Source organism: Equus przewalskii, chromosome 3 (assembly GCF_037783145.1).
Source record: "Equus przewalskii isolate Varuska chromosome 3, EquPr2, whole genome shotgun sequence".
In the NCBI taxonomy this organism is placed as follows: domain Eukaryota; kingdom Metazoa; phylum Chordata; class Mammalia; order Perissodactyla; family Equidae; genus Equus; species Equus przewalskii.
In genome coordinates this window covers 4,362,063-4,434,151 of record NC_091833.1, presented here as the reverse complement: position 1 = coordinate 4,434,151, position 72,089 = coordinate 4,362,063, and the positions used below count along the sequence as shown (strand labels likewise).

General features: G+C 40.5%; 1 long non-coding RNA gene across 1 annotated transcript; it reads left to right on the top strand.

The window, feature by feature from the left end:
- The first annotated feature begins 27,077 nt into the window (after window positions 1–27,077).
- On the top strand, window positions 27,078–41,588 carry LOC139082171 (uncharacterized). Its single transcript, XR_011537905.1, has 3 exons — window positions 27,078–27,349; window positions 31,003–31,083; window positions 40,532–41,588. It is a non-coding gene; the product is annotated as an uncharacterized lncRNA (long non-coding RNA).
- Window positions 41,589–72,089: the final 30,501 nt, after the last annotated feature.

Here is a 72,089-nt window from a genome sequence, read left to right as displayed (position 1 = left end):
CACCTTTTAAAACTCAATTCACTTTTGATGCCATAAGAAAGATTGGGCCAATAAATAAGAACGAGAATCCATTTGTGGTCCATTTTGCTAAAGTATATTAAATATCGCCTGCAATTTGAACTTGCCTTATAAAATGTTTACATGCCATTAAATAGTCCTAACGTCCCTCGTGTAAATTAAGCAGGCTGTGATGTTCCCTCTTCCAAGGGGCAGCGGTGCTTGGAGCTGTAAAATACTTTCATGCAATAAATCAAATACTTTGCTCCTAAAAGCAGGATTATAAATATAAAAGGCAACAATACTGACCTCAGTGTCTGCACTTCAATTGCTTCGGGAAAAGTGGCACAGAAAGAAATGTTCTAATTTGGATGCTCAGTTCATTTGTTCACTGTTCTTTGGGTGTGCGGGTTCCTGGAAAATGTTGTCTACAGATGAACTTTCCAAAATACACAACTATTCTTTATAAAAAGGACAGGTTCACAAAAATCCATTCAGGGAGGGCCTAGCATCTTAACTGGCAACTTGTAGTGCACGTAAGTAGGTCTCCTTGGCTGGAAGAATTCCATAAAGAGCTCCCTGGTGGAGAAGCGCTCAGAAATCCTGCTTGCACCACATGTGCCTTCCACACTGTTGCTTTTTATAAAGCCTCTTCCTTCTCCCTCAGCTGGACCATCAATGGGCTGTTTTCTTGCAAGTGCTCAAAGTTTAATGGAGCTTAAGTGAGACACAGACCATTAACGCAGTATCAATATTTATTTTTGGTTTCCACGGAAACAGATACCAGCCCGTTGGTAACTTCTCTTCCAATGTGAGTAAAAGGATCTTTTGCACAGGCTAATATTCTGTTTAGTTTCTTGAGGAGAGGATGGTGGTTATGAGGTTAATAAACCTTCATTTATTTAATAAACAAAACCACATAGATGAGGAGCAGCTTAGCAGGGCCGGACCTCCTGTGGGCGTGTGCTGGGAAGGGAGATCAGTCCGGGCACCTCACAGATCTCTCTCTGCCCTCACCATTTGGTCACCCTTAGTGCTTTTGTTTCTGGGCGTAAGCCTCCCGACATCATCTATCTTGCTCCACGGGCTCTAGTTTCTAACCTGTTAATCAGGTTTGAGGGTCTCTGAAAGAGCATGCCCTGCGTACTAATTGCATTTGGCTTTGTGACAAAGTGAGGGGTTCTGTAGACGGCTGGGGAGCCAAAGTCCTCATCTCGTGGATGGATTAACGCTGCAAGGCTGAGGTACCAACAGTGCAGCTGTTTTGTGCAGGCGTCTGCTCTCTTCTCAGTGGCTAATCAAGCTATCCTGCCTTCGGGAAGAGACTCCAATGCTGAAAGAGTCTGCAGAATAAAAAGAGGCATCAGGAGATAGGAGTTCTGGTCTTGACTCAAATTAGTTAGCTCTGTAAACTCAATCGGTCCATGCATCCATTCTTAGTTTTTAAATCTTCATCTAAAAATAAAAATGGAGGATTAAATTATGCCTTTGAGGGGGCCGTCCCGGTGGCACAGCAGTTAAGTGCGCATGTTCCACTTCTCGGCAGCCCAGTGTTTACCAGTTCGGATCCTGGGTGCGGACATGACACCGCTTTGCAAAAGCCATGCTGTGGTAGGTGTCCCATGTATAAAGTAGAGAAAGATGGGCACGGATGTTAGCTCAGGGCCAGTCTTCCTCAGCAAAAAGGGGAGGACTGGCAGTAGTTAGCTCAGGGCTAATCTTCCTCAAAAAAGAAAAACTTATGCCTTTGAAGTATGAAATTCTGTGCAAATGCGCATCTAAGTAACCACCTTGCCACGCTGTTCTCTACCACTCAGCAGCACCAATCTCTTCCACTTTTCATCACCTTCCACGGGATCGTCTGTCTTCACTGGTTTCTAATGACTTCCTTGATTTCTCCTAATTATGCATCAGTCAGGTTTCCTCTTTCTTCCAACGTGCTTTCTCTTCTTCACTGAGCTGAATTTTTCCCCAGATGCTCTCTCCACTCTCTCCCACTTTAACGATTTTATTCATGCATTTCCAGGTATCTAGATCCCCTGTAACTCCAAATACTTGAATCCCATATTCCAGCTGCCATATTGTTTTATGTTGTATTGATTTCCTATTGCTGCATACAAATTATCACAAATTTAGCAGATTAAAACAACATCCATTTATTAATTCAGAGTTCTGTAGGTCAGAAATATGACCTAATATGACTGGGTTCTCTATTCAGGGTACAAGAAGGCTAAAACAAAGGTATTGGCCAAGCCGAGTCCTCATCGGCAGGCTCTGGAGAGAAATTCGCTTCTAAACTCATTGAAGTTGTTGGAAGAATTCAGTTACTTGTAGTCGTAGGACTGACGTCCCAGTTTCCTTTGCTGGCTGTCAGCCTGGAAACTCTCTCAGCTTCTAGAGGCTGCCCACATTCCTTCTCATGGGGCCCCTTCTGTTTTCAAAGTCAACAATAACATACTGAGTCCTTCTTATACTTCAAATCTCTCTGACTTTTCCCCCAGCCATCAACTAGAGAAAGTTCTCTGCTTTTAAAGAGCTCACCTGATGGGATCAGGCCCAGCTGGATAGCCTCCTCACCCTAAGCTTAACTGATTTGGGATTTTAAGTACATCTGCAACACCCTTCACAGCAGTACCTGGATTAGCATCTGCTTACGTAACCAGGAGATGGAATCTTGGTTGGGGGGGTGGGGAGGCAGTAGGCATGTATCTTTAGAATTCTGCCTACCACACAAGTTATAACCAAGATAGACGTCGAAAATTGACCAGTCATGTTCCAAATCATGCTGAGTGCCATTGGCTTTGTGACTGTCGAGGGCTCTTCAAAACAGAAAGACTTTAGGGCTCCAAATCTGTACTTCCCCCTCTGAGCTAGATTCAGACAAGCCATACTCTTTCCTCTCTATCAGAGCTTCCAGAATAGGAGGTTGATAAGCATTGAAAAAAAGTTACACAAAAACACACATGTGGACATATACATAAGCAGGTATCTTTACCACAGTGGTCCTCAGGCTTTAGCATGCATTGTAAATATTTGAAGGACTTGTTAGACCACATATTGCTGAGCCCCACCCCAGAGTCTCTGATTCCATAGGTCTGGGGTGGGGCCTGAGAATTTCCTAGGTGATGTCGATGCTGCTGATCCAGAGACAACACTTTGAGTACCACCACCTTAATATACAAACTCTACCCATCAGAGTCATCACTATATGAATGCTTTATTGGGAGATAGTATATCTATAGGACATATCCACCATATTTGGATATTGAGAGATACATTTGTATATTTTTGATATATTGTATATATCTACTTAGAAAATAATCAGAGTAGACGCATGCAGTGATTTCCCCCCAGACAATGTGTATTCCGCGATTGCTAAATTCCATTCTATTTTCAAACACTTTCTTTAGTAAACTCAACTGTAGTTATCTGCCGCCTCTTGCCCATTTGTAAACTTCAGCATTTCTGCTCTCCCAAAGGACCTGCAATGCCATAAGTACGGCTCTGTTCTTTCTCGTTTCACTTTCCTTTTAATGAGACCCTTAAACATTCTTTGTAGCTACAGCCTGCCAACCCTTTCCTTCCCATCTTCCCTGCTGACTGGCCTTGAAAATTCTTTAGAAATTCAATATTCAGAGACAATGGAATTGTCCAAATTATGATTTAATAAATGTCATACTGAGCCTCAGTTTTATGATCTGTAAAAAGTGGATTTTAATCTCTTCTCTCTAGCTGCATTAGACAGATCTCTTTACCAATGACAGAAACTCAACTCAAACTGACTCAAACAAAAATGTCCAGAGGCAGCATCATGATCTCATGCAGATATGATGCTAAGGGGTTAAAACCATGTCCTTGGGACTCAGTCTTGCTCTCTCTCCAGCTTTTGGCTGTGCTTTCCTCAGTGTCAGCTTTATTCTCAGAGATGCTATTACCAAGCAAAGGCCCGAGACACTCCAGGCTTCAACCTCTAAGATTAGTGGCCCCAAAAGGTTTCTCTTTCCTAATAGTCTCAACTCAAGTCCAGGATTGTGTTTCACTGGACAGATTTGGATCATGTACTTGTGCCTGGGCCAATCACTGTGGTTGGTGGATGTAATATACTGATGGGTCAGGGCCTGAGGGTGTACTCACACTTGGACTGAAGATGGGGTCAACCCCACTTGAAACATTTAGACTGAAATTGAGAGAGAGATGGTTTTCCAGAGTAAATTAAGGTGGTATTACCAGAGTATGGAGGGGTGGATGCTGGACAGACTAAAACCATGGAGGTCCAGTGTACGTCCTACATGAGTCATTACAGTGATCAAATGTGTGCATGTCTGTGAAAGCACTTTCAAACCTACAGGTCCAATATCAATGCAAGGCTGGATAATGATGATGATGATGATCCAGTTGTATATAATCAAGACAATTGGACCTGCTCTGCCTGCCTTGCCTTGGCGGTAGAATTCTTATCCCCTACTTCTTAAAATTAGAGGGGATTTTTCAGTCATCCTTGCCCAGTGCCTCTCAACTTTTGGCAAATTTTCCCCATCACAATCTTCCCTTCACAATATCCCTACCTCCACCCACTTTTTGAGACCAATTATACTCTTCTAGACACTGATACTCAAGAAGCGAAAAATGAAAATCTGTTTCTTGCCTGCAGAATGCAGGTAGATATTTGCAAATGCAGCTTGGAAGGAAAAATAAGATATGTATTTTCTGAAGTAATGTATAATATAAAGAAACATAAATCCCAAATACAGCAGAGTTTCCATGGTTTCCTTGGTAATTAGGGAGAGGCCAAGAAATTCCACTTCTCTGTGGATGTCCCCATGGACAAGCTGGCCACCAATGTTTCTTCTGTATAAGCCACCACCACCCTAACCTGTCCCATATAATTCTCTGTACCTGCTCCCTGGGCTTCATGTAAGTTGTGAAGTTATCAATTGTTTGTAATTAAAAATCCACTGAAAATTCTAGGACAGTAATCTTCTGGAGGTCGAGACATCAAGACTGGGCATCGTTTAGACATAGCTTGGCTCATTCTTACTTTTTTGATGGGAGCAATTTGAAATAACTAGATCAACACGTAGATTTAAAAAAATCCACAAGGTGATTTAAATAGAATGTGGGGGTTTCCTCTACTAAGTGAAGGTCGAGACACTAAATTAAGTGCTTTACTGCTAATAATCCATCCTTTATAAAATGTTCAATAATTTTGTAGCTACTTTTATATACGTTACCTTAGAACACTCTTGCAAGGTAAACAGGACAGATGGTAACGTTTTTCTTTGTTTAACAGAAGAGGAAACTGGGGCTTGGAAAGGGTATTTGTCTTCAGTCTACAGTTGCACTATGCAAACCGTAGCATCTGGCCACACACGGCAATTGTGCTTGAAACATGGTTAATGTGACTAAGGAACTGGATTTTTAATTGTATTTAATTTTAACTAACTTAAATTTAAATGTACAAAGGCCCACATGACTCGTGGCTACCATATTGGATGGTACAGTTTGATATCTACAAAGTGAAGCAGGAGGCTTTGAACCCAGGCCTGCTGACTCCGGTTCAGTGCTCTTATGATATCCCTGGTTTGCCAAAGATAAGCTCCATCATGGCCCCCTACATGTCTCAACTGCCCATTTTCCCCGTATATGGAGAACTCAGCTGTATGTTTTTTCAGGAGTGTGTGAGTTGCTCTTGATAAAAATCTAAGGTCCATAGCTCCACCAGCGAATCAGAGCTAAGAGCTGAAGCTACAATTCAGATCATTCACCATGAAAGCCCTCATTGCCCATGAATCCCCTCAGCCTCTCAGATTTCCTCTGCCAGAGTTGATGATTCCAATTCCTTTCTCAATAATCCGTGTCCTGACAATCATAACACAGAATTCTCCAGGGCTTATTTTTCTTACTATCTTGGCAAAGAAAAATCTGTCCTGGGAGATATTCTTGAGAGGATGAAAAAGCCATTGCACTAATTGCCTTTAGGGCAAGATGTGAAGACCACTGCCTGTATACATTTATTATTGGCAATTATTTCAGGACCAGCCTTGTGATTGATGTAAAGAAGAGAAATTACTTGTGAGTCTTGACAGCAGCTGCCTTTCAGCATCCAAGAGGATGGCTGGAGGGGAGAAGCAAGGAGTCAGGTATGGGTGGGCACAAACAGGCCCTCAATTTCACCTGAAGAAACCAGGATAGGGAGGAGGAGAGGAGACCAATCATCTCAGGGGAGTGACATCTCTCAGCACATTCCTGGTGATGCATAAGGTCTCATTACACACAGTGTCTGAGAAAAGGCAATGAAGTCAATTAAAGACCATGATTTACGGAGATCCTTAGGGAATAAGAGGGGGCTGGTTGTGGGTAATGCTAACGTCTGGTTGACTGGGGCCTGGCCTGAAATCCGTTTTTGGCTCCCACCAGTGTGCTCAAATATCCTCCTAAAATGAATTATGACAGGACAGTGTGTTCACATGAGTTAGATTCTAAAGACAGCAGTCAATAAAGTAATGGTTGGGTAGGATCAAAAACACCCTAGCAAGTCTGCTAAATGACCCATAGAGAATAGTTTTCATGATTTTGTATTTGTAGTCCTGTATAATATTACTTGTGTACAAATAAATAACGCATATGTTAATGTTCGTTATAAAACAAAGATTGCCCATGCAAAATATATTTTTATAGTATTTTTAATTATTCTGTCTCTTTTTATTCTTTTTCTTTTGTGTATTTTTGGCCAAGTATCTCAACTTAATTTTACAAAAGTTAGACATGTGAATGATGAAACTCTAACCTGCTTTCTTGACTCTGTGAGTGGTGTTCGATTTCTATAATCGGGTGTTAATGATTATGGACAGTGACCACCAATGCTATCCTCCCGAACATCTGCCATCAGCTTCTAGGACAGGAGACAAATACTGTCTCCGAGAATATCCCCTGGAAGTGGTTTGTGGACAGGTCCCCTGTGGGCATGATAGCTAGTATACTATCATATATATATGATACATAACAAAAAGCTGAAGGCAGAGGGTATGGAACTGCAAGTGTTGAGTGCTTACAATGTGTCAGGCCCTGTTCTTTGTATTTATATACATTGTCTCATTTAATGATGACCAGTGTAGTCAGGCCAGTAGTTGGCCCTTGTGGCTTGTGGTTGACCTTCCTTGGAAGTGAGGCATGGTGAGGCCAAACACATAAGTCAGACAGCTGAATAGGTGTTGAAATTGTGGGGAATGATGGGATGGAATGGGTGGCAGAAAAAATTGGCATCAAGTTCTAAAAATATCACTGTGGATGTGAGTCTTAGAAATTGGCACACGTCCATTGCATGGGGAAAAGTAGAATGTGTGAACTTAAAATGGAACATATTGAATATCAATGGCAAACAGTGGTATAAAAGTGGTCATGCAGGGCATGGGCTGGTGAATGGAGGCACAGCCTCCATTGGTGAGGGAATTCTGGGCTTCAATCAATGCAAAGAGGGGTTTGGAAAAGGTTAATAATAAATTATATTTATTTTGGACTTCTCTTATCTTGCCAATGGGCAATTATCTCTAAGAAAGCTGGAGATATATTTGATCCATGCCAACATTCCTTGCAGAGCTTTCTCCACCTCAATAGGTATCAATAAATATTTGGGGAGTGAATGAATAAGTGAGCCCATTCATTGAGTGTGAATTACACAGGATACATTAGAAGGTTAGAGGAAGGACAATTTAAGTAGAAGCCAAAGCATGGGACCATGTAGGGTGATGGGCATGGACTAGTGATGAGGAGGGAAAGATGTGTCCTTGGGAGTGGGAGGAGCGCTGTGGGAAGATTTTATGAGAGGAGGAGCCTTGAGGACTGGGCTGACCAATCTCCTTCCTTCTGAGAATCTTCTTTGCAAGTAGACTGTTGACGCAGCATTTATGCAGCTAGTTGTATCTCTTAGGGAATCAAAATTTACTAGCTGGAGGGGACTTTAGAGATTATCTAGTTAACTTTCATTTTACAGTAAGAAAGCAATTAGGCCCAGGGACTCAAATGACCATCACTAATACTGCTAATACTGTGACTGCTCCTGCTGCTACTACTACTCGCCGCTGTTTATTGAACCCTTACTATAACCTAAGCTCTGTGCAATTCCTCCATGAAGAAAGGGATGTTATTATCATTGTATTTTGCAAACGGGGAAAATAAGGTTCAAAGTAATAAGGGAACCACACGTCTGGGGAATGTCAGAATCGTGATTGTCCCAGATCCACTTTTCAGCACAGCCCAAGGTTGGAGTTCCAGAGCTGGAACTCAGTCTCCCATGGCTGACTTCCTTCCTGTCTATAGCGATGCCTCCCTAAGGTGCAAGGCTGGGCCTGGGATCTGTTTAGTGTCATCAGGGAGGGAAGTAATGGCATATTCTACCAAAAACACCAGGGATGCTTAGGGCTACACAGGCGAATGACCTAAGTTTTTAGAGGGAGGCAAAAAATTAGAGAGAAGCTCTCATGGAGTTAGGGGAATCTATTCAGTACAGGCAACTGAAGGCAAATTTCTAGAACTTATCCAAGGACTCAATTGGACAAGCACTGTCCAAGGATTTCAAAGCCTTTTGTAGAGTCATGAGTTTCCTTCTATTTGAAGTGGAAAACCTGTACCTATACTCACGGGTCTCAGTGGTGAGATGCCTCTAGCCTCGTGGAAGGATTTCACCATGTCACGGGCTGCCTGTAGGAATAGCCACAGGGTGGGACCACAAGCCCAGTGAGAGCATCCCATAAAGGCTGTGGTAACCCTTCTTAATTAATCATTGGGTTCATGCCAACCTATCTTCAGTGGCATAATGGTCTGGCTAATTGTACTAGGGTAGACTTCACCCAAGGAAACCACTACTATGAGACACGGCATGACCCCCAGGAGGAGGAACTGTGGTACCACTTTTTGAGATTCTGAATGGCAAGTTTTTATTTAACACAGAGGAAGGGGAGAAGAAAAAGCAGAGGAGTAAGGTCACGGCCATGACGTCATCAGAGTCAGAGCAAAGCAAGATCGTTTGGCTGTTGTGTTACTATTTTTCCTGCAGTGCCAGAAAATGTGAAGGCCGTGCTCTTATTATATGATGGAGTTCGTGGGTGCTCCCTGAAGTGTGGGTGACATCCATTTTTTAATTCCATAACGTTATCTGTAACTGACATGTGATTATAATACCACAATTCTCTTTAATGCAGTCTGTAAAAACACATTGATTTTATAGCTCCCCAAACCGATTACATTAATATCTGTGCATAATTAGTTTACACATTACTAAATTACTGACAGATTAAAAGTGAAATAGTGCAGTTCATACTCAGCCGCATAACTGCCAGAAAGGAAATTAATATAGATTCAAATGGTCCTCGGAGACCTACACTGAAATAGCAGAAATCTATAAAGACTGCTTGCATTAGGAAATTTCTATCAACAACATGTTTGTGGTTGATGCTTTCCTAAGTCTGCTAATACGAGCCGAATGGGGCAGGAAATGATATGTGAACGACGTTTTGGCTCTTACCAATTCAAGATTGTGTTTATTAAAAAGCAAATTTTTAATTGTAGTATTTGATGTCAAGGGAAGGTAGGCTTTCAAGTTGTAAATGAAAACTTTGGCCTTTCCTTGCTTTTCCGAATGTCCTAAGTTCTAGTGCTGAAACTGCTGAGTTCTCTGACATCAGCTTCTCAGAGCAGTAGTGCGTGTTTCATGGTCTTCTCTCCAGCCCCCACTAGAAACGCATGGATTGGATTTGTCTCCAGAGCATGGTTTCCATTCTGTATCTCGACATGGCCAACAACATGCATGTATTTGGGGTGTCAGGGTAGGGTAGCTGTGTGTCAGTCCTTACAATAAGCCTGCTTCCTGGTGAACCGGTAGGTAGACCCAATCTTTTTTTTTTTAATCCTCATGCTCGTTACATTTTGCTGCCATTTGAACACTGCAAATCATTGGCCCAACTACCAGAGTTCAACGATGAATTACTTTTTTCCTTCTCTGTCTGGTAAGAAACCACATTTGAACTCAATTCCATAGGGAAGATACTTGCATTTTATTTAATTCTGAAGCACATTAACTCTGAAGAGGGTGTTGGCTATAAACGAAATTTAAAAAGTGTGGCCAAGCAGTCACTAGCAGATCTCAGGGCCAAGACCCAACATTTTTGAATACCCGCTGTGTTCTAGATTCTCTATGGGGTATTTCATCTAGGTCATTGGGACTGTGACCCTCACAGTAATCTTGTGAGGGGATATTACCTCGATTTTATTAATGATGAAAGTTGCTCAGAGCAGTATAGCTATTTGGTCAAGTTCACACAGTTATAAAATAAGAGAGTCAAGTTTTTACGTCCTTACTATTGGCCTCCAACGCTCAAGCAGGAAGTGGGGCTACAGACACAAAGGAAAAGCACGATTCTGGAAATTCTAATGCTCGTCCATGAGCCCAGGGAAATGGCTCCTCTGTTAGAAGCTTGAGTTTTTAAAATCTCTTCCTGAATATTCAAATCATTCTCTGATATATTGTTATCTTTATCGTTTGTGGTATAGCAAATTACCCCCCAAACTTAGTGGCTTCGGAAGGTTGATTCTCTCACGGTTTCCGTGGGGCAAGAATCCAGGTGAAGCTTACTGGGCCCTCTGACTCAAGATCTCTCACAAGGCTGCAATCAAGGTGTTCACCAGGGCTGCTGGTCTCAAGGATACACGGGAGAAGGAGGCACTGCCAGGCTCGTTCAGTGGTGGTTGGCAGGATTCAGTTCCTCATGGGCTCTTGGACGGAATACCCTCAGTAATTTGGCACATGGGCATCTCTATAGGACAGCTCACAGCACGGCAGCTTGCTTCCCCAGAGTGAGCCAGCAAGAAGAACGGGAGAGAGAGCAAGCAAGATCAAAATCAGGGTCTTTTGTAACCTAATCTCAGAAGTAACATCCTATCACTTTTGCTGTATTTTGTTTGTTAGAAGCAAACCATTAGGTCCAGCCCGTACTCAAGGATATAAATTCCAGGAAGCAGACCTCACTGGGAGCCAGATTAGAAGCTGCCTACCACAACCATAAATTCATTTATTCATTATCCAGATTTGTTTATTTTATCAACAAATAATTATTGATAACCTACTATTGTATCAGGTTTTGTATTTGGAACTAGAGATATACTGGCAAGCAAATAAATATTACAAAAACTTCCAGTAATAGAAATAACAAACATGCACAGTGCTTAGTATGTACCAGGCAACACTATACACAGGCGCTTTGTATGTATCAACTCATTTAATCTTATAACAAACTTATGAAGCAAGTGCAATTATTATCCCCGGTTTACATATGAAGATAAGTGGGGCACAGAAATGTTAGGTAACTTTGCAAGGTATTACACCTAGCAAGTGGCTGAGCGAGAATTCAGTCCCAGGTGGTGTGTGTTCAGATTGTGCTCTATTCTTAACCACTGACCTATATTCCTTCCCTTATTTTAATATTATCTGGGGGGGGGGGTTGTTGTGGGAAAATAGATTGGAGGTGTGTGGACGTAGGAGCAGGAAGATTAGTTCCAGGGTCGTTGCAGAAGCCCTGGTAGAGGACGTGGTGGCTTGGAATAGGATGGTGGCAGAGAGAAGTGAATATTATTGAAAACTCAAATTTTAGATGTGGAGCAACAGGATTTCTGAGGAATTAGAAGTTGGGCTGTGGGAGAAGATAGAACCAAGCATGGCTGATAAGCGTCTGGCAGGCAGAGGAGAAGATATGAGGAGACTGGCCTTTGAGAGGAGGCTGGGCCTTTTCTCTGCCACTGCAGGACAGGACAAGGAGAGGGGCCGTTATCTTCTACTTCCATCATAGAGCAGATGGGGAAACTGATGCGATTTAGGAGAGCTAAATCACTTTCCGATAATCACATAATCAATAGAACCAAAGCGATTGCTTGGACTTCTTGATTCGCACATCCAATCAGTGGAGCACAGTGAGCAGAGGCCCCACTGGTGTCCATCCATGAGTGACAGTTAGTGCTATTCAAATGTTTCTGGCTTTCCTCCTTCCAGGTGCTCCGTAGGATTACACCTCCTTGCCTCCTCTGAAGTTAGCATGGCCACAAGATTTGCTTTGGTCCATGAAATGCAAATGAAAGCAGCAGGTATCACTTCCTGGTAAAGGGGAAGTGGAAATGGAAGCTTAAAGAACCCGGACGTGATTTGCCATGCCTTCTTCCTCCTCCACTGAGATCACAGGGGCACATGTTGAGATGGCGTCTCCTTTAGCTGGGGCCTCTGAGTGATTAACATGTCTTGAGTTTCCTGCTAAGTTGAACTGGGTGTGAAACATAAAGGAGAAATGAACTTTGATTGAGCTAAGTCAGTGAGATTTGGGGGCTGTATAGTCAGGTTCTCCGGAGAAACAGAACCAACAGGATGTCATTATAAGGACTCTGCTTTTTAAGGTGTTTATTTAGCTCTTCAGAGAAACAGGATAGATAGAGAGAGAGAGAGAGAGATTGAGATTTATTTTAAGGAATTGACTCATGCAATTATGAGGGATGGCAAGTCTGAAATTTGTAGGCAGGCCCAAAGCTTAGGGTGGAAATTCTGGCCTTAGACAATGTTGCAGTCTTGAGTCTGAGAGCAGTCCGGAGGCAGAATTCCTTTCTTTTAGGGAGACCTCAGTCTTTTCTCTTAATGCCTTCAGCTGATAGGCCCGTCCACATTATGGATGGTAACCTGCTTCACTCAAAGTCTACTGATTTAAATGTCAGTATCTAAAAAATACCTTCATTGCAACATTGACTGATCTTTGACCAAAAAACCGAGCACCATAGCCTAGCCAAGTGGACACAGTTAACCATCACAGGGACTGTTCGTTACCACAGCATTACTCAGTCCCTCCTGAGTCATACTTGCTCCTATGCCTCAGCCCCTCCAAAGAGAATGGAGTTTAGACTCAATAAATACTGTCATTATGAGGATTCTGCTTTGTAAAGTGTTAATTTAGTTCTTCTTTAAAAAAAATATGACTTGCCATTTGTCCTTGTCCATGGAACTCTCTAAGGACGCTGGAGAATCACAGGGTACACTAAGCAGCAGATAGATATACAGATACCGATTACTTCCAGTCACAACATCCCAGTAAACTCTCAGTATGATAAACCAGCATCCCCAACAGTGAGCGAGCAATCTGGAAACCATCTGCTGAAGAACACTTAGTCCATGAATGGGTTAATGGGGACTCAGGTTCTCAGGAGAGTGCTAATGAAATAGTCATGGAAAGGATGTTCAAAATGATCTCACCTGGCTGTGGTTGCCATGGAAACTCACTTCCCTTATTTATGTTTCTCTTCCCCCTCCCCAAATTACTAATAGTAATAATTTGGCCAGTTATTAAAAAAGACAAGAAATGGGCCATGTGAACTCAGGCAAGAAATGAAAAATGAGAGTGAGAGAAAAGAGTGTTAAATAGAAAAATGGATGCATCACTGAAACAGTTTCAATTAGCTGGTAGGTTATTCCCTCTGCTTAGATGTAAATGTTTGGTGGTTTGGGGGTTGCAAAGAAAGCAGGGGAAAGGCTATAACTGAAGAAGAAAAGTCTTTAAAAAGATTTCTACTCCTTATTTTCTTTAAGACTAAGACCTCAAAATGAACCATGCTCAGGAAATATTTATACATCTGTTTGGATGTATAAATCCCACTTCTGCGCCCAAATCATATACACGCACCCGTATCTGTGACCACTCCCTCCCTCCCTTCAGATCAATACACCACTATGAATTGTGTCTTTCTTGATGTCAGCACGTGTGACTTGGATTACAAGCTTCCAGACCAACGGGGGACTTAGATGTTTGAGGTCATAGACTCTCTTGAGAATTTCACAAAAATCAACCATCTTCTTGCAAAATGCACATGCGCACAATCATACAGAAGTTGGCAATTTCATGAGGTTTATGGACCTTATGAAATCCATTCAAGAGCTTCAAGTAGAGAATCATTGTCTTAAAGGAAAGGTACCATGCAGATATGTAGCTGTTGGACCAGTGGGGTTTGGGAATAATTTTATTTTCTTACGAATTGCTTTCACGTTGTTCTCAGACTACATTCCTACCTTAAACACAGTGGTTTTTCTTAGATGATGGTTTCAGAATCTTAAGGCACTACTAGTAAATACTTTGTTTAACATTAATACTTAAATGAATTTAAGTATTTAATTTAAATTTAATTTAAATTTAATTAATGTAAATTAATTTAAAATTAATACTTAAATTAATGTTAAACGAGGTAGGTGTACACAATTGGGCCATAGATGAACTAAGCCAGGTAGACAGGACCCACAAGAGCTGTGGGCACCAATCTTCTGTATTTGTCTCTCCCCTCCTCAGCACCCTCCCCCCGAGAATTTATCTTTTTCTTCTATAGGTAAATTGCAGAGGCAAACTGTGGTTAATTGAGTGGCCGTATTTTCATAGATCTCTTAGGACATCATCTGGTAGAGTAACAGAAACAGTATGTAACAAAGTTTTGTCAAGAGAAAGGGGAAAGAACCAGCATATACTAAGGCCCTACTTCATGGCAGGCATGTGTAACACTTCATTGCACCCTCACCACACCTTAAGAAGTAGGTTGCGTTGTCTCCATTTTATAAAGAAACTGGACTTCCAAAAAGTGAAGTAACTCATCTCAACTCACCTGATTCATATGTACAAGGAGTGGGATTTGAATCAGGATCTATCTGGGCCCCATTCTTTTCTTTTCTTTTTTTTTTTTGAGGAAGATTAGCCCTGAGCTAACTACTGCCAGTCCTCCTCTTTTTGCTGAGGAAGCCTGGCCCTGAGCTAGCATCCATGCCCATCTTCCTCTACTTTATACGTGCGATGCCTACCACAGCATGGTGTGCCAAGTAGTGCCATGTCTGCACCTGGGATCCAAACCAGCGAACCGTGGGCCACTGAGAAGCAGAACGTGTGAACTTAACTGCTGTGCCACCGGGCCAGCCCCCTGGGTCCCATTCTTGTGTGTGGTTGTTACATCACACTTTCTCCAGGAGACAAGACATCAGTATGGAAGGCTGCTTCCATGGGGGAAGGCAGGCTTCTTTGGAGCTCTTCTGGAAAGGATTGCAGACACCCTCTCAGACGGACTGGGTGGAGAGTTACTGCATAAGGAACCTCTCCTAACAGTATGTGGTGGTTGGAACACACGCTTTGAAGTCCAACAAAAGGAGATTCTTAGTAACATATGAGTTATTTATGACCTGTGAGCCTCAGTTTCCTCAACTATAAAATGGAGATCATGATAGTACCCAGGTGTAGGATTTTCAAAGAGATTATAGAAAATACTGTATTATAGAAATTTACTTGCCTAACATCATGCCTGGCTCATAGAAAGGATATTGATTATCAGTATTTTTGTTCTATCTAGAAGCTTTTGCTGCCAAAATGCCTCATCAGGATGCACTGTAGTTTTGAGATCAGAGAAATGTGGCAAAGGTTCATCTTCATCTTGCTGCACCCTGCCTTGGATAGTGTCTGAGGTCCACTGGCCACATAGACAAAACTCAAAAGTTCCTCCCAGCTAGCCTGTTGTAACATTATCTATAACAGCTTAGAAGAATTTCAGAGGTTTTCCATATTTTAAATAGGTACGTCTTAATTTTTTCAACATGTATTTTAAAAATAATTTCCCCTTATTATAAAACTAGTATTTGTTCATTTTTTAAATTAGTTGCCAACGTACACTTTTCCACAGTCTCCACCACTCCCTATAATATCTTAGATTCAGTCCACATCTCTCATTTATTTCACGTGCTGGAAACTATAAGAATTTGAATTTAGAACTCCTGATTCTCAGCCTTATCTTAAAATAAAAAGAAAGTAAACATTTCAAGTTACTTCATCAGGAATAAGGGACATTCTGGAAAGTTTAGTTATATGTAGAAAAAAAGTTATTTTATACATTTCCATCCTCTCATTTAGCTCAGAAGAGAGTAAAGAAGAGCTGCAGGATAAATTTGACTCTTAGCACTCATAAAGTTAAAAGTAGCCAATTATATTTCACTTTACAAGACATATACCAAAATAAATTGTGATGGATTGAATAGTTAAAATATTTATAAAGGCACAGAGAAAAGACCAGGAACTAGACACACACCACACATTTGTCTGAACTTAGGTCATTCCTCGAAGATGTTACTGGGGACGGAGAAGGGAGAGAGGTTTCTGCTTGAAGCAATTCTGTATCATCCGAGTTTGTTTCAAGGAACTTCAGCAATTTCTTAAAAGTTATGGACAAGTTTTAAAAGATTTTCTGTTAAAGAGGGCAGAAGAGAAGCATCCAGCTTCTGTAGCATCTCTGAAATTAACCAAAACCAAAGGAAAGAGAAACAGAGAAAGCATCTCCACTTTTATGAAACTGTCACTCAAGAGAAGGCCCACAGGTACTTGAAGGAGGAAGAAAACGAGGGAGACTTCCGCGGGCCTTGGGTGGAATAAAGAGAATCCAGCGTTTGCCAGAATAGGGGACACACACACACACACACACGCACACACACTAATATCTGTTAAATAAAGAAAATATTGGAAAGAGAGAAGCAATAAGAATGAGTTGTCATTCATAAAATTACCATACTTAAATAATAGTAACATTTTTTCACTTTCATAGTTTACATATTTATATATTTTATTTTAAATTTTTAACAAAATGCTGTCATACCACATATACTATTTGGAAGCTTTTTTTTTCAGTTGGCAAAATATCATAAGAATTGTTATTAAATATTACTTCCTATAGGCATATTTAAATAATTATGCAATTCTCTAATCTTATATATGTAGAAGTATTTTTTTTTACTGTTTTTAATATTCCAAACAACAATTCAACAAACATCCTTAGAGTTAAATTTTATTTATATCTATGATTATTTTCTAGAAGGGACATTGCTGGACTAACAACCATGCTCATATCTAAGCTTTTACTTGTAAAAAGTTGTATCCATTTATATTCTAATCAGTAGCGATGAGAATTCCCATCTTTCCACATTCTCACTAACATTGACTATTGTAACTTTTCGAATGTCTTTTTTTTTTCTTTTTTGAAAGGAAGATTAGCCCTGAGCTAACATCTGCTGCCAAACCTCCTCTTTTTGCTGAGGAAGACTGGCCCTGAGCTAACATCTGTGCCTATCTTCCTCTATTTTGTTTGTGGGATGCTGCCACAGCGTGGCTTGATGAGAGGTTCTAGGTCCGCTCCTGGGATCCAAACCCACAAACCCCAGGCTGGCAAAGTGGAGTGTGCAAACTTAACCACCCTGCCACCAGGCTGGTCCCTGTACAGACATTTTTAGCATTTATGTGATAAAGATTGTAAGTTTCTTTTATGATTATTGCCTTAGGACTCATGTTTCCCAATCCAATATTGTATAAATGTCCACCTCCAGACTTTTGGTGAACATTGTTTCCCTTTTTTATACTTATAAATCTATTTTGTCTAGAATTTATTCTTTCAATTGCATGAATCAGGGACTACTTTTCCTCTGTTCCCCCAAATGAATAGCTGGTTGCCACAATACCACAATTATTAAATAATATATCACATCTTCTTCTGATTTAAATGCCTTATCATACACTAAATTCTTATATTTACTTGAGACTGTTTCTTGGATTTTTAAATTCTGTTTCATTGATCCTATACGAGGACCATGCTGATACTGTAACTTTATAGTATATTCTAATTAGTGGTAGGAAAAATCTTCCTTTATTATTCTTCTTTTCCAAAAATTCTTATTATACTTATGCATCTATTCTTCCTCATAAACTTTTGGATTCTTTTCTCAAGTTAAAAAAAAGCGAACTTTGAGATTCATTTATAGTCTAATTTGGGAAGAATATAATTATTAGTGTAATTAAGTCATCTTTCTACATTTTTGGGGGAAAAAAAGCAATGTTTTTAAAAAAAATCACACATGTTGGACATTTCTTTAAATACAAAGAGGAAATATCTTTCTGGTGAATAATTCTTAATGGCAGAGAGACTGTGAATACAGAATTGCACTAGTTTTAGATTTCTCCTTTTTTTGCAAGTTTTCGTGTAGCAAGTCATGCAGAAGAACTGGCAGATACCCACTAGAAAGATTAATGAAAGAAAATGAAGTTTTATTTAGGAAAGAAAAACTTTAGCTAATAAAAAGGCCTAGAAAGAGATCCCATGTTAGCCGGCAACTACCTGGACAATACTTTGTTCTTGCTTGTGGCGTCTGGCCCTGTTCCTTTCTTCTTGCTATGCTCCAAAGAGCAAATGTTTGGTATTTAGGAGTCTTTTTTTCTTTTGACTTGAAAAGACGTACATCAATGATTTTACCATTGCTTTGAAAACTAATCTTCTAAGGCTGGAGAAGAAATAGTTCTAAAAAACCAAATTAAATTGCACTTTTTTTTTCTTAGATTTTATTATTTCTGCTGTTACTTAAGAATGGTGAGAAAGTTTTACAGTCTCGTGGAAAAGAGATGTAGCATTTCGTCTACACACTATCAAAAGTGCTTAATCTATTTAAATCGTTACATGATACTTCCATAATTGTGTGGATGTGTGTGGAGGGGAAAGTGGATAAGGTAGCTTTGAATTGGAAAAAACAGGGAGAAACCTTCTAAGGCATAAAGATGTGACACATGTGGTACCTTTATAACCTATGCTCAAAATCTATTATTTAAAATCACAAACAGTATTGGGCAGTATTTTACTGGGATAAAAATACTGAGATTACAATCTTCAGATTTAAAATCCACTTTTCACAATTATTTTAGAATAGATCAACTTAAAATGTAAAATCCCTCAGCCAAGGAAGTTAGTCTTTTTAAATTCAGTATTGAATTAAATGCTAACAGTTTTTTAAGTGAATTTTATTTGTCTGGTTTCAGAAAACTAAGAAATGTAGAGAAAATTGCAGTCTTGATCTTACAGTAATAATTAAAGTCCAGGGTATTTTTTTCAGATCGCTTTTTACATATCAACGTGAGGACAGATGGCCCCTTGGTTCTCCCTTGACATTCCCTGCTCTACAATGGGGGTCCCTGCTCCCACTGTTTCTCTGGGTGAGGGCGGGTGTCTGAGTGTGTGACATCTCCAAGTGACTTCTTTTCAGTCTAATAGCGATGTCTGATACCATATTCATATGGTTATCTTTTGTTTTCTTAAATCTTGAAATGGCCCCCGTACGAGCAATGGAGACATTATGTTTAAAACATTTTGGCATCCACGGTGATGTGTTTGCAACCCAAGTAACCAACTGCGCTGGTTAGCTTCCCCCACTAAGATGGGGTTGTACTAGCATATCGAATTTCCTGGGACAGTTCTCCATCGATTAGACATCAGATTCTTTTGATAATATATGGGGGAAAAGGACCCCTCTGTAATTTTTCTCGGGTGTTAGCAGGTATCCCTGATTCTGGAATAACTATGCAAATAGGAAACACAAGCTCTGGGTGTGTTTTCGATGCTCTCTGTTTGTAGAAATACAGCATTCATTTGTTGTACCTGGTGGCTATTAACTGCTCTAATTGTGCGGTAGACTCGTTAACAAGTTTGTTGAAGTTGCGCATTATACTTTAAAGGAGTTAAATGAATGCTAATCCAACGCACAGCACAAAACTTATTTGAACCATTCCAAGGAAAGCCGAAAACCCCACCCGCCGCCTTGGTCCTGGGAAATCCCTGCCCCTGTGAAACTGAGGAAATGAATATTCAATATTTTTTCCATCCGAGTCTCCTGACAGTCTATTGATTCACTTTATTTTCCCAACAATTTTCTGACAGCTTTCCCAATGTGGATTCTGTAAATTCTTTGATATTCGTCTTGTGATCGCCTTTGAAAATGAGCGCAGTGGCCAACTTTGGGCTGCGGCTTAAAACTCAGGAGGCCCTAGCCCTTCACGCCGCAGGAGCCAGAAGACTTGTAGAATTTTACGGAATTACCATGTGATCCTCAGATCTGGGATGGAGTCAATCATCAGAAAGGGAAGGGAGTTTGAGGGCGCAGAAGTCTAAGTTAATGTTTCTGAACCCGGTTACTGCTCTGGGGGAGCTGGGGGACAAAGAGAAGTAGGGAATGGCTGGACCTTAAGATTGTGCTAGTAGGGGAAAAGGAAAGAAAGCAAATCACTTAGAGAAGAAAAAGTAGGACAAAGAAATAAATAGGTGTGGCAAGAAGATAGCACCCATTCCAACAACTTTTGTGAAAGGAATAGTGCATTGGATGTAAGAGTAGTGGGGGTGACCCGTAAGGAGAAAGAGCATGTAGGAGCAGCTGAGTCTCCTGCCATTGCAGGATCTAAGAATCAGTCAGTGGATGCCACCATTCTGGAGAGTGCATCAGGGCGCAGGTAGGTGACACAGGCTCTTTTGTTCCCCTCTAATGTTATCCTTTATCAGAAGAGGAGCTTCATCTCTGTAAAAATTAAATTTTGACCAGCATCTTTCAGAGTAACGAACTGCCATGTGGATCTCTTCACAGACCTTCTCCTGATCAGCTGGATTAACTTCTCTGTTACCCTTTGTATAAGCATCTTGTAACGGGAGCTCAAGTTCCATGATTTACTCGTTTTTATATTTCCTAGTGCCCAGCTTCATGCAACGCATATTGTGTATTCTCGACAATATTTGTAGAGTAAGTGAATAAATGAACCACTACATGGTCTATAATGTAGAAAATGTCAGTTTGGTCTATCGCCCAAACAGGGCTCATTCTGGAGCAGCTATGAGAGCAACTGCCTGTCTCTCTGTGTATAATTGACCTTGAAGACCAGCTTGGATATATATGTTACAAATATTCTTTGACATCACTCTTAAACTCAAGGTGGTTTTAAACGATGTCTTTGGAGTCGCCACTTGAAGGCAGTGATATTCCATTTCTCTCCTAGGGCCGTTAGCAGCTGAGATCGCTGATTTCTCCACACTGAGGTCCCTGGTGAAATTAGCTGGCCTGTTCAGTCAAAAACTATCAAGCTGGCTGTTTTGACTGCTTGAATATTGACTTGGGCAAACTGGCTGTGAGTTTAACAAAACTTCGACGGCTTTACTCTGCTGATCTTCCTAACACAGCACATGCAGCGCTCAGAGCATCGTGCAATCCTGTTCATACACGTTTCATTTTCTTCATTATTTCTTGACAAAGACCTTAGTCTCTAAAGGTGACATAATTTTGAGATAAGTGCAAAATATTCCTGATTTGTTTCCATGGGGTGGGGTGGAGTTTTACAAAACAAAAATGAAAAATTCAGTGACACATATGGCTTTAGGTTTTGTATAATACCTTTTAGTTTGTGCCTCATCCTTCCTGGACTCTGTAGACCCTCAGTTAATATGTGCACACCAGGGCCTCCTCTTTCCTAATGGTAATCATCAGTTTCAAGATGGACCATTTCTTCTCAATTCACCAGCAACTCTTTGTGCACAATAGCTGTTCAGCAAGGAATTGTTATATGTAATAGTAGCTGCTGATATTTATTCATTTTTTAAATTATCAGTGATCAGTAAACTACGACCTAAGGGCCAAATGTGGCCCACTACCCGCTCTTGTAAATAAAGTTTTATTGGAACACAGCCACACTCATTAATTTTCATATGGTCTATGGCTACTTCCAGGCTGCACTAGCAGCGCATTAACAGAGACCATACCATCCACAGAGCCCAAAATTTTTATTTATTTATTTATTTTTTGGTGAGGAAGATTGGCCCTGAGCTAATATCTGTTGCCAATCTTTCTCTTTTTGCTTGAGGAAGATTGTCACTGAGCTAACGTCTGTGACAATCTTCCTCTATTTTATGTGGGATGCCACCACAGTGTCGCTTGACAAGCAGTGCTCGGCCTGTGCCCAGGATCTGAACCTGAGAACCCCAGGCTGCAAAGTGGAGTATGTGAACCTAACCACTATGCCACTGGGCCAGCCCCCCAAAATATTTTTTATCTGGCCTTTTCCAGAAAATGTTCACCAACTCCTGATTTACAGGGTGTTATGCACTGTGCAGGCATGTCATGGCTTATCCTTGTCAATTTTCACAAGAATCCTAATTGATATGTACTGTGGTTATCCCCATTTTACAGATGAGGAAACTGAGGCACAAAGAGGCTCAGTAAGGGAGTGGTGAAGCAAGAAGCAAAATCCAGTAAGGCATAAGTCCAAAGCACGAGGGTTTCACCACTGCCCTGCCTGCCTTCCACCAGGGAGAGAACAGAAGCCCTTACATTTGGCAGCAGGAAGTGTTCAGTTAATAACTGGAGATGGATGCCAGGCACTCGTCTACTTCTCAGACTCACCACAAGCAGTACCACCAGTTCCCCTGCGGGAGAGGGACGCTGCGAGTGATTGTTGCTGGAAGGGTGGGCAGAGGGAAGGGGTCTGTGCGCTCCCAGGTCCGGAGTCGACAGCCCTGACTACAGCTGTCACTCTTCAGAGTGGGCATCCACAGGGGTTAATTTTGTGTCTGGGTGTGAGCTCTCAGACAACATGAAAGCCCAGCAAGCCACGTCAGTGGTCACCTGGCAGCCCTACAAACGCAAGAGAAGGGCGCTTGGTGGCCACATCCCAGGCCCCTCTGTGCTGGCGGCGGTCTCCTGGAGGGACCCCACTTACTCCTCCAAGTCTGGTAGGGGAAACTTTCACTTCCTCCCAAGACCAGTGCCCTCCAGTCTGCAGGGGCTCTGATGGCATGCGGGGGAGATGTCACCTTCAGTCAGAAAGAACAGAGACAAGGAGGTTCGCAGACAAATAGCTGTAATGGGAGCAGACCTCCTCCAGTTAAAATTTTTTTAAAACCCCTCTGCTAATGACTTGGTGATTTTCACAGTAGTAAATGTGCTGACTTAAAAAATCCGTGGGAGGTCAATAATTTTCCCTCTGCTTGTCACTGTGCTGATTGTGGTTCTGATGCACCTTAATTACAGCACCTACAGGTGGAGTATTATAGAGTGTTTACAGTAATCAGAACAGATTTACTGAGGGAAATAGAACTGCCGGCTTCCTCAGGGTTGCACTCTCTTCTGGCAACAAGGGGCGGGTAGGCCTCTGGGTTAATGCCCGGGGCTGGGAGCCTGGCCCGGCCTCGCAGCGGCCAATGGTCTCAGAGCACCCGGCCTAACTGGGATGCTGTGCTGAACTAATGAATCAACAGAAAGTTCTAGAAATTGCGTTTTCAGATCAAAAGGGGAAAGTATGTGTGTGTGTGGAGAGAGAGAGAGAGATCGTGCAATTGTTTAAAGAACCAACTTTCTGTTGCCTGTGGCCCTGGGCAACAAGAGGAACCCAGGTAAGCTAAGGGCACCCTTGTCTTTGGTCTTACTTTACACAGGGACAAAGAGGTGGACAGACTTCTGGGGGCCCTGAAGAAGGGACACACAGCTATCCCGTTGGTGGGTGGGAGGGAGAGGGCTAGGTTTTGCTGTTTGTTTGTTGTTGTTGTTGTTTTCCCATTTTATTTTGTCTTTTGCATTTTACATGAGACTCTACTGTGAATTTGGATAGAGGGAGGCCACAGCCTCCATCTATCCCAGGGGCAGAGGAGGCCAGCGGCTGAAGCCACCAGCTCTTCCCTTAGTCTCTGTCCTTCAATTTCCTCCTCCACAAAGTGGCCTAGATGGTAGTACCTGCCTCACGAGGTCGCTGTGGAGGTTTCTTGAGATGATATGCATAAAGTGCCTGGCACATAGTAGGTGGTCAATCAGAGTTATCTGTTATTGTCAGAAGTCACTGCAGACACGGACATTTAGAGTCAATGAAACTTAGTGGCTGGTTCTGTCGCCACTAGATAAGGGCAGTGATGTTATCCAAGCTGCTGAACCTCTCTCAGCCTCAGCTTGTTCATCCATAAAATGGGGAGAACAGAACCTTTCGAGAGGGTGGAATACAAAGCACCTTGCATGTAGTAGGCCCTCATAGGTTCTAGTTATTGTTAGCAGCAGGTGCGGTGTTTTTCAATCTTCAGCAAAAGACAAAGTCCTAAGTGCCTCCCACATTGTAGAAGCCACTCCTTCCTTCTCAAGATGGTACTTAATTCCTTAGTCATTAACCAGTTAACGTCTTTCCCAGCAGGGCATGTCTAGGTTCTTGGTTAGGCCTAGACTTGGCTATTGGAGTCCCGGGAACACCTTCTCCATCCTAAAAAAAGGATCTCGCAGAACTGTAGCACGTACTTGAGAGGGAAAGTCCAGGGCATGTTCCAGAGATGATGCAGAGCGATAGGAAAACATTTCAATGGAAATAATCTGGGTAGCCTTGCAGAGCGAGGTCCTTGAATTGGCTCCATTCAAGAAATGGGCAAAGGACTTGAGAGTTTTATATTTTCAGAAGAATTTACCCACCCGTCGAGTCACAGCCCTGTCATTTCTGTGAACAGGAGTCGAACTACTGAGTGCAGAACCACACCCAGTGGGCAGGGAAGGCTCCAGCCGGTAAGGGTAAAGCAGCCTGAGGCCCTCCACCATCTCGGCTCTCGCTCCAGGGGTCCAGACTCACCCTTGCAGAAGGAAATCTCTGGAGGAGGAATTTTAAGGTTCAAAAAGACAAAAGAAGGACTGAGGAAGGGAAAGAAAGAGGGAGGGAGGGAAAACTTCACTCTTCTCATTCCACCAGGCCTCATTTGCTCTTCTTTCGCATTCGTTAGAGAGACGTGAACTCTGAGCGTGAAATGAGAGTTCCCAGATGGAATAGGATTTGCCATCTTTCGCCAGATCATTTTGTTCTCTCTGCTGTCACGTACTTCGGGCTTTCCTCGCCAATCATGGTGAGCGTGTGAGATGCTCATGGAGATCCACCGTTAGGCAGGAGCCTGGGCATCTAATTGTAAAAGGTCCACAGCCTTCAAACGGTTACTTCTTGCTTCCGTGGCACCCCCAGAGCCCCTCCAGGAGCAGTTGCTCAGCTCGGGGCTGGGGCCTTGGTGGGAAGACACTGTGTGGACACAGGCCCTGTCTCACCTGGAGCCCTTCTTGCCACTTGCAATTATATTGTTTCATGTCAGGACTTACGGCTAAAGCTGACCTTGCTTTGCATTACCACTAGTTTCATTAACACCTTTTCCTTTTCTTCCTCAGTGTGAGCTTTTGTAATTTGGTTTTGGTGGCCAGCTTGCTTTGGGGGCACAGCCAGCTGTGGCACTATCCTGGGTATAGTGGGCTACTTACAGAAGACTTAGGGCGATTCCCGTGCCTGCTTCCGATCGGAACTCAGAGAACGAATACTGTTAACAGAGTAAACGGCTCACTGCTTTTGAGAAATCGAGGGTTCAACAACCAAAATGGCTCTGATTATAAAGAATTAAGCCCTCAGTTTAAAAATAAAGTAGTGAGGCTGAGACGCAACAAGGGCATTGCTGAGCTCCTTTCTTCACCCCTAGCCCTGAGGTTTTCCGTGACACAGAATAACCCCTTTGCAATGAATCTGGGGAATAGTCTCAAGATGCACAACTAATTTAAGTCCATGATAAATATTCAAATATTTTTAAATGGTCTGTTTAGTCTTTTAATCCAGATAAACAGTACCTTGTCTGCAAAAGGCTTTAGAAGTTTTGCTCTCATATAGATGGGGACAATCGGCACACTGTAAGTAGGTAATTTTGTGTTTGAAATCACTTGGTAGAACAAAGCCTTTGAAGCCATCATGAACAATGGTCATAGGAAAAGAAAATGCTGGATTATTCCCCAAGAAAAGGTTTGCTGTGGAAAGATTCACTTGGGCAGGAAACTTTACAAATTATAAACGAGTGGCATTTCCAGATGAGCGGCAGTGTCCTTTACGGCCCTTGCGGCATGCAGAGTCACTCTGAAATGGTCACATAAGGAACTGGTTTTATTACCAGAGCTCGCTTGGTATCTCTGCCCCGATCGGCTGTCCCGGGGAAGGTGAGGTGGTCCAGTCCTTTCTGTACGCAGAGGCACTTATAGCTAATCCTTGCTCCCTGCCATCAGGCACGGAGAACCAGAGAATCCCCACCACACGGGCCTAAACAAACCAGCCTTTAGTGGAGGCCAGGAATGGTTCTGGGGCTCCTCTTTCTCCGTAGGTGAAGTAGAGATGGCACCCACTGCAACCTGTGTGTGTGGAGCAGAGCAGGGTACAGTGCCAGACAGAGGAAAGGAAGGCAGATGCTGGAAGTCAGTGTTGCAGGATGGACACTGCAGTTGGCAAAAAGCCTGGTAGTTGGAGGTGGGGTGAAAATAAGATTTCCAACACAACCTTAAAAAATAATTGCAGCTGATGCTTTATACTGTGTTAGTCTTAAGGTCCCTCCCTTAAGAATAATGCTCACTTCTTTGGTCCATTTAGTTTGGGTCTTTTGCAATTTATCAAAGATGCATTTCCTGGAGTCTGCTATCCCATTCAAGGCGGTGTGGAAACATGCAGAAGTGTGTTGATTGCATTTCCACAGTCCTCACATTCTGCCCTTGAGAGGCGTGGTCCCTCCACTGATTCCTGCAATGGGTGGGCCAACAGAGCCCCAGTGTCTCCAGAAGCACTTCTGAATACACGTGCACTCATGCACACCAACACACACACACACACACAAGCACACAGCCAGGAAATGAATGGACCTGGACACCCAGCCAGCTTCCGTGAGTTCTACCTCACCTCCCTAAGGAAGCACCACTGCCTGGGTGCGAAGACAATATGGTTAGGATACAGTGTTTTATAGACAGAAAGAAAGGAGGAAAAACAGCTCTTTGCTTTGGATGCAAATAAACTCAGCTTCACCTTTAACGCTGAAAACCTGTGCCCTTGGCAAGACATCTGGGGACTGCTCCAGAGGTATTAATCTTCCTCCGTTTACATGTTAAATAGGTCTTTGGAAACTGTTTCTCTAGCACTGCTTTTTCTCTCCAGTACAATCTGCCTCTCTCTTTCCTCTCCAGTGCAGTCAACACTCCCCAGCAACAGGAAGCCCCAGGGGACCGAGGTCGGGACACCGACTCTGGTGGGTTTCAGAGCCACCCCGGGCCTTGGAGGACGGTCTGGGCGGCCGGGCCGGCCAGCAGATGGCGCTGTGCCGCACGTTATGGACCCTTGTGCGCCGGGCCGGCGCTGGAGCGAGCAGGCAGACCACTCAAAGTTTCTAGTGCCATTCCTGGACCGAAACAAATGTTTGTGGAATTAAGTAGTGATTTCCTTTAGTCTGCGCGACTCTTACTGGCTGAGTTTTCAGGCTCTAGATGTTAACATATGCCATATACTGTATTGCTTTTTCGGGTGAAATCAGGGGTTTCCAAGCACACGTAAACCCATCCTAACTGCTCATGCCAACTAGCAAAGGTCTGCCTTTTCTGATAAATAACCCATAAAACTTCCATATTAAGAGCTAGAATGGTTTGGAAGACAAAGAAGTGCTGGAAAATGTAAGTAAACAGAGCACCTAAGATTTTTCTTTCTAAATAAAGGAGAGGGGGTGGGGGTTTCTTGTTACCAGCTCAAAAGTAAAGCATGAAAGTGGCAAGGCTTGGGTGGAAAAAGAATCTCTGGCTACTGGGAGTGCGAGGAGGGGGCTTTCATTATATGATTGCTGGAAACGCTTTGCTGCAACAATCACAAACGTGTGACTGTGGAGAAAATTTGGGAGATGTGCTGGAAACCCAGGGCTGTTGGTCTTGAGGGCACAGCCAGAAAGCCATGGGTTTTCAGGACAAAGTTAAACAACAATGGATTAAGGATGGTATGAATTGCCAGTGCGATTGCTCCACGGTGCCAAGTGGCCCCATTAGTTAGGGCTCAGTATGTATTTAATCTTGCCATAAAATCCGTCTTCTCAAAGTAAACAAAGCAAATCTGTGTGCATCTCCAACAAGACGTATGCAGCTTTGTTTGGGATAATGGATTTGACATGAGTAAAAACAGTGGGGATTAGATGGACCCAGAACGGATAAATATGACTAATTGTCATCTCCTCGCATCAGCGTAAACATGGCCAGCAGTGCAGACGAGGAGGAGATGGTGGAACCAGAGGGTTTAGGGGGCGTGCATCCCGCAGAATTGGTTCCTAAGCAGTTGATAAAGCAGCGGTGGAATGGAGCTTTGAGGAGGTTTTGTCTTATGTGTGCACAGGAACATAGCTTTTTAGAATTTCCGAGCATTTTCTTCCTCGCATCGGACTGTGTGTTGCAGCCCTGCAGAGTGACCGCCCAGCTGTCTGCCGTGTGCAGAGTAACTTCGAGTTTCTCTTAAAATGGTGACTAAACTTTTTGAAACTGGTGGAATGTTCCAAGCATCCTTCACACAAAAGAATAGGTTTGGGAAGCTTGTTTCAGACTTTTTCAAAAGTTTTCAGCAAGTGACCCAATTATTATTGCTCTTTAGATACACAGGCATGTTTTCTTTCCCTAACCCATTTTACTGTTTTATTTCATAAATCAAGAACTATGGCAATGTGGATTTCTTTTTCTTAGATGAGGAATAAATATATCTAGTACTGAAATACATTCTTTTAAAGTAAGAAATATTCTCAGACTTTGAAACTTTACCATTCGAAACAGTGTTTGTGTTTAAGGTGATTAAATAATATGACGAGGTGTATTCATTTACTAACATATGGTTTTTAACATCTGATGCTGTTTTTTCCCCCTGTTTTCATTTTTTAAGCTAAAGTTCAAAGACATTTTTCTAACCAAATGTCATTTATTATGTCAACATACGCTGTTTATGCCATGAATGTTGTTAACATAGTGAAATGAAACTTTAGTTCTCTGACTAATAGCAATAGTTAAGGCTTACCAAATATTACAAACATTGCAAATTCTATCCATAATATCCAGAAGCTGATTTTGGATCAAATTTAGAGCTGTCTTTCAAACAGAGCCACATGAAATTTAAAATTAGTCAAGAATTACAGTTTGCTATGAAGAATGTCTCCACCTCCAATATGAGCAAGTGTCATCAAAATGAAAGGGAAAGAAATGAAAAGAAAAGAAAAGATGCGATTGTTTTGACACAAGGGAGAGAAGCTTAGTGTCGCTTCATTTTTAACCTCATTTCAAATTATCTTTTAACCACCCTGATATTTCTGCATGGAGATAATCACATCTCATCAGCCTTCTCAAACCCCGCAGCAGCTCCACACTCAGAGCTAGCACTTCTCGTTAAATCACATTGCTAAACAAATCGTTCCAGCTCCCGTAGCAGATGATGGAAATCAGTCTGGCTGGACGGCCTTTTTTTTTTTTTTCCCCATCATTCAATTTTATTTTCTTTCCTTGGGTAATTTTAATCTTACATAAGGTGTATGAATGTTTTTCCTAGAAAGACAGGACAGGAGTATAAAAAGCGTAAAAGCAAATCTGCCCCAGAGGTGATGAAGATAGAGACCTGTTGAAATGCTCCTGGGAAAATAAACACATGGATTCACATGCACATTTCAGAGAGGAAAGTGCTTCTCAGGGAAGGCAATGACACCACACGTGGGGCTTCAGGGGAAGGAAGGGTTCCCTGGGTTTTATACATTCCCAGTCAATTCTTCCTAACATCATTCAAGAATTCACCTATCACTGAGGTTGCACAAACACCAAGAAAACTGGGCTTATTTATTTTAGCTGTTTTGCATCTGCAGATGTAAAATCTAAAGCCCCCTGCTTAACGTTAAAAAACCTAGGGTGTAAATGACTGACTGCCTTATCTCCACACAATTTGCCTTAACTTCACTTCCCCTCACTTGTCATTTAATTTGTACAGTTTCCAAATCAGAGTGACTATCATCTATTAGTCCCCCTGGTGACAGAGGGCAGGGCGCTGTTGAATCTGAGTTAATAAAGCAGAAACACAAGCCTAATTACTGGGGAGATAAACCATGTGTGGCAGCGTCACTTTCCTCGAGGTCTGGAGGTATCTGCACCGAGACGTCTTGGAGTGACTCTGTGCACAAGGACAGACAGACACCACGCGACTTGGGGCCAGATTGTTTTCATACGGCATTACTGGTAAATTTCAGGAATTGCCTTCCCTGGAGAATGGTGGGGAAAATTGTGCAGCTACATGGGGAAGCAAGGGCATATCATTAATCAAATGAGATGGTGGGGGGCGAAGGAGCTTCACAACCGCAACGGGCAAAACAAGTAGAAAGTGGCATTTTTGTTACAAGGGCATGTATGTGTTTAAATATAGTCTATATATACATGCATTAAATAGCTCCGTGGTGTGTGCTTGTGTGTGTGTGTGTGTGTGTGAAAGAGAGGGAGAGAGGGAGACGGCGATTGCCTTGCTACTGCCAGCAGTTAAAACATGGAAAGTATTACTCTATTAAAAAATTAAAATATACATATATTATATATAGTCTAATGTACAGAATCATACTATGTACAGCATAATGACTCAACAACTTTTATAGCATAGAACCCGATTGAAAATCTGATCTATTGATTATTCAGAGGCCCATATTGTGTTTTTATAGGCTTATATCACTGGTATATGACTATAACATGTTTATGCAAATTGCATAGGCATGCTGAGGAATTTCGCCATTGTGTGTACTTTTTCATACGTGTTATGCAAGACTCCAACACTGCCGTTCGTACTGCTACCCTTCCCAATTCCCTCCCTCCAAAGGACACAAACAAAAAAGTCTACCTGTGGGGTTAAAGTCGCTAACGTTTAAGAGAGATTCACAAAAAGAGAAAAAAAATAATACAATTCCCGGCTCCTGATGTGGAGGGTTACAATTATCAGTGAGTACTGTAGCAAAAACTGAGAAACTGTGTATGGAGAGTGAATCTATTAATGCGGCTTTGTCCAACAAATATTAAAATTGCAAAGTAATTTGCCCATTTGACGATGGCTAATGAACTTAAGTATGCAGAATGAACTTTAATAATTGAGGAAATTGTGCAATTAAGTTGAAAGCAGCTGAAAGTTACAAATAAAATTAACTCTCTAGCAAGAATATTACTGCTTCTATTACCAACCAGTTTGTGTGGGTATCAAGAAAGTCTGGAAAGTTTCATATGACTGTACATTATTGTGATGATTTACCATAAAGATATTGACCTCTTTTTTTTTTTTTTAACAGAAATGAGCACTAATAATTCTTTTCCACAATGTCTCGGGATTACCATGTGGTTGGAATTATCCAAAATGTCTCCTTGGCGGGGTATGTTTTAATTTTGATTTCAGGGTTATGATCCTATCTGTGTCTATTTTAAATTTAAATGGATTACATTCAGCAAAAATCCTTTTACACCCTGGCTTGGCTGTCTCATACTATTAGGCTCTATGTGTTCAGTTTCTACCAATCTGTTACTACATAAAACCATAAGAAGCCTCTTAATGTTCCAACCAGGTTAGACCGAAGACATCAGATTAATATTTGATAATGTAGAAGAGCCCTTAATCAAATCTGCTTATTTCAGGACAGAATGTTTCTGCAATTATCATAATTGTTGTGCTAAATATGTTTGTCTTTGTATCTGGCTTTGGGCATAATCTTCTCTCTTGAAAGCCACTCAATGTGGGACTTGAGATTCCTGCACAAAACCCAATTAATATTACGATGACAAGCCCCATGAGCTCCAGAGACGCAGCAGCTGAGCAGACTCGAACGTTCTTAAGTACAGATACTTGAGTGATCAAGTACATCTGAGGGAGACACACAATTCAATAATCCCTTTCTCAAGGAAGTCAAGAGCCCTGTGAGATACCAGCAAAATCAAAGGGGCACATCAGAAAGAAAATGACGGGTCTGGTCCTGTAGCGTCTCTATTAAAATGCAAAAGTTATGGATTTTTTTCGGGGTGATGGGAACCTTTTCTGTTTTTATTGATTTCTTTTTATAGCTTGATGATTTCTCTAAGATTATCTTAAAAGCTTAAAGAAAAAAGGGGCCTCATCAAAAGGTATCCTGCGTGACAGGAGCATATACAGTTTTGGTTAACATGATGTGGCGAAGCGGCTGTGGTCTGGGGAGGAAGGGATCCTGTCGTTCATCAGCCTGGGAGGGGCTGCAGCCTCCACGGTAAGATGAGAATTTTACTGTCACATTTGGTGCACGTGGCAAACCCACCCTGCTCACCCCTGGGCCCGTAAGGAGAGATGAGCTGGGGGCTGGAGCTACCCGGGTATTCCCACAGAGATGGAGTTATAAAGTGCTGTATCAACAAAGGTATTTCCATTCACGGTGTATAAAATAACCGCCTTCAAACCCTGACCCCCAATTCCCAGCATCATGGATGGCTCCTTGGGTTTACGGCTGAATTCACTATCCAGAGGTGACATCCTAACCCATGGATTTGTAATCAGAAATTGGTTTCCTGTCACTTTAAAAGTGAGGCACTAAGGGGCAGTAAAAACAAGGCTGTCAGAGCTAAATGGAGCTGTGGTTCCGGCTCTGGGCCATTGCATGCTACCTTTCCAATGTATTTATTACATTCAAAAACCTCTGTAGTGCACTTTAGATGGCTAGTGACACCCTCTTAGGTCACTTATTGCTCTGTGAAATCAGTTTTGGAGAAACTCTTTCACATGTGCCAAAACCAAAAATAAATAAAAAGTATGCCTGTGTTTCTGCATAAGAATGTGCAGTACCAGTACCAGTGCACTGGGCCTCTGTGCACTCCTGTGCCCCTACGTCAGTGGCAGGAAGACCCACGCCGGCCTGGAGCATCACCAAGAGCTCACTGTGCTCAGGCACCACTAAAAGTGAAACGAACCAGTGTGGCCCCTGCTTGTTGCCTGATAAACCTGACAGAGCCTTCGAGGCCACCTGCCCAATTTCAGGGTCTGTCCCAAGTGGAGGAGGACTGGTAGATATAATCATGCTCCCCACACATGACACACACAACTCTCCCCCTCCCGCATGTAACACCTCCATAGGTCTTTCCAGATGTGCCCTTTACAGTAAACAATAAGGAACGAGCATAATTGTAACCAAAACTTCCTAGTCTGGGGTAGAAATAGATTTCCCCAATTTAGGCTTACATTTTCTAAGATTCAAGTGCTCGAAAATTATTGAAAAAATGCTGTCAGAGATTCCTCTTGTAAACTAGACACGAATCTCATACAGTTCAGCTCCCAGGGCCCCCATTTCCTTTCTCTGCTTGTCACAACAAGGCAGGATTTCTCCTGAGAGAGACCCTCACCCTGGGAGTAATCGGGGAGCAGTGCGCCATGACATCAAAATAGACTCTTTGCCGCACAAGCATGGACAATCCTACTCACAGAGTGAATTGCCCCAAATTGTGAGATATTTGAAACAAAATGTGTCCCTGTTGCCTTCTGAGGTTCCTGCTAATTAATATTCAAAAGACTCAAAGAGGAAAAATGGATACCTAAATCATACATATGTATATGCCTTTTAAGCTTTATTATAAAGGCAAAATAACCCCTTACTTGGTTAAAATCCAACTTGAGTCAACATACAAAGGTGACTGCACTGTAATCCTAGACATATCTGCATTATGTAGGCATGTAACTGCGCCACCAGAATCTCTCAATAGTAATTATTATGCCAAGCACCCTGTTGGCACAATTACACTAAAGCTCTAATTAGTAGCAGTAAGATTAGAACCCCTACATGTTAAATCTGTAGAAGCAACGCTGAGTGAAGGATTTAAAACAGTTTCAAAACATTGTATTGTCTTTATTACAGTCTTTATACTTCAGTAAAGAAGGGTTTTCTATAAAATGCACTTAAAATAATCTGGTCCTGTCACTAAAAATAGGAAAGATAAGGTAATTGCAGTCAAACCTAGTGAGTCGGCTTGCTACCTAGGTGCATTAAATCGAAAATGACAAATCTAGTGAACTCCAGTGGGAGATACATACTTCCTGCCTGCCGGCCGCACCGGTATTTTTCCAACCCTCGGCCAGGGCACCGTGCGGGAGCCATACTTGTCACGGGCCTGCCTTCGCCGCGGGGCTTTTTCATTACCTCCGAGAAGCCGGGAGGCAGGCGAGTTGCATCAGGAGTGGATCTTCCTCACCAATCCGATTGCAGCATCAGAGATTTACCTGTCTCCTTAGCGGCTGCGACATGCCCATGGAACACAGCACATGACGCCTCCCCTCCGCCTGAGGCGGCACCAGGCACCTTAGCTACCTGTTGGGTGTGAAGCGGCCGTCTGGGAGCTGGAGCTGAGACGCCCAGGGGAAAGGAAGCCCTGCGGCCCAGGGGCTCGCCCCGTGCAGAGGTCTCCATCCAGCTGAGAGCAGGCTAGGGGTCTGCAGCCCACACCTGAGCATTTTGGGGAAGAGAAAACAGCCATGGCGAGTTATGGTCCCAGCTTCTGGAGAGGAGGGAGGCAGACAAGCATTCCCAAATGCCAGGTGTATTGATTTGGGTTGGGGAATCTTTGGATCGGATTTTTCCGTGAAACTGAGTAGGCACGACTGTGTCAAATGTTTCAAGGGAGAAAACCTAGAAGCACAGTGGGAGGCAAAAACAAAGCCATTTCATCTGCCTGGTAGTTTCCCACTCCCCGCCCGCCCCCACCACCTTCCAGAAACAAGTGTGCCTCGATCCTCAGGAAACACTGATAGTGGAGGAACGCCAGACCAAGGCGGGAGAGTGGAGTCTGCCCTGTGCCCCGCTTCCCGCCCACTGGCTCATCTGCCAAACTCCCCATCCTGTCAGCCTGTCAAGTCCCCACGTGGAAAACAGGGACTTCTGGGCACAAGAAGGGACAACGAAGGCTACGGGACCTGGTGGTAAATTGAGCCTATGTTAAAATATATATATACTTCAGCTGCCCCATGGGCAGAACTTGGCCTTCCAACTTTGAGAACGAGACATTAAAAACACAGTTATTCTTGAGTAATCGGTCCATAAACATATAAAGAAGAGATAAACATTTGAAAAATTCGCCTGGGCTTTTCTATTGAAGCAAATGCATTATTTATTTCACTTCTGAAATGCTAAGCCAAACAGCTTCAGCAATCTTTAGGATGAAAATAGGAGACAGAAATCCCAAAACGTTACTGTGGTTATACATTAGTCACTAAACGGCAGTTCCTTCCCCCCACCAACAGATTTCCCATAATTACAGTGACGCTTAGAGAGCATGTATCTGTATAGCATCCATATAGACTTTAGAAGTGTGTAGTCTAATGCTGTAAAACTGTCTACAAGAACATGCAGTGATAAGAGGGCAGAAGTCAGAGGCTGGCCTCTGAATCTTATTAATTATATGTATTCAGCCATATGTTATATCTAGAAGTGCTATTTACTGTAAAATTGAAGACCGGGGAGAGTAGGTACTTTCTGTCTTCTCTGTTTTATGTTGGCTTCTATTCCACAGCCCCAGCCTGGAGGAAGGAAGTGAAAACATCCTTATGCCTTATAGGTTATCTTATTGCCGTCATAATTCCTGTATTTATATGCATGTATGTTTTATCTACAAAAGATATCCACAGGAGAGCTAATCTTTCTGCAACTGTTACAGAACTATTAAATGTATATTAGCATGGTCATTTTTATTTAATGGAAACAAATAACAGTTAATCTTATTGGAAGGGTTAAGTGGGTTTACTTGGTAAAGGGCAAATCCCCTCGCATGCTTTCTTTTTAAAAGAATAGCTACAGTTGCTGACAGATGGTCTTTGTCTGAGTGTAGCTGAGGACAGATACAGTTTCTTTTTACACATTTATGAAAGTTGGAGATATAGATGCTTGGTAATATGCAGTGGCCTAGGACAAAGAGCAAGCTTGGTGGACAGAGGCGATTAGATTTCCGATCAGTGACAGATGGCTGCCTTAGCAGAGTCAGATAAAATTAGAGGTGGGGGGGGGGGGCGGGATAAGAAGAAATCACTTTCCAAGTAAAAGTTGCATCTCTTAAGACAATGGCAGCGTGCAACATTCAGCTTTCTTCCCAAATTGGTGTCAAGTTCCTGGATTTAAATTCCTACTTCAAATGTGCATTTCATTTTTCCCTTGCAGAAGAGGTGGGATTATTTTTTGTTGATCAAGCTTATCAAAGGGAAACTAAGAAACAAAATAATTAACAGCTTGTCTTTCAACTTGGCCAGCGGAAAGTATTTCCATTTACAAAATTACACTGGATATTTTGCATATGGGTCCTTCCGCACACCACTCCTCCACGGCTCCAGCAGACTTTTATAAGCCTAGCAGTAAAATCCACATTTTTGCTTACTCCATATACACCATTTAAAGCTATAACATCACTATAACCTTAGTCAAATAACCATACAACATATTTAGTGTTAATTTGTCACACTGAAATTATTCATCGGTGTCTTGAGTAAGTCCGATAATATTTATGGGTTATGCCATTCCATGTTTTCTGGCAGTGCAGTTTGCTAGATTCCATAGATTTACTGTGTCTGCTTTTTTATGACTGACATAGCAATAACCAGATTGCAAAGATATTTATGTTGTTTGTGGCTTAGCAAGATAATTAAAGGATATAAATTAATCAAGTGCAATTAATTAGAAACTTTATGTTCGCGGCAGCCCTTCTTTGCATGTATAATTTATATTTATTGATTTCCTGGCTTTCATTAGCCTATGAGATAACAGCAAAAATGCATTAGAGAAGAAAATGTACAATTAGCGTGAGAGAGAACCTTGGCATAATGGATAGATCAGCACATGTTTGGGGCAAATATAAAGCTTTGTTAACTGTCATAAGCAGTTACAATTGATGAGTGGTATTTCACTACATATCTTTCAGCTGATTAACGGCGTTTTTAAAGAGTTCTCTTAATGGGAAGCTGATAGGTTGGCTAAATTTACATTTTAATCAGACTATTTATGATAGAGGCAGCCCTAGAAATTCATGGGCAGAGGGTGAGGCGACATTCCCTGAGGGACTCGGGTAGGGAGTCGGCTTTGCATCCACTCACCTATTCCTCCTCCTGTTATTTGTCCCAAGGCATCTGTGTAGGGGAGGGGTGAGAACCCTCGTGGCCTCCTCCTAACTGGCCACACTCTGATTAATCTCCAGGAGAAAGGGCCTGATGTGCCAGATGCCAGGAGAAGGGAAGCCCAGTCACACTTGGGTGTCTTCTGTCCCTGGGTGTCAAACGCCAGCCCCATGGGCAGCAGCAGTGGCTCCCCAGTTTCCTCACCCAGGCCTCATGCAGGAGGGAGAGGTGTCTTGGCCTGTGGAATGGCAATACCCTAGTTGAGCCTGCTTCTCCTGTTTCCTAACTGGGTTGACAGCCAACCCAACCAGCTCCAAGGAGACCAGACAGGAGGCCACAGCCTCAAGTCCAGAGGAGACTTTACTCCTGCCCATTGGTCAACAGCTCCCATTCCAACCTAGAAGCAGGGCCCGCTCCTGAAGTGTAAGCTTTTAAGACTGGTTCTTTCAAGCAAGAACAGGAGTTAGGATGTGGAACAGTCAGAGAAAACTTTTTGAAAGATATTTAAAAGTAGATCTCCCATAGTGATACCTTTCTCATTCTTTTGAAAAAGGAGACAAGAGGATTCCTCCTCTGGAATTCCCATTAGAAAACTGAAGTGAAATCTTCCGTCACCCTTCTGGGCAATTACATGTCTAGAAGTTGAGAAAGGACAAAAGCTCTCTCTCCCAGCTAATATTCTGTTTCCACATAGAGGAGCCTGCAGCGGCAAGTTGGATCTTTCTGTGCACTAAAATAGACTCCCTAAGACAGTGTCATGGGCAGCCCACAACACAACACCTCAGGGTTGGACAATTAGTAAGGCCACCAAGTGGGACTCCAGTCTGGCTGGTGAAGTGGCCCTGAATGGGCATCTCTGCAGGAGAGGACCTATTTCTTGTCATTCCCACATGGAGATGGGACATTAGGGCTGGACAGCCGTGTTATATGTTTAGTGGGCATTCCCAACATGGTCTTTATCCTAAAGAATGTCAGGAAGCCCCCTGGAAAGAAAAACAAAAGAGAGTTCCCCCACGGGGGCTCATTCCTGCTTCACACACAAACCAGGGAGATAGAGCTTCAATTCAGCTCAGAAGATAACTTGAACAGAGTGAGACTGGGGGCCTGGTCTCTTCTCAAGCGAGGATAAATCCATTGCCTTGAGTCTTGATAGACATCTTCCCTCTTCCTCTCAGTTCCGTTCCTGTGCAGCCTGAGGGCTTCAAACCTCCTGCCCTGTTTCCTGGTGGAATCCCGTAAGTGTGGATTGCCTATTGACTGAATAGTCCATGGCTCTCCTTGCCCTGGGGCAGTTAGAGTTGGATTACGTCACCAAAGCTAGGCTACAAATAAGAAATAGCTTTTCATTTATCTCAGAGAGAAGAAACCACAAATGAGCAAATATGAGATTAATATAAATGAAGGAGGATACAATTTCTGCTTACATGATGATAAGCCCCTTTTTTCCTTTCCATACTAATTATTATTATCATTATTAGTATTATTTTACCCCTCAATTGCCTAGGATGTTATCCAAGAGGAAGAGCTTTATCGGCTGCTGAAAGCTCTACAGTATTATTTATTTCATGTAATAAAATGTATGTAATGATCATGATTAATGTTTGTTTATTGTTGTATCATTGTGTTTTCCTTCCAGTCTCAGTGTGATACTGGTTTAATTAAACTTGGGAGAAGGGTGGGGGTGGGGTTGGGTGACAGTCTTTAGAACTTTGTGCAATAATGGAGTCTGTGTTTGGTTGCACTCACGTGTCGCTTAAGATGAAGATGTGCCCATAAATGACTGATTCTGTTTGTTCTTTGAAAGGAAAGTCCATTCTCCATCCTTTATTGTGTAATTTACAGATAAATCTGTTGTGCCTCAGACCAAATGCTTTTATGTACAGAAATTGCAATGACAGTAGAAATTATGGTAATTGAAGAACCCTCTATTTTAGGTTTTTCTCGATCACATGAAATGATCATCAGCATCTTTCCTGGCCATAATCATGCCCTAGATTCCAAATTATTTTTTATTAGTTTGTTATCTAGTTTAACTGTTCTTGGAAGAGAAGGGCTGAGAGGGAGTAGCAAATATTGTCTCTGCTGGTTAATGTGTCTCCTAAGGAAAGATTAAATAGGTAGAGTTGGGGCCATTTTTTTTTTTCATTTCTGCTGCACCCAAAATCATTTGCCAAGACTCCTATTACATCATTTCCTTGAGAAATTCAAGTGTGCATCATAAATGCAAGCCATAGAGCTTCGAAATAAATTAGTATGTTTTAAAAAGTTTTTAAAGCTGAATTCAGATATGCCTTAACATTAGTTAAAGCACTTTACAGTTTGCAAAGCACTTTAATATCTATTATCTCATTTTAGCATCATAACCTTTGAAGGAAACAGGACATAAAATTTTTTTACATAACATACATATCATACTATGATGTACATGTGATACTATGTATTTTTTTGCAACTTTCTTTTTTTCTCTTCAATAATATATTGTGGATATCTTTCACGTCGATATGTAGAAATTTGGTTTAATTAGGGACATTTAGGATGCCTCCAGGTTTTCCTTTTATAAACAATGCTGAATTAATATACTGGAGGATGGATATATATACGTATGTGCATATATACACAAATACATATACGCATACATACATGTACTCATGTGTATGCATGTGCATGTGTGCCTGTATGCGTGTGTCTGTGTTTGAGCTCATACAAGCATTTTGGCAAGATAAAATGCTTTGGATCAGAATATAATTTAACTTTTTGATTCAGTCTGCCAACTAGCCCTCCAAGGAGATCGTTCCAATGCAGACCCAATGCAACAATATATACAGGTTCCATTTGCCCACTCTCTTTCCATCTCTAGATCATATCAATCTTTAAATCTTTGCCAACTTTAAAGAAAAAAGGTATCTCGGTATTATTTAGTTTGAGTTTTCCCAATAGGTTGTGAGACGTGGAGCATCTTTTTACGTGTTTTTTACTGACTCATATTTCTTCTTCATAGAATTGCTTGTTCACATTATTTGCGAATGTTTCTTTCCTATTGTTTCTAATCTTTTTATTAATTTATAGAGAATTGAGGTTAATATTATCTCCTTGTTGATTGGACACATTGCATTTCAGTTTCTCATTTGAGGTTTAATTTTGTTTACAAGGCCCTACTCTAGGTTTTTTTTTCTTTCTTTTTAAAAAAATGTATGTAGTCACATCAGAATAAGGGTTATAGAATGAAGAAAGGAAGAAAATTCAGAGAGAGGGGAAAATGACTTGCCCTTTAAGTGGGAAAACCAAGATTTGAACCCCAATTTGTTACCCACCCCACACCGCTTCTCTGTGGATGCTGCCATGACTGGAGCTATAAAAAGTGCGTATAAAGTACAGCTTTCCTACTTCAAGTACTGGTGCTGTCAGGCTCCCCCAGCCATCTTCAACTTCCCTTGCCGCATGCCTTGAAGGAAGTTTCTGCCTGTCCTTCAAAACTTAGCTCCAATCGCACCCTTGTCAAGCTTTCCCAGATACTCTCAACTCAGCCTTCGCCTTTTCTGCCATCGCATATTGGTGTACCGGCCCCTAGGGACGTATCCGTCAGAGTCTGCTTTGTGAGGCAGGTATTTATGTCATGGCTCCCTCTTGCCCCAGAGAGTGAACTTGCACAAGTTAAGCGCCTGCGGTAGATGAATTGCATTAATTAACTGATTTTCCCTCCTGTATCCATGTTCTGGCAGTGTGATCTTCACGTGAAGAGGTAGAGTTTATTCCTCCACCTCTTAAATCTGGAATGGCCTTGTCACTTACCTTGGCCAATAGAATGCGAGAGAAGCGATCGTCCCTTCAGAGGTCTTGTGTGCCTCTGCTCACACTCCTGGTACCCTACCATTGACATCATGTGAACAAGCCCAAATTTGCCTGTTGAAGGATGAGAGACCGCATGGAGGAGAATCATCCCAGACAAGTCAGTCTTCACTCCTACCAAGTGACAGCAGACACAGGAGCAGTTCCAGCTGCAGTCTCTTGAGCCCAATCCCAACCAGAAGAAACTCTCAACCAACCCATGGATTTGTGAGCTAAGTAAATGTTTATTGTTTAAACCACATTTGGGCAGTTTGTCACACAGCAATAGATGACTGATAACAAGCCTTTCTGGGACAAATGAAGCATGGTCTTATTGAGCACAACTGTGCATAGTTCCATGGCTTACCCGTTTTTGAGTGCTTGAAACATAGCCTAGCATGTTACATTGTACATAGTAGGTGTAAATAAATGTTGAATTGAATTCAGTCTCCTCCTTTAATGGCAGTTGAGAAGCTGAATATTTGAAGGGATTCTTTTGGTGGAAATATTCCACTTCTTAAAGGCAGGCAAAGTCTGCCGGTATTCATAGTGTAAGGAAATTTGGAATAAACAAAAAAGATTACTGGGTGTCTCCAGTGAGAAATTATGCATTGTTTAGAGCATACCGATCTGAGTTGTCTGATTCTAGCCTTTCTTTGCCTTTGAGCTACTTTATAGCTCTGTAAGTTGTGGAAACCCAAGGGTAATACAAATGATTCTTGTCTATGAACATGCAAATGAATTCCATCCAGGGGAAACAATATCCCCAACCACCAACACCGCCATCACTACCGTGGAAAAGCCATTTTTGTATCCATTTGCAAGTTCATTTCAATATTCCTGATTTGTAAAGAGGACTGTTCTTTGGATCCCCCTTTGAATCAGTTGTAACATCTGCCCAGTTCCCTCATTTAATAAGTTAAATAAAATCTTTGACACTTGTTCATGTTATATTTGTATGAGTCATGATCTTACCTTTGTTTGAAAATTATATCTTAACGGTTTGGGAGATCCTTCCAGATGCCCAGTGGATTCACCTGACAGAGCTGAATAAACTTCACTGCCAAAGTGGTGAAGTTTTGTGGGCTTTTAAGCCTGTGCCCGTCTTTTCTTAGCTCTCAGTCTGAATCTGGTGAATTAAATGGCAATAGTACTTTGCTGACTCTCTGCTTTTCCAATTTTAATTTTCTTTCTGCTAATTTTGTGTTTTGCTTTTGCTTTTGGATTGTCTATGGCCAATAAGTTATCTCCCATTGATGAAAGCAATGATTGGGAATGCAGTTTTGTGGTCAGACCATTTGGTGACTTCTGTATATGGGTTAATGGTGTAGAAGGATCTAGACTGTTGGGTGGGAGATGTCAGTCTCGCTTGCTAGTCTTTATTATTTGTTTATCTATTTTGAGCTCCACTCAAATTAAAATTTTGTGCTCCCTGGGAAGGAGAGCAGGTCCTGGATAATCAAACGGGTGAGTTTTTTGTGTTCTGTGCTTTCTCTTGATCTATGGCTGAAATTGCAGGCTCGAAGCTCCAGGCTTTCTATGTGTCTTTATGTCTATTTGTCTGTAATTCAGAAAGGTCTTTACTTCTCAATGTTCGAGTATGTAATGTTATCATATCTCCAGGCATATTAATAAATTAGGTTGGAAAGTATCTTAAAGGAGCTCTGTTCTGATTGGTTTGTAAAGATAAATATGCACTTGTGTAAATTAAATATTCCTAAAATTCCCAGAATATAAGAAAATTGAACTTCACATATCTTAAATGTTCTATATTTAAAAGAAAAATATCCTTAGAGAGACTAACTCAGAAATACTTTAATAAGTGAAATTTCACATAATTAGGATAAATTTGTGGCAGACAAGACTAGTTTAGTAATTTTTGTTTTTGAAAACCCCTGTGATATCTTTCCTTATTCATCAGTGTCAGTTATGATACAAGCAAACTTTTTTTTTTAACTATACTTGGATGTATTTTCCTAAACTTATACCGCTTTAATAATCAAATAATGTAATATTACTCCCATGTAATGTTTGAGATTATGAAAAATGTAAATGCAAATTGGTGTTTAACAAAATGGAACAATTCCCATAAACTATTTATTTCAACAGTAATTATATTTTGTAGTATGTCAGCTGGAAGATGGTTTCCAAGATCTTTAGGACTTAAAACCTGGGCATGATATTAATTGAGTTAACTAATGGATAACCATTTGATGTGAAGATCATTTCTAAGGTACAATGCTAAAGCATTGATTACTAAGGATAATTTCAAGTTTATCGGTTTTTGCTTTCATTTTCGTGTGCTACAGAGATGCAATATATTTGGGCTAGGTTAATGAAGGTGTTTATTTTTGTCACTTATGCAAGTTATTATGGAATATGAGTGGCAGTTGAATGATCGTGTGTGACAGTTTGCAATTATCCACCTTCAATTTTCTCTGTGAAATGGACGTTGGTTACTTTGACTAAAGTTTTGATTAGTACAAATACTTGAGACTACATTAAGAGCACTAGTAACAAAGAAATACAACTGTTTACATGCTTCTGTTTTTCGAAGAAAAGAATTCTGTCTTAAAGTAGTGGTTCTCGGCTTTGTTTCTTTCGGTCTCCAGACCCCCTTATGCTCTTAAACCTCAGCCCCCAAAGAGCTTTAGATTTTGTAGGTTATAGCTACTTTTACTTACCATACTAGAAATTAAAACTGATAGCATTTTAAAATTCTTATTTCCTGATTCATTTGAAGCTAGCAGTGATGAATGTGTTGGACGTTAGTAACATCTTAACATTCTTATGAAATTAGGTCTGACCTCACAGACCCTCTGAGATCTGTCCTGAGGTGTCAGTTTACTCCCCAAACTGAAAGAGCATAATGAAGGACAAAACTTGGAAAGTAGATTTTATTCATCTTGGTTTGTTTATGGTACCTGAGTCTGAAAAGCTATGAAATGGATTAAAACCTTAGCGAAAGTTTGCACAATTTTGGTCACCATGTTTCTTTGGTTTACTGCGTTTATCTACAGTAGAGGGTTATTCTTTCTGCATTTAATCTGCCTGAATAACAAAGATTCTGTGTCTTACCGAAGTAATTTTCTATGCTTTATTCTGACTATTAAATTCTTGCTCATTTAAGAAAACTAAGATTCCTCACTTATGAAAGAGTTAACGGTTCTTGACAATCATGTCATCATCTACGCTTATTTTTTATTGTCTCTTTGATTAAATGGGTAACCAGGTACTAAGTCTCAGACATCCATGATCCTGTCCAGTCGAGTGTCCAGCTCTCTCTGGACAACTTTTTTGATTATTGTCTGCTCAAAATCATATCCTAAACAGAAAAACTAAAATAAAATAAAACCTTCAAGTTATCTTTTGCACCTCAAAGTATTTTGAGATTTCTCAGAAACTCCCTGGAAAATCACAAAGATTTGTTCCTTCGCCTTATAAAAAGGAAAGTGCTAGAACTAATTAGGTTTATTTGAAATGTTACTATTGATGAATTGCGTGGGAACGATTATCAAATCAGAAGAGAAGCTCAGCCTCCTCTATGTTAAATTTATATAAATAAAGTGTTACTAATGTGCGTATTTCAGAAATTGTATGCTACCTGGGAAGTTCCGAGAGATTTGTTGGTGCCCTCATCCTCTGTGACACGTTTCCACCTATTAGAGTCCTGAAGATACTAGGCAGCAACAGTGTGGTATTATCACTTGTGATTTTGGTTGTTATTTAAAATGCTTGCTTAGTTATGTGTTACTTCAATTTAAATCCAGCATCTTCTAGGCAAGTGATTTTGATAGGGGAAAAAATACATGAATTGGCCAGATTCTAGATTTACTGAATATCTTTATTGGATATTGTTAGTATATGCCCGGTTCATTTTTGCTATATTATACCCACACGCACTTATATATGTCTCACAATTATCATATATTATAGCTCAAGATTTTTTCCCCTTATAAAAAATTATGTTCAACCATTTTTATGTCAGATGTAACGTATAACTGACTTTGAAAATAGGCTGAATCATTATCCTTAAAGACAATATCTTGTGTTGATTTTATTGTCTTGTTTTGCTTGACACAGAAACAACCAGATTTCCTTGTCAGTTGCCTTATTCTTGTCATGAACTCTCGTCAGATCTTTCATTTTTAAAAGTTACCAGTAATCAATTAACCACAGTCATTTTAAGTCACTATCATCTACAGATAGTTTTTTTTGTCAGAATTTCCAGAACTCTTTTTTTTTCTGAGGTAGATTAGCTCTGAGCTAACATCTGCTGCCAATCCTCCTCTTTTTGCTGAGGAAGACTGGCCCTGAGCTAACATCTGTGCCCATCTTCCTCTACTTAATACGTGGGACACCTGCCACAGCGTGGCTTGACAAGCAGTGCCATGTCCTCACCCGGGATCTGAACAGTGAACCCCGGGCCGCTGAAGTGGAACGTGCGAACTTAACCGCTGCACCACCAGGCCGGCCCCAGAACTTGTTTTATTTAAGAAGCAGATGGCTGCATGAGATTGCTAACCCGAGATCCAGGGGAACAAGAATGGGCCGAATGAACTGATGAAAGAAATTTTACTGGAATTATTTGTTCATAATATTGCTGATGCCATTTTACTGTTTTATTTTCTAAATAAAAGGAATATTTTCTAAATAAAAAAGGAAGTCTTTTCTCTTTATTGTCAAGCTGTCTGTAGCTCATAACAATTTAGTAGACTCTGCTTTTGAAAACTGAAATGAAACATTTAGAAAATATTTTTCTCACTGACACCCCTTCTCCTAAAACATAAACTCTTATTGAGTATCCTTACTTTTCATGGCAATACAGCTATTTTCATAGATTCAATAAGACTGTGTTGTGGTAAAATAACTTGTTTTTGGGGATATGACTGGAAAAATTGGGTATGCAATCAAGGCCTTGCCTGCAATGTCATTGGAGAATGATGCTCATTTAATCAGCTAGGGACCACACTTTTAAGGAACTAAGATTGACTTTCTGGAACGGTTGCTTAGAAGGCCCTCCTGGGATGACTGGTGGCCTGGTACATCTTACAGGGTCCCAGCGCTAAGGAAAGACACTTCCCAGGAGGCCAGGAAACTTGGGATATTTTGGAAAGAGAAATTCTCCAAAATTTATAGCTACTGCAGGTAAAATCTGATGGAGAGAATTTTGGGGGCTTGGCTTCTTAGCCTCAGAATAGCAAATAATAGAGGCTTTTGATGTCCAATCTAACAATTCATGTAAAAACTTCCAGCAAAGCAAACTTAAGAAAACCTATATGGTAAATTAATACTCTTGCTGCACCTATATAAATAATGAGGCCAGGGCTTATGAGACCAGTTTCATTTTGTGATTGGGAATAATCTTTTTCTGTTAGGAGACTGGAAGGAAATCTGGAATCAGCAGAAAAGATTACTAGGTATGTCTAGTGGAAAACTATGCATTATTTGGGGCACACCCTTCCAGGTTTTCTGATTCTAGCATTCATTGCCTTTGAATTGTAAGGTGTAGAGAACTGATGGCAATGCAAATGATTCTCTTTATGGACCTGCAACTGCACTCTGTCTGGTGGGGGGGAGAATCCTTCCTTACTGTTGAGAAGGCAGTTTTTCATCCATTTGCAAGTTCATTTCAATATTCCTGATCTAAAAATGTGGCTGTTCTTTGGCTTCTCCTTTGAACTGGTTGTGACATCTGCATTGTTCCCTCATTTTGTTTAATGACTTAAATAAAAATTTTGACATGTGTTCATTGAATATCTGTATGAGTCATGATTTTCCTTTTTTAAAAAAAATTATCTTTTAACAATAGATAGTAAGCTATAATCATACTGTTTCAAGTCTACCCCTGGGTGAGTATTTCTTCCATGAAGGTTATGCGAGGACAAATGCCTTCTCTCATGGTCTCCTTTGTCCAGGATCCATTTTCCCATCTTATGGTGAGAGCAAAGACACTCCATCTCATATTCTAGTTCCTGTGTTTCTGGTGGGGCTGAGAATGTCCCCACATCTAGGGGTGTGCATGAGACCCACGCTTGGCCAATCTGAGTGTCACATTCACTCTGTCCACTACAATTGGACAAGGGTTGATAATTTGACCCATCCAGGCAAAACAGAGACAGTGAGACTCAATTCTAGAATTTTGGTGGGGAAGAAAAATTTCATTCTGCTGGATTTGCTACAAGAACAGATATGAGCCTACAAATGCTATGAACCTCATGTCATTGCATGGGGAAAACCCTGCCTGAAATGAGGCCACACAGAGGGAAATGGAGCCAAAAAAGGGAGACAGAGAGCGACCAAATCCTGACAACTGTGTTTGAGCCCGTGAACTGGTTTCTGTCATTTACAAAAGGAAGAATCCCAATGAATCCACTTCCTTGAAGCTTATCTGTGGGATCTAAAGGTTGCCTACTGAGAGCCAAAGGGAGTCTGTTTTCAAGTTGATATTATAGTGGGAAGGCTATTATTATATTATGACTACTCTTTGAGTAAATATTACAGAAAGGAAATTTCTCCTCCACACCAAAACTCCGGAACTGAGTCTTCCTGGCTCTGACCTGCCTGGCCTACTGTAGCTGGCCGCTGCTCTGTAGCTGCAGCAGAGTACTGAGTGGTTGCATGCTGCAGCTTTGGAAACTCTCTCAGAGGTGCTTTCTTGACCAGCATCAGTCTCATGCTCCACCTTACCTACTCCATCAAAGCCCCAGCCATGGAAGAAAGGCCCTGGCGTCAAACCGTGAGATCCCTCTGCTGTTATTTTAGCCAGAGACATACAGGAGGCATCCAGACTTAGCCCATTGTCATGTCAGCCCCAGGGGGAGATGGACCACGCCACTTCAGAGCTGATTAACAGCAGTTTTACATGGATTTTACTCCAAAGCTAAGTTCTAAAGCAGAATCGTGGAGTTATAAATATTTGATGTTAATGCAGACCTTTCTCAACTGCACTGTGAAAATGTTTGGAAATTGTAAATGGACAGGGTGCACGGGGAAGACAAAGGTACACTTGAAAATCTGGATTGCCCGTGAATATATTATGACCAGTAAATATGACTGTTGAGTGTTGAAAAATGAGTCCCACTTAGGTCCTTTTGCTGAAAGAAATAGAGAAAATAATATTTGACAGTGTCCCCGATAATTTCACCTGCATAGCTTATACAAGGCATAGTAATTTGGACATGGTTTTCTTCTAATGCTGATATTAAGGAATTATTGATCAGTTTTGGGATAAGTGTATTCACTGAGTCATCCAACAAACAAGTTTTGAACATCTGTGCTTTGGGACCATGTAGTTGTTTGTGTGTGTGTGTATTGGGGTAGAGGGGTTGAAAAGGTTCTGTTGTAAGCTCTTCTATCAGGGTTTTACCAATAAGAAGTTGTGTTTAAAGTAGCATATTTTGACCTGTGGTATGTAGAATTCCAAGTAATGCTGAATTCAGTAAAGGGATTCTATTCTACTTAAAAATTATATCCCGAAAATTACAAGCACATTCAAAACAAGAGATATGAAGCCCATTACACGTATATGTGTGTTTCCCAGTTTTATCAGGGATGAAAGCATCTCCTAGGATACATGATAAAATGTAGATGCACTTTGGGATTTTTAACAAGTTGTTACGATCCAGAAATTTTAGGACTCATTGCAAATGTGCCTACCGATGCAATATTATATATATGCTGATGCTTATATATGCCTACTTGTGTACACATTCTTATCTTTCTTTGCATAACATTAATGCTCCACTGCAAGACAAGGCTTGATCTCTAAGATTAGTTGCCTTACCTCACTGGCTTTTTGCAAAGACCATAATGTAAGCAGATTAAAGGCTTCTTCCTCTTTGCACATCTTTCTATCCTAACTGTAAATATATTGTGTATTGATGACTTGCTTCTCTGTCTCCCCCATAAGATTATAACATCTTCGATGGTGGGAGCACATCATCCACCTTTTTGACTCTAGGACTTAAAACAGGGCTAGCAGAGAGTCTGAGCACAAATATTTGTAGACATTTAGTTTATTAAAATGCTGTATGGAAATGTACCAAGAGAAGTGGAAGGTTTTTGAGAACCATTAAAGAGAGTTTAATCATGCTGCAGAGTGTTAAAAGTCCCAAGTCAGACAAGGCTGAGTTGGAATCCCAGTTCCACCACTATCTGGTGACCTTGGGCAAATGACATAACTTCCTGAGCTCCAGCCTCCTCACCTGTACACTGTGGGTAATTAGAGTGCCCACCTCATAGGTGTGTTGTGACGAGTCAATGAGGTGTGTAAATCCACATAGCACCAGATGTCCTCAGCAATCATTAGCCTTCTTCATCACCATCATCAGCTTTATCAGCCACTTTCATCCACCCTTTTCTTAAAAGTGGAACTTACCATTTATTCGTTTATTGACTGAGTGTGTGAATATGTGTTGAACACTCGTTGCAAGGAAAGAACTGAATTCAGCGTAATGGAGGGTTCAGCAAAACATAAGGCATGCTCGCTCCCTCAAAGGGCTTTTGCAATGAGTTCTTGGTTGAGTGGACTCAGTAGGGCGTGTCTAGGCAGGGGGTCATCTTAAAGAGGCTGAGTGGGGATGCTAATGATTGAGAGCCCCCAATCTGTCCTGCTGGGGTGGGGTCTTGGGACCACCTAGGTCTCAGCAGGCAATTCATCAATATTAGAGCATTCTTGACGTCAAACATCTGGGTGGAGGAGGGAGCCTGGGGATGTTTAAATCATTCTCTCTTCCCTCTCATGTTTGGGATCATGTGAACACAGCTGGAGCCCGTGGCAGATGAGGACTAGGCCTGCTCTCCTCCTGGGCTCTCTTTCCACAAGGATGGCCAGCACCAGCTGCTGGTATGGCTCCCATTTGTGAAGCCTCTGGGCCTCTGAGGAGACAGGTGCTGGTTGTAGAACCAGAGAGCATCACTGGCAGGATCCTCAGTAGACGGGCAGGGAAACCGAGGCCCAGAGCAGGAAAAGGACGTTTGCTGGACATTCAGATAGGATTAGAGCCCAGACTTCCTTTACAGTAAGGGGATGACTTAAATCTCAGATATTTACTAAAAAAGACATTGAACGTTTGCGAAAAGTAGTAGCAAGAATACCATACATTTGTAGTAATTGTCCTCGACCCTGAATGCACACTAGAATCATCTGAAGAAGTTTAAAAAGATATGGTCCCACCCCAGACCAATTAAATGTGAATATTAGGGAGTAGGGGATGTCAGGCTGATTTCAGATGCTCCCCAGGTGATTCCAATGCAGTGAGAGTTGAGACCCAAGATTTTGATGCATACCTGTTACATGACCTTTGATTTTAAAACGGAGGTAACATTTACTTTTAGAACATACCTGCTTTTAAGGTACATGGAAAACCTATTGAATGAATTGTATGAGTGGATTGTATGAATCCACATCCTTCCTCATTGTCTGAGGCAAAGGCTCTCCCTTTGAGGCCAGGCAGGATCTCTCCTTGTGATGGAATTAGGACATCACCAGAATTTCATTACTTCTCCAGAGAACCCACCTCAACTCAGATACCCACCTTCTCACTCAGTGGTTCCTGAACCTTAACCCATGCCAGAATCAACTGGAGAGCTTGTTGAACACAAATGGCTGGGCCGCAATGCCAGGACTGCTGATTCTGTGGGTGCCCAGGTGATGCTGATGCTGCTGAGTTGGGAGACCAATACCTTGGGAACCACTGGTCTAGCTCATGTTCACTGAAAATAACAATGAAAGGAGATGCCAATTATTTACAAAATCAACAAAGTCAGAAAAGAAAACCCTAAAAGGTTTAGGTTGGCCCTAAGGAAGAACTTTTGATACATTAAGTAATCAACAGTGATATTGTAAAAACTCCTCCTTTGGAGATTATGCAAGTGGGGTAAACCAATAGGCCTTCGACACCACCTCCAAGACACGGCTCCAAGCTCTCCCTATCAAATGATGTCATTGACCATCTTCCTGCATCTCCCCTACTTGTGTCTCCTTGAAACAACTCACAAGGCTCTGTCTGCCACCAGCTCCACTCCTGCATCTGCTGTCAGAGAGTTGCTGTGCTTTTGGCCAAATTTATAGAGAAAATAATGAATATAATGAAAGAAGTTCGTATAGTTTTCCATAGTATACAACCCACTTCCAAGTGAACTATGTTCATGTGTAAAATTCTCAGTGGATATTTGACTTCAAAGAAAAAAATAATTAGATCTGTCTACAGATGTAAGCATGATCATAGCCTTGATCTACAGGATTTCTGTCTACAGGGCTGTCTTGAAACACAGCGAAATGAAATATTGCTGTTTGTCTAACTTATGGGCAAAAATATTTTAAATAAATAAATGTTTCCTTGAGTCTCAGCTTACAACACAAGTGCAATTGATGCCCAGGCTGCCCGGTGCTGAAGTTTATTGAATGCATAATACTGCATTTTTGTTTAATATGATATTGTGGGAAAAGTTACAATCTCCTGTTCAGAATAAAAATTGAACGTTTTGGAAGAGGCAGGGAGATTTTGTGCCAAAGTATGTAGCCATCTCCTGTGGAAGTGTTTTAGAGACTGGATAGTTTTTCAACTAGATATGTATCAGTTTTAATTATAATGTTAAGTGGTTCTCCTCTTTTGACTAGACGTACTTATTATAAATAAACTGGACTCATCTATGAAATCGCACTCTCAATGCCATTTCATAATCCAAGATAAGAATTGTAATTTGATTTGAATTATCATAACGTGCCCATCAACCTCAACATTTCTCAGGCAGGCTCCTTTCTGAGTGCACCCCGTGGCCCTTTTGTTGGAGTGCCATCGAGTGGATTCCAACTCCCAGCGACCCTGTGTACAGAGCAGAGCCGCGCTGAGTCTTTTTGCGCCACACTCTCACCTTCAGGCACTGTAGCAGACAGCATTCTGCGGCTATTCACAGGGTTCTCGTGGTCAGTTCCTCCTTCCTAGTCTGTCTTAGTCTGGAAGCTCCATTGAAACCTGTCTACCATGGGTGACTCTGCTGGTATCTGAAATACCGGTGGCTTAGCTTTCAGCAACACACAGCTGCCACAGTAGGACAACCAACAGGCAGGTGGTGTGGTTCCCTGACTGGGAAACAAGCCCCGGGCTGCGGCAGTGGAGCACCACATCTTAACCACTAGACCCCCAGGGCCGGCTGGCTGTACAGAACATTACTGTGTAGTGATTTGTTCAGTTGGCCCAGGAAGATGTCCCCAGAAAGTTCAGGAGCTAAGCTGCTCAAGGTTGCAAAGTATAGTCTTTGGGGTCCAACACGCTTAGTTTGAATAAGGCTTGCAACTCTCACTGGCCCGACAATGTTGGACAATGCATACTGCCTCTGTGGGCCTCATTCTCTCCTTTATTCCCTCGGGATGACAATATCCCTAATATGTGGTACAGGCTTGTTTCATGGGTGTGCCACCTGTGCATTCACGAAGGGCCTTGCACTTGATTTAGTGCTCTGCTATCACCATCTTGAAATTCTTAATTTTTGAACAAAGGGTTCCATATTTTTATTTTGAATGGAGCCCCACAAATGATGTAGGTTGTCTTGATGTTGTGTTGCTGGGGTCAAATGGGGTAACAAATGTAGTACTCACAGCACTCAGTGAACAACAGTCCCCCCTCTCCTTGGGCTGTGGAATGACCCCATAAACCACCTGCCCTGCGTCATCAGCTATCTGAAGAACATCGAGGAAGCTGGAATGGTCTTTGCATCTAGCTTTATGTCCTACTCCTGGATTTCAAGATGAAGGTTCTTGTTCCTGGGGTGGGGGATGAGAGATGGTGCTTGGAGGACACTCATAGAAAGAAGCTTACTTTAATTGTATATGCATTTAGAATGTTCCATGCACATGTATTACCGCTTTTTTTTTTTAATTTAAAAGAAAAAATGAAAAGATAGCAGGATTAAAAGTTCCAATCAGGATTCTCAGATGGATAAACCATAAACTTGTAGAATCTTGATTTCCCAGTGCCAAAAAAAGACCTTCAGTTTCCTCAAAGTGTTGCTGTATCCTTTAGGTAATTTTAGCCCCACTTGCCTTCAATTTATATCACTGCTCATATAGAAAAAGTATGGTGATAGCAGTAGTTTCTAGGTTGGAGAAGGGGTCTTTCTGTGAACCGAGAAATGCGAACTTCTTTTGTATTTTTGCATTCTTTCCCTTTCTCCTACATCTTTAACCACCTCTTGCCCACAGAGGGTCTCTCTTTCTTCTCATCCTACCTGAAATTTCAAAGGATGTATTGGAAGGAAGTAATCAGAGCTGAGTGCAACCATTTGGAAGAACTATTTTGTTGGATTAAATCCTAATTGTAGTGAAGGACGACATTTCCACGTAAACAGAGGTTCTGGTGGAGATTTTGTATGTGGTGAGAGGGTAGGGAATTGGGTAGGAGTAACTTCCTGTGTCCTGGAAGTCTACTCAAAGGCCGTGGAAATTCAGGCAAAGCCAAGGCCACAGTTTTAACCTGCCTTGTCCGCCAGAGCTTGGATGACTAATTTATTGGTGTTGGGCCAAACCATTTGCAAGTGAGCGATACCACTTCCCCCACTTTATGCAACTTTTGTGAATCTGAGAACTTGCAAGTCCTAAGAGTGTGCTACTGAGGGCGTTTTCTTCTCTGGTTATTAAATGTATCAGTTGCACTTTCCACTTCCAAATTCATCCACCATCATGCTCTTAGATTTTTCAGTGTTTAAATAGACCTAAGACCTAAGCTCTTAGGATCCACTACGTATCCTGGGACCAAGTGAAATCTCACATTTAGATCCATCCCCTTTGCTCCCTCCAACTCATCCTAATTTGAAGAGAGGGCTCCAATGGCAGCTGTTTAAATCGAGTCCCTCACAGATTCTCCATCCACAGCCATGCATGTGTGGGCTGCACCTGCCGAGGAACCGTTATCTGATTTTTCTGGGAAGTTTACACTCTCTTTAGTAAACCTCTTCATGTTTACTCAGAACAGTGTTTTATGGTGTAAGAGATACTTTGCCTCTGAGTGTAAAAGCCACTTTGCACCTGGCATAAAGAAATGAGTTTTAGGAAGGGTTTCATGAATTTGCTAAATGAAATTTCCTGTGATTAAACCTAAGAATTCTCCCACTCCCACCAAGCTTGAACAATCATTTCTTACAACATTATGTGGTTTGGGTTCTGAACATGAAGACTCTTTGGCTCTGATTTAATTGCAGGCTGACGAAGACCCAGCCTTCTTACAGAGGTGCCACCAGACACCACAGAGCTGAGGCGCTGAACTGCAGTGGGAAGGGATTCTTATGTTGACGCAGAACCCATCACAATATTTGAGGAGTTGCGTTTTGATATAGACTTCAAGGAATCAGAGAAGAGAGTACATTTTGTTAAAAGAACTGATTTGGCTCCAAGGGTAAGGTTGCCATTTGCATCTCAGCATGGACACTATTTTTGTAAATAACCCTGTGAGCAGCTTCCTCAGGGCTGGGGCTGGGGGGAAAGGAGGTCTTTGATGGCTGTTAAAATTCTCAATCTCAGAAGCTGGCAGAAAGAAAGTGTTTTCCCAACAATCTGGGTGTATCATTAATTGTAATTGTCAATGGGGCGGGGAAAGAAACCTGCCATCCAGAAAGAATGAAAAGACTCTTGGGCGGTAGGTCTCAAACTTGGCTGCAAAGCCGAATCTATGAAGGAACTTTACAAAATCCTGCTGCCCAGGGACGCCAGATCATTTATCTCAAAATCTCCAGGCGTGGGGATGGGGCAACTGTATTTTTCAGAACTCCCCAGCTAAGCTCAACAATGTGCCGCCAAGATTGAGAAGCAGTACTCAATGGGTTTTTGATGCCGCTCCCCAACCTGTCTGACGTGTACCCAGGTGTGACATAGAGCTCTGATAGAAGCGGGCTTACCTCAAGCTGACCCAAGAGGGAAGGCTTGACCGTGATGCTTTATGGTGGCAGTTAGTGCTCCGTGACCCAGTGACCACAGAAACGGTGACTCAAGTAGAAGAATGTGGAGAAGTATGAGGTCCCAGGGGAGGGGAAATTTTGCAGGGAGTATCTACAAAATTAAGACCTGTAAATCAATAGGATTTGGAAGAAGGAGATGAGTAAGTAATTTAGATGTCATGAAGCACCCACTACAATATGTTTGCACCTCCCACAAAAAAAATCAGAGAGTAAAAACAAGGTTGTTAACATCCCTCTGTCTCCCTGTCTGTGTGCTGGGGGTCTGGGTCTGAAGCCGAAAAGGGAGGGAAGGAGGGAGAGCAGGAGGGAAAAATTATTCTGTTCTGTCCATTCACTATTTGTTGAGTTCTTCCTAGAGAGACCAAATCAAAGCAAATGTTTAAAAAACATTATTTAATGAGTGAATGGATTCTATACTTAATGGATGCTCTTCCTTTTACTGAGTGATAGAAATAGCAAAAGACAGGTGTTTACTTTTAGACATAGTTGGTATTATAAAATTAGCAAAAAGGGTAATTTTGCCCTATTTAATTTGCAAAATTGGATTTGGAAAATTATTTTGGATTTTCATCAAATCCACATTCTTGCTGGAGACTCTGTCAGTTGCAGAGATAGGGCGAGCTCTCTAGGTGGTGGGAGTTTGAAAGCCATTTAGGGATGGGATTGGAAATGTCCATCTTTTCACTCCACAAAATAATGGCCCCTTCCATCATGTAATGGAATCATGTTTCTGTCTCCTTATCTTCCCCTCAACCTCCAATCCATTTGCCTTCCTTCTGGAATCTCTTCAACTCTCCAGTCTCATCTCTGCAAAATAGAAAGAAAAGAATGTGATCATGAAATTGGCATTTGGTTCAAGCTCTTAAAAACAGAATGAATGCCTAAAAAAAAATCAAAGGCTGGAGATGTAGTGTGTTTCCATGTCCTCCTCTCTCCTGCCCGTCCTGGAGGACCGGTTTTCCGTTAGTGCACAGTGCTTGGTTCTTCAAGAGTCCTGTCATCTCTAGGGACAATGCCCCATGTTTCCTTAGGCAGAGGCCTGGATTCTGGATGACCTGGGGGACAGCAGGGACTGGTCTCTCACTCTCAAGGCACTGAGGGATTCCTTGCCCTGGAAAATCCCGTTGCCTGTCCACTCAGAAGTTCAACTCGAGCTGCATTCTCATACTATGGCATTGTATTGTTCTTTGAACATAGGCTCTGAGGATAGCTCCTTTTTGCTCCTCTTAATTTGGGAAGAAGAAAAAATAAATGAAATAAAATCCACAGTATTGTCTTCTAACATTACTTAAATCCTGTTTTAAAAACATCTTTTTAAAAGGTGGTAATAAATCTACGTTTCCAAAGTGAATTCTTTGCACAAGCCCTGGAATTCTAAACCTCCGTGTGGCTGGAATCTGGGGCAATTACACCTAAGGGCCAGACCTGTGGGAATGCCCCAAATTACTTTCTGGAGGGGGTGGCCAGGGGGGGTTCCCATTATTGTAAAGGCTAGACTTCAAACCAAATGTTTCTCTCTTTATTGATCTGCTTTCATCTCCTTTCATTGCATTTCCTGTTTGGCTTTTGCCTCTTCTTTTTTTTTTCCACCCGGGTGGTGAACACCCTCAAATTGGTGATTGAAGACCTTGAAGGTGCTGTTTACAAAGGCTGTTAATGCTCCCGTCCTCATTTCCTGTTTTACTGCCAACAAGCCTGACACAAAGCCCTCCTTGGTAGACACTAAAATATTGGAGAGCCCCCACTGAGTTTCTCAGTTTGCAGAAAGCAGTGGATTGAGGACGAAATTCGCCTGCTCTTTCCTGGGGCTGGCAAGGAAGTCTCCCTCTTGAGCAATTTGAAGGGAGATTTTAGAATCATGGACCGATTCAGCTGGAAGGGACGCCACACATCTTTGGGATCCAGACGCTGTTGACCTAGAATCTACTCATCTTGACAGGACTTGGGATGGGGTTCAAGAGGACAGAGAACCCCTGGCATTGCATGCAACTGTTGCATGGATGTACACATGTGTACTTTCTTCTGGGGAGACAGTCTGTGACCCAAAAATGCTTAAGAAGCATGGGTAGTCCAACCCCCTCTCCCCTCTTACAGATACGGAAACAGGTAGAACTCAGCTGAAATGAGTTTTCTCAGTCTTTAATATAATGCGTTTTTTGCCATGTTATCATTTATTATCTATTTCCGTGTCCTAAATTGATACATATCGCACAATTACCTCTATTTTGGCCCTTGGTTTCCCTGCCTCTGAAATAATGAGGTTGCATTTGATCAGAGCTTTTTGACGCTTGGGAAAGGAAGGATAAGATGAGGGCCAGACCATCAGACTGTAGAATTAGTCAAATCTGGGTTCAAATCTAGCTCAGTCACTTGTGAGCTCTGAAACCTTTGGCAAGTTTCTTAATGTCTTAAGGCCTGTATTCCTTCATTCATATAATAAAGAGAAAAATAGGCTCTACCTCATTAGGTTATCGAAAGAATTAAATGAGATAAAGTGTGTGACTGCCCAACACATAGTGTTCAATAAATATTAACCACTTTGTGAATGACTATTGTTATGTCATGGTGGACAAGATGGATAATGTACACACATGTGACACACCTCCATGGATGCACCAAGATTATGAAAAAAAAAAAAAGTCCAAAAAAGAGTTTCAAGGAAAGAATTCTAATTGTGCACATAAACACCTCAGCTGTTCAGGTTTTACCAGAAATAGGAGGTCATTACAGGTGAGGCGTCGCTCAGTCGGCTCTGCAGGCAAGTCCCTCCGTGGCTGCATCTTCATGTCCTGCCTCCCCACTGAACGAAGCAGATGATAAAGACACTGTGAAAGTGATGCTATAGTATAAAGAACCGTAATTCTGCTTTAATTGATAGTTTTTGAAGGTAAACCATTCTCCAACTTCAGTATATCAATATCAGGAATAAGTAACTTCTTAGCGCAATGTGTCCTGTGGTATTCTAGCAGTATTGTCATCGTTGTCATCATCATCATTTCAACTGACTGTATGGCATCATTTGAGAATCAATGTACAAGATTATATTTGAGGTTCTCTTTTACTTCTAACATTCTATCTTTTTTTAACATTTAAAAATTGTTTGTATTAAATAATTCCAAATAGTTATATTGAACTTTTAAGATTAAGGAAAAGTTATAAAATATACATCCGTGTGCTCACCAACTTAATTCAAGAAATAGATTAGCAATGCATTTGAGGCTCTCATAATCCAACTATTGTCTCATCATTTGCTCATTTTCTTTCATATCTATGATCTGTTCAGTCTGATATACTTTTGAGCAAAGGGACTTCTACACTAGATATTCATCTGTGGCTCTGTTCTCTCAGCATTATGTCCTGGGCTTCATCAATGTTGACGTGAAGCTATGGAAATTAGAATTTGCACTTTTTTGTTGTCACTATCTCTTCTCCTATCTATAGATACTTGTGTTTCTTCAGATTTTTGTTTTGTTTTGCTTTCACTAAAACAAACTTTGCTGCTATTAAATATCTTGCTAATGTCTACTGTGAGAGATGTTTAGGTTGCACTTCTAGGAGTAACATTTATTTTTTTAGGTATTTGTTTTTTGAACCTGACTAAATAGCAAATGAAAAATTGTTTTCCAAAGTGGTTGAACTAAGCTACATTTCCACCGGAAGTATGTAATACTTAATACTATCAACAAAATTTGATACAATCAGACGTTAAAATTTTCCCCAATTCATTAGGTGTAAAATAGCATCACTATGGCTTCAATTTGCAATTTCTGAGTTTCTAATGATTAACAGTATCTTTTCCCATGTGTACTGGCAATTCGTAATTCCTGTATTGAAAAGTCTGGTCAAGAAATCTGCCTATTTTTCTATCGGGTTGCTTGTGTTTTTTTCTCATTGGTCTCTAAGAGCTTCTTAACCATTTTGGGTATCATTCTTTTATTGGTTATATGTATTGCAAATGTCTCCCTCCAGTTTAAGAAGTCTCTTCATAGAGTCTTTTGATGAACAGAATTTATTTATATTTTCCTTTATGATTTGTGCTTTACTTTAAAATTTTGTTTAAAAAATCTTACCCCATTCCGAAGCTTCAAGAAATTCTCATCCAAAATTTTTATGCTGTTGCCTTTCCCATAAGGCCTTAGTCCACCTAGGGTTGATTTTTATGTAGGAAGTCAAGGAGGCGCTCAATTTCACATTTTTGCAAACTAATAACTTCGCTAATCTGGAGTACTGTTCTGTCATAAAAGAAGTTTCTGTTTCGATGTGGGTCTGTTTCTGGATTTCCTCTTCTTTTCCATTGTTCTACTTGCCTATCCTTGTTCCAATATTATAATGTCTTGATGGCCGGAGCTTTTTAATAAGTCGATATCCGGTAGGGTAATTCTCTCTCTTTGTTCTTTCTTGACTGCCTTGAGTATTCTATTTTAGTTCAATTTCAAATTCAACTCCCATTGGGATTTTGAATAGAGCTACATTAATCTATAGAAAAATCTGGGGACAAGTTATATTTTTTATTGTATTAATCTTTTCTATCCCGCCATGAAGTTAAAAATGTCTTTCAATATGATTTCCTAATTTTCTCCGTAAGAATTTGGCACATCTGGTTGGTTTATTCCTAGGCATTTCACGTTTCATGTCGCTACGGTAAATCATATTGTTTTTTGTAACATTTTCTAACTGTTGATGGTATTTAGAAAGGCTATTCACCGCTGTATATTGATTGTTATTAAACTGGCAACCTTGCTAAACTCTTTTCAATTTTTGTAATTTTTCAGTAGGTAGTTTTGTCTTTTCTTTGTGGACAAATAACATCATCTGCAAGCAGTGGCATTTTTATTTCTTTCCCACCCCTTAAACATGTCTTTTCTTTCTCAAGTCTTACTGCACCTTCTCCACTCTCCAATGCACGGTTGACTATAGTGGTGATAGAGGCTGGCCTTATCTTCCTTGAGATATTAAATATAATGCATTTGTCACTTCAACATTTAGTAAAATGCTTGCCTTAGGGTTTTTTTTTAAATAAACTCTTTGTCAGATTAAGAAGTTCTTTTATCTTTTAGTTTAATGAGCTCTTTTTTAGTGAATAGACAATGACACATATTGAACACATTTTTCTGCATCTAATAAGATGATGTAATTTCACTCCTTTAATTTCTTAATAATGGTGAATTAATTCCTCGATTTCCAAATGTTAAATCGAGCTTGCATTCCAGAGATCAACTCAACTCGTCATGATGCGTCATCTGTTTTATGCATGAATGGATTGTTTGCTAACATTTTGTTTAGAAAATGTGTTTATTATTCATGAGTGAAACCTTGACTGGATTTGAAATCACAATTATACTAGTCTCATAAAATGTGCCGGAGAGTGTCCCCTTTTTTATTCTTCTCTGGAAAATTTGGTGTTCATTTGGAATCATTTGTTCTTTAAAAGTTGGTACAACTCACCAGAAAACTGTCTGGAAGTGAAGCTTTGTTTTTTTTTAAGGAAGTATTTTTAAATATGGATTCAATTTCTTTAATAATTATGAGATTATTCTCATTTTCTATTTCTCCTGAGTCAAATTTTTGTTATATGTTTTCTAAGAATTTATCCATATTATCTATTCTGAAATGTTTTAAAATAAATCATTACTAATTTTATTATCTTTTTAATCTTGGCATCTTTGTGGTTATTTTCATTTTCAGTTCTAACATTTTTATTGGCTTCTTCCCCCTTTTATTCTTAATAAGGCTTGTCAAAAGTTTGTCAATTACTTTAGTCCTTTAAGAAAACCAATCTCTGGTTTTGTCAATACTCAATAGTATACTTTTATTTTCCATCTCATTAATATCTGCTGTTATTTTTATTATTTCTGTCCTTCTATTTTTGGCTTTATTATTGTCAGACCAAGTGGGATGTTTGACTTATTCAATATCAGCTTCTTATTTTCTAATATAACCATTTATATCAGTCTATAACTTTACATCTAAGAAAGCTTTATCTGATCTCACAAATTTTTATACGTAGTACTTTTTATTATTCAGTCTAAATATATTCTAATTTATGTGAGGATTTAATTCTTGATTCATGATTATTCAGTGAGATTTCTAATATCCAATCATATGTGGTTGTTTATATAATAGCTTTGTTGAGATACAGTTCCTATGCTATACAATTCACCCGTTAAAGCATACAATGGTTTTCACTATACTGACAGAGTTGCACAAACATCACCAAGCCAATATTATAACAATTCCATTCCTCCCAAAGAAACCTGACTCCTATTAGTAGCACTCCCCATTTCCCTCCATCTCTCTACCCCAGCCCTAGGCAACCAGAAATCAACTTTCTGTCCCAATAGATTTGCGTATTCTGGGCATTTCACACACTATGAGGTCTTTTATAATTGGCTCCTTTCAATGAGCATATTTAACTATTTTTTTGTTATTGAATTGTAAAGCTTCTTTATATATTCTAGATACGTTTCTTATCAGATATATTATTTGCAAATAATCTCGCCCATTCTGTAGTCTGTCTTTTCATTTTCCTGATGGTATCCTGGGAAGCACAAAAGTTTTAATTTTGATAAATCCCACCTTATCAATTTTTTTCTTTTGTTGCTCAGGCTTTTGATGCCATATCTAAGAATCACTTGTCAAATCCAAGGGTGTGAAGATTTACTCCTAACTTCTCTTCTAAGAGTTTTATAGTTATAGCTTTTACATCTAGGTCTGTGATCCATTCTGAGTTAATTTTTGTGTATGGTGTGAGGAAGGGGTCCATCTTCATTCTTTTGCACATGGATATCCAGTTGTCTCAGACCATTTGTTGAAAAAAACGTTCTTTTCCCGTTGAATTTTCTTGGCACCCTTGTCAAAAAGCAATTGATCATAGATGTGAGGGTTATTTCTGGACTATCAATTCTATTCCATTGATTTATATGCTTATTCTTATATCAGTATTCTAGTTATTTTTTGTTACAAATGTACAACTCTAACTATATTGAGTAACAGAATAGTGAGAAGGTTAGAAGCATGGGCTCAAAGAGCCATAAGACCTGGGTTCAATTTTAATGGTGGTGTGAACTTTGGCCATTTATATAACTCTTTGTGCCTCACCTTCTCCATTTCTAAGTTGGAAATAATAATGATATTTAACTCAGGAAGTCAGTAAGAGAAGGGAAAAGTTAATATCCATAGAGCTTGGAATGGTGCCTTGCCCATCTAACCCTAATTAAGTATTTTTTATTGTCCATTAAATGTTAATACATGTTAGCTATTATTGCTTATCAGTTGTTGATTATATGATAATATGATTATATGTTGCAACCTTTTAAAATTTGTTAGTATTAGTAATAAGAGTACATAGTCAGTTTTAAAACATGTTTAGTGAATATCATTTAATGCCTATTACTTCTAATTTGAATTTCCATCCATGTATTTAGGTCCATTAGATCAAGCTTATTAAATATGCTGTTAAAATATTCTACACATTTTCTCACCTTTTTTGACTGTGTAATACAACATTTGTTAAGTGTATATTAAACATTTTCATAATGATGCTGAATTTTGTTAATTTCTTCTGGGGTTCTAGGTTTTGTGGGGTTTTTTCTTCATACATTTTGAAACCATGTAATTAAGCACTTATAATTTTAAACATTTTTAATCAATTTGTACTAATTTGACTATTCTAGTTACCATTTTTATCTCTGATAATGTTTTTTTCCTTAAATTCTATTTTATTTGAAGGAAAGATAGTTACATCAACTTTCATTTTGATTCATTTTTGTTAAGTATGTCTTTTCTATCCTTTTACTTTCAAACTTTCTGTTTCTTTACATTTTATATACGCCTCATGCAAACAGCATATGCTTGCATTTTTTTGTGTTGTTTTAATCTAGTAATAATTTTTATAAGGAATATATTTAGTCTATTTATATTTATTGTGATTACTGATATACTTGTATTTGTTTTTACCACCTCATTTCATGCCTTGTAGTTGTACTATTTTTTTCTGTTTCTTTTTCCCTCCCCTTCTTCCGTGTTCTTTTGTTTCCCCCACTCATTCTATTTTTAACTCTATCACTTTATGAATTATCCATTATTTAATTTTAGTGGTAATGTTAAGGTTTTTGCATGTATATTTACAAAGCTCAAAGTTAATGAATACCTTCATCTTTCTCCTGAAATTTAGAATAGTTCAGATCCAGTCAACCCCTCCCTGTTGTAATTTTCCCAGTGTGTTATCTCTATATACTTAACTTCTCAAGATAGCATTTCTCTTTGTCATAATTCAACTCTTGCCTCAATTTAATTTTAAATATAAGTCTGTTTTGTATCACAAACTTTTGATGGTATTGTTTTCCTTTAATGAGAATCTTTCAGTGGTAACCTCCACTTCCATTTGGGTGAGTATGTGGTCTCCATTCTGGACACATAGTTTCCACTTGTCTAAAATTCTAGGTCGATAGATAGTTTTTTCTCAGCAGTCTGAAGACATCTCACTACTTTATGTCTTCCACTGTCCTCGAGAGAAATCAGCTTTCAGTGTAAATGTTGTTCCTTTATAGGTAATCTATGTCTGTTTTTTTCTAATTGTATTTAAGATCTTCTTTTCATCTTTTAGGCTTTTTATTTTCATTATAATGTGATTGGGTATAGTTTTTGAGTGGATTTGTGCTTTTGAATTGAAGATTTTTGTCTTTCATAAATTTTGGAAAAATCTTCGTCTTCAAATGTTGCCTCCCCCTCAGTTTCTCATTTTCTTTTTCTGTAAACTTGGCTAAACAGATGCTGGACCTTCTCTTCCTCTCCTCTTCGCCTCTTCCTTTATCTCCTATTTCCCTGTCTGCCTATGCTGCGTTCTGGATATTTCCTTCTGAGTGAGCGTCCAGTTCACAATATCTTCAGCTGTTCAGAATTTACAATTAAAAACACCCACGAAGTTTTTAACTTCAATCACTGTATTTTTTTTCAGTTTTAGAAATTCTTTGGTACTTTTTAAAATATATTTTATTATTCATATTGTTTCTTGCTCCTAACATATTTTAATCCCCTCTTATGTTTTCTAATTATACTAAACATCCTTTGTATTTTGCATTTTATGATTTCATTACCAAAGGCTTTCCTGACGTTATTCTATGGCTTTTGTTTTAATTACCTCAAATTCCATTTGTTGCTTGTGATGTTCAACTGTGAGTGTATATTCCTTGGAATTCTCTTCCTCCTGGGAATATTGGATTTGCTTCTGCATGTGGTCTGGGGGCTCCATAAACTTGGGACCAATATAAAACAAGTTCTCAGTTTGAGGGACTTTTGGACAGCAACGAGACAAATTTCATGAATAAAAGTTCTCTTTATCCATTCTCAAAGTGGAGCCATCCAGTCCAGTTTCCTTGTTGTTTCCAGATGTAGCACGTGTGTGCACAGAGTCCTTCTATTTCTCACCCCCAGTAAGGATGAGGTGCTTGGCTTCCTTTTCCTTTTATGCCTTGTGTCTTCTGTAGTCGTTTAAAAGGCAAAAGCCAGGGTGAGGACTACCTTACCTCTCTAGATCCCTCTTTTCCTTTTGTTTTCTTCTCCCTGAGGAATCTTTACCTTTTAAAAGAATGTAGCTCAGTAATTCATTTAAAAATGTCAGGAGTTTTTGCTTATTTTTTTCAGCATAGTTGTTTTTGAAATTTCAGTGTGAGCATCCTTGTGTGTGTGTGCACACATGCACGTGTGCAGCAGGTAATCTATTCTGGAACTTCTGGAACCAGGAAGCCTCTTCAGACTATGAGCCTTCTCATATTCATCTATCTCTTCTGAAAGTAACACTTGCACTACAGTGTAAAATAATCTTTAATGTGTAAGATTAAATTATTTCTTTATACCTCATTGATGCATAAGCACGTATACTTCTTTGTCAAATAAATTAGGAGAAAAGTTAAACTCTTGGATATCCTGGATAATGTGTCTAGATTTTATTTTAGGGTTTCGTGTAAGTTTCTCTTGCATTGTGTAACTTAAGCTTGTCTCTCTATTTCTGAGGAGAAGACGATCTGTGATGTGACACAGGGAAACTTTCAGGGTCTGAAATAGATCTTGCCGACAAAAATATACTATTATGGCATCAAATAAACAAAAGGGAAGGTGATAGAGGAGAATAGGAATTTCATACCAATATTTCGAGCCCTCGCACCAGGTTCATGTTTGAAGTGAGTAATTTGATTCAATGAAATATATTAATGGGAACTTAGGAACAGTGGCCCCACAAGGGACTTGCAGTCTTTAGTAATTTAGGGATTGGGACAATATTGATATGCCTTTCTTGAAGACATTATATCACGCTGGTGAAGATCACGAACTCTGAAATCAGACAGGCCTGGGTTTGAATTCCCTACTTTGTTGCTTGTCCTCTCTAAGCCTCGGTTTCCTGTTCTGAAAATGGAGATAATATTCGAATCTACTTCATATGGCTGTTGTGAGAATTGACAACACTGTATCTGACAAGAATTGACAAGCACTTGCCACAATTTACGACATATTGTGAGAGCTCATGAAAAAATTGTTGTACCATTTCTGCGATTCAGTACTATTTGTCCAGGACAAAGTGACACAGTCAACACCTTGAATTATGTACCACGTGGAGAGGAGCCAGGGGTAACTCTTATAATCCCACCATAGTGACTAAGGATGCCCCAAAAGATGTTGGAAAATTCCCCAAACATCCTTGGAATAAATGTGTCTTCAATCCAGAATACAAGACAACCATATTATGGGACACTGTGCTTGAAAGGGAGAAAAAGATCGAAGGGAATGCAAAAACAAGTAACTAGACCACGTCTCAATTTCTAGAAGCCACACCTGCAGAGAGAGGGACAAGACGACGTCTCATTGTTTAACAGTCTATGGTAAACAGAGAAAGGAAGTGTATTTCCTTTTGATCTGTTGTTGGATGACAAGGCTAGTTTGAAGAGGGTAAGAAAATATATGTTAAGAAATAAAGAGGCTTGAAATGTGTTTAATTGTAAAATTGCTAAAAGCATGGCAATATGTGTGTGCCAACAGTGCAACTTGATCCAAACTACATTTGGACTGAGCCTGTAATAAATTGTTGGAGCTGGCCTTTGCATTCACTTAAGCTAATACTGAGTGTCTCATTTCGACCAAGTAAATCACAGTGGCTTTGGTACTTTATTTTCCATCTTGTGTATAAGTAAGCTGCAGGATCAATTGGGAGGTAGAATCAATCTGCTATTTATTACCTTGAAATGTGACACCCTATTTTAAGGGCCCTATTCCCTTATGATTTCACTTGAGAACAGTATTATGTCCAAACAGTATAGAAACCAGCTTTACAGCTCCTGGGTTTTTTTACTTCAGCCTGGATGGATTTATATTGTATATAACTTTAGAGCCTAAATAAGTTACTTAGTGGATTTTGAAACAAGCATGTAAACGAGGAAGAGTCATTTGGGGGTTTGGGGGTCTTAAATCTTAGCAGAATGCACTCATGACCAGAGAATTTTTTCATTAAAAAAAAAAATATGTACATACAGGATTCCCATTGACCCACAGATCAGGGCTTAACGTTCCAAAGAAAATAAATAAAAATCTCCTGTCTAGGGAAAAGAGTTAGGCTTCGTGGAGATTCTGTCATCTTGTCATTATACTTTGCAAAGGAACCCTGGCCTCTAATTTATGGGTTTCAGGAAGAATGCCTCCTCACACTGCTGGAGGGTTGAATGGGCAAGAGATCTGATGTATATCAGGAAGGTTAAACCTAATCTTTGTGACCTGCCACCCGCTTTTCCTGCTTAAAACATGAGGGGTTGGGGCCTAGCAAAGACTCTCTCTCTAAAGCGCTGTCTGTATCTTAGTCCCTGATCTTAGTCTTAGGTCTTGGTTTATTTCAAAATGATCATTATTTGGCTTTGTGGTAACTACACAAATGTCTCCAGCCAGTGTGATAAAACATTTTTAAATGCCCCAAACTGAGTTAGATGAAATTGAAGAGAAACTGACAGTAATGAAAAGCTGGTGACAGGCTTGATCCCCATAAATTTGTATTTTATTAGGGCTTAAACTTAAGGTTAACCAGAAAGAGAAGGAAAGAAAGAAACTAAAACCTTAAAGGTGGTCCAAGAAAGACCACGGCAACATCACATATCTCCCTAGTTAAGATGATAGCGGATGTTTTTTCTTTCTTTCTTTCTTTTTCTTTATAAATGTGTACACCCCATTATGTGTAAGTTCTTAAGCCTTTCGTGCTCAACAGTGTCTCATACAGAATTTATCCCAGGTTTCTTGGAAGATAAACTTAAGAAGGAAAGATGGTTTCTTCCTTTACAAAAGTAAATTAATTAATATTAATTAATCCTCTAATATCTCAGGGTGCAACTCAACTCAGTCTTTCTCCATCCTTCAGAAAGCCTGAAAGGTACCCTCTAGGCTTTCGGCACCATCTCCAACGGATCAAGGACTGAAGGACAAAGCGTAAATTTAAAAGGCATTAATCTATTTGCTGTGTTGGAACTTAAACCAGAACACGATTTGAGTATGAGTGTGTGTGTGTACAAAAGGGTTCCTCCTTTCCTCTTCATCCCTTAGACCCCCCCCCAAAACTTGTCTAAAATAGCTAATGTGTTCTGAGATTTATAAGCGAATTTATTATCTTAAAGATAAAATAAAATGTTACATGGTATACAGCCTAGGACAAACTCTGAGAATAAATGTAATTCTCCTAAATTATAAGGAACCGTAACTTCTGGGTAAGTTCTTGTATCATTGCCATGTAACCTTCAGTCAACCTGGAAATCACAAGGGACTTTTGATTCTAAACAGTAAAGTAAGAGAGAGACTTATATTCAGAGGGACCAAATTCATAGGTTTACTTAAAGACAAACGGGGAGCGGGGGTGGGGAGATGGACAGAAATAAAGACAGGCCAACTATTCATTTCTTATCACAGCCAGCCAATGTTAATTAAAACATCATTGCAAATGTATGTCAGCAAGGAAACTTCTGCTAGTTCGGGAGGCATGTGCCTATATAATCATAAAGATATCTTGGTTATTTATCTGCTGTTTGGAACTTCTCCTTTCCCCCGCAAGCAAGTCCCCCACCACCCCCCGGCTGCCCTCATTTTATTACAGCCACTCTGTATATTCCGCCATAAAGAGGAGGGAAACATATGGACCGTTGTTTGAACCTCTGTAATGAATCCTTCCAATATACTGTTTCCTTCGAAAGTTATTTTTGATTTTATTGCAGTCTGTTTGTGTATTCTCCCCAGTGATCACTTGGACGGTATTCGTATTGGTAAAATGGCTTTGAAGGGTTCTTCCTCTGAGAAAAATGCTGATTGACATGGCATGCCAATGATTAAGGGTGCTCTTGTATAGCTGGGCTCCCCTGGCGAGCTGGCTGCGGCCTACACAAAGGAGGAATGGGATGGCTTCCTTCCCAGAGCCGGGACTCCTCCCTGTTGTTGTTTTCATTTGTTTTCCTTTCAATGAAAGATTTGCCACCCGTGATTCTCACTCTCGAGCTGCCAACAGCCCCTTAACTCCTCTCCAGTAAACAAATTGAGGTTGGAACCTGAAGGCCCACGTGCCAGGTTTGTCCCACCGTTGGGTTTTGGTGGACGCACGCAGTTAAAAAGCATTTTTGAAAGAATTTGTTAATGTCTAAAAATGAAGTTTTCACATAAAAATCTGGATTTATAGAATAGTTGCTAGATTTTTTCTCCCTGACCATGGAAACCACCCTGTGAAGATTTTTCTCTTGAGAAATTAGAAGAACTGGCAAGCTGGGCCCACCTTCCCACGTGGCAGCCCAGCACTTCCTCCCCGCTGGAAGGGGTTCAAATGCAGGCCCGTGTTTAGGCTGGTTGATTGCAGTGATGGAAGCACCTGCCAGGCCTCTTTGTAGGCACTGAATTTGGCAGCCTGAAATAACCAGTTCCAGAACCAAGGTATCAGAGAGTTTGTTTTTGAATCGGCAGAAGATTGAGCCATGGGTATCTAAATTTCAGTTTGTTCCATGCTTCCTTAGAAGGTGCTTAGTGCTCCCTTTTCAGGCATTCCTGACTCTTCTAGGAGAAATTTTATAGTCACAATCATTAGAAATAAATTATTCATCTTTGCCTTCTCCCAACCCAAGCCAAGGGCTCCAGTTCCATGCGTTGTATGTGTTCTATGATGTGATAAATGAATGAATGAATGAGTGAATGAGTTAATGAGACTCTGGTCAGAAGCTAACAGAATTTATACCTGATGTATGAAAATATATTACTTGAGGCTTCATTCTAGAGTTCCCTTCCACCTCTTGGTCTAATGATGGGAGCTGGATCTCCCCTCCATTAAAGACTCGTTCCCCTGAAACCCCAGTGCCAACAATAGGGATTGACCATAGGAGGTGTGCAATATCTATTTGTTGGGGAAATTAATTAGTTGGTGAAATTTCAACATTGGTAGCTAAGTTTTATTGAGCACATGTGATGTGCCAGGCAATGATCTGAGTACTTTAGATGAATTAGCTCAAAACTTTATTCCCATTTTACAGGTGATAAAACTAAGACAGAAAGATTTTTGCCTGAGTCTATAGATAGCAAAATTTGGAGCTGGCTGGAAAACAGTATGGAGATTTCACAAAAAATTAAAAATAGAAATACCATATGACCCAGCCATCCCACTACTGGGTATCTTTCCAAAGAACTTGAAATCAGCAATTCCAAAAGTCCCGTGGACCCCTATGTTCATTGCAGCATTATTTACAATAGCCAAGATGTGGAAGAAACCTAAGTGCCCATCAAATGATGATTGGATAAAGAAGATATGGTGTATATATATATAATGGAATACTACTCAGCCATAAAAAAGGACAAGATCGTCCCATTCACAACAACATGGATAGACCTTGAGGGTATTATGTTAAGTGAAATAAGCCAGATAGAGTAAGATGAACTCTGTATGACTCCACTCATAGGTGGAAGTTAAACATATAGACAAACAGAATTGATTGGTGGTTACCAGGGGAAAGGGGGCATGGGGGAAGGGCACAAAGGGTGAAGTGGTGTACCTACAACGTGACTAACAACAATGTACAACTGAAATTTCACAAGGTTGTAAACTATCATAATCTCAATAAAAAGTTAAAAACAAAACAAAACAAACAAACGAAAATTTGGAGCCGGCATATGAACCCAGGCAATCTGACTAAAGAGGTCACTTTGTTTTTCTTTTAGGTTTGGCTCTTTGATTGAGGCATCATATTTTGAACTACAGTCCCACACTAGCTATGCATCATCCTAGGGGAGGCTGTGCTTCCCTAAGCTTGGTTTTATTTTCTCAAGCCAATTTAATCGGTGAGTAGAAAATATACACCGACCTAGGATGCTTAAAACTTTAATGTCAAGAAGATTTTAAAGAACCAGTGGACAGGATGGGCAGGGGTCACATGAGCCCAGGGCACCTGGCCCTTCCAGCGCTGGTCCCTCTTGATATAAAGACTCTTGGTATAGTTAGATAGTGTTAGCTTCTGTAACAAACAGACCCTGCCACTTGTAGTGGCTCAAACTTAGTAGAAATGTGTCTTCTTTTCCTTGTCTGGAGCAAGGCAGGCATTTCCACAGAGCAGGGTTTTATGGACCAAGCTTGGAAGTGACTCACATAACATCCTCCCATGTTCTGTTGACTAGAATTTCATTATTTGGCCATATCTAATTTCAAGGGAGACTGGGAAATGTATGTCTGCTGTGTGCTCAGGAAAAACAGTAAACAAGAACTTTGGTGTATAGCCAGCTGTCTCTTACCTCTCCTGAGGCTCCAGATATTTCTGTTAGGAAGACTTACCCAGACCACATGCTTCAGAAATGTCAGCATAGTGTGGCTAACCCTCAGACTTTTTGACAGTGTGTGCCCATATCGCAATTTGGAAATTGAGCTAAGAGGTATCACGGGAAGTCATTTTGGTACCAGCAGAATCCACTGAAGATCGACACTCCATCGAGGGAACGAATTCTTTTTTAGAGAATATGAGAGAATTTTTTTAAAAACATTTAGAGGAAATTGAGAATATTTTTTTCAGAACCCTTTCCCTTCACCCCAAATTGACAGAGACAGTGCTAAGGTCAGGCTAAGGCAATGGAGGAGTTAGTTCCTACCTCTGTTTTAGGGCGCAGAGATTGCAGAACAAATTTCCACACATTTGCCTTTTGAAACTAATAGTGATCTCTGGGAAAATTAAGGATTTTTTGTTTGTTTTGCTTTGTCTTGTGTTTCATGAAGGTCTTGGGGGTAAAGCAAGGAAAGAAATAAGAGGACGAATTGTGGCAACTTGGTCAACCTGAAAACTTCCCGAGCATTTCCTCTTTGATTCAACTCAGCAGAAACTAAGCCCAAATAGAAAAATTTTTGACTAACCTGGAGCCTGGAGTTTTCACACCGCTGTTCACTCCGGGTAGAATCAGTGAAGGACACCCTAGCTCCTGGAGGGTTGGCTCTAAATACCGTTTTCCACGAGAGACGTGGCTGATTCCTGGTCTGGGGGGAAAAGGTGAAAGGCAAGCCTGGAGGATCTTATCATTCCAGAAGGCAAGAAAGACATTAAAGACAACTAGGGTTATGTCAAAAGGACTCAGGAACCGAAAGAACTCAGAAGATTCCCGGTAGTCAAAAATAAGACAATTATAAACATTAAATGCATAAGTCCAATAGATTAAAATGTAATACACGTTTAAATTCATAAGTTCATAATGATATAAAACAACCAGACATGTAACAACAAAGGCCTTGGTGTTCACCTTTGGACATCAATAGGAAACATAAATTTGAAAAGTAATAAAGAAAAGAATTAAGCATTTGTTCTGCATTTCATCTATAAACTGTTCTTTAAGGTAACCAAATAATTAATAATTATAAATAAAGGGAAATTGCTCCTTATAGAAATATTTCAGCTTCTGGAATAAATGAAGAAGGGATGATAGGATTGGAACATCGTGATTTTGTGGTTCCTAATGAGATAATGAGTCCAGGCAATAATTATCAATGGCTGCTAAGATCACAAAAAGAAAGATGCTGAGTTAAGTTGGCCCCTTTTGGAAGAATATAACATTTTCTAAGAGGTAATCCTGACAAAATTTTTTTTAGTTGAATCTTCATAGATACAGAGAACAGACTGGTGGTTGCCAGAGATGGGGGCGGGGAGTAAGAGTATGAATGAAGGCAAAAGGGAAAAAAAAAAGGCCCCTGAATTTTTCGTAAAATGTTCTTAAAGACATAGCTTATTTATTTCTCAATGTTCCTTTAAATTTCTGCATTATAAATAACTATTAGAGATCAAAGCTATGAAAAACCTTATTTCCTAGTGATCTACTCTGCTTCCTATTATTGTATAATAAGTACTAAGTAACTTCTTTTGATTTCTTCACCTTGGCAACCTGGAAGCTCAAAGTTCATTTTTATGCTTAATTTAGGTTTTATTGTGTATAAATCCATACTAAAGAAAAATTGAATCTGATGAAGTCTCTAGAATT